This window comes from Hordeum vulgare, chromosome 2H, assembly GCF_904849725.1.
Source record: "Hordeum vulgare subsp. vulgare chromosome 2H, MorexV3_pseudomolecules_assembly, whole genome shotgun sequence".
Classification (NCBI taxonomy): Eukaryota; Viridiplantae; Streptophyta; class Magnoliopsida; order Poales; family Poaceae; genus Hordeum; species Hordeum vulgare.
In genome coordinates this window covers 613,249,867-613,321,955 of record NC_058519.1, presented here as the reverse complement: position 1 = coordinate 613,321,955, position 72,089 = coordinate 613,249,867, and the positions used below count along the sequence as shown (strand labels likewise).

The window sequence follows — 72,089 nt, the reverse complement described above, 5'->3', positions numbered from 1 at the left end:
GAGTCACTTGACTTTGATTCACTTGACACGTGCGAACCATGCCTCATGGGCAAGATGACTAAGACTCCGTTCTCCGGAACAATGGAGCGTGCAAGTGACTTGTTGGAAATCATACATACCAATGTGTGTGGTCCGATGAGCGTAGAGGCACGCGGCGGATATCGTTATTTTCTCACCTTCACTGACGATTTGAGTAGATATGGTTATGTCTACTTAATGAAGCACAAGTCTGAAACATTTGAAAAGTTCAAGCAATTTCAGAGTGAAGTTGAAAATCATCGTAACAAGAAGATCAAGTTCCTACGGTCTGATCGTGGGGGTGAATATCTGAGTTTCGAGTTTGGTGCTCACTTAAGACAATGTGGAATTGTTTCACAGTTGACACCGCCTGGAACACCACAGCGTAATGGTGTGTTCGAACGTCATAATCGTACTTTATTAGAGATGGTGCGATCTATGATGTCTCTTACCGATTTGCCGTTATCATTTTGGGGTTATGCATTAGAAACAGCTGCATTCACTTTAAATAAGGCACCATCAAAATCCGTTGAGACGACACCATACGAACTGTGGTATGGCAAAAGGCCAAAGTTGTCGTTTCTTAAAGTTTGGGGATGTGATGCTTATGTCAAAAAGCTTCAGCCTGAAAAGCTGGAACCCAAAGCGGAAAAGTGCATCTTCATAGGTTACCCAAAAGAGACAGTTGGGTACACCTTCTATCTCAAATCCGAGGGCAAAGTGTTTGTTGCTAAAAACGGAGCTTTTCTCGAGAAGGAGTTTCTCTCGAGAGAATTGAGTGGGAGGAAGATAGATCTTGATGAGGTTGTCGAACCTCTCATCCCTCTGGATGGTGGCGCAGGGCAAGGGGAAACCTCTGTCGTTGCGACGCCGGTTGAGGAGGAAGTTAATGATGATGATCATGAAACTCCGGTTCAAGTTTCTATCAAACCACGCAGGTCGACGAGACCACGTGCTACTCCAGAGTGGTACGGTAATCCCGTCTTGTCAATCATGTTGTTAGACAACAATGAACCTGCAAATTATGAAGAAGCAATGGTGGGCCCAGATGCCAACAAATGGCTAGAAGCCATGAAGTCCGAGATAGGATCCATGTATGAGAACAAAGTGTGGACTTTGGAAGTACTACCTGAGGGCCGCGAGGCTATTCAGAACAAATGGATCTTTAAGAGGAAGACGGACGCTGACGGCAATGTGGCCGTTTATAAGGCTTGACTTGTGGCAAAGGGTTTTTCACAAGTTCAAGGAGTTGACTACGATGAGACATTCTCACCCGTAGCGATGCTTAAGTCCGTCAGAATCATGTTAGCAATAGCTGCATTTTTCGATTATGAAATCTGGCAGATGGATGTCAAAACGGCGTTCCTTAACGGTTTCCTTAAGGAAGAGTTGTATATGATGCAACCCGAAGGTTTTGTCGATCCTAAGAATGCTAACAAGGTGTGCAAGCTCCAGCGATCCATTTATGGACTGGTGCAAGCATCTCGGAGTTGGAACAAACGCTTTGATGAGGTGATCAAAGCATTTGGGTTTATACAAGTGGTTGGAGAATCTTGTATTTACAAGAAAGTGAGTGGGAGCTCTGTGGCGTTTCTAATATTATATGTGGATGACATATTGCTGATTGGAAACGACGTAGATTTTTTGGAGAGCATAAAGGATTACTTGAATAAAAGTTTCTCTATGAAGGACCTAGGAGAAGCTGCTTACATTCTAGGCATTAAGATCTACAGGGATAGATCAAAACGCCTGATAGGACTTTCACAAAGCACATACCTTGATAAAGTTTTGAAGAAGTTCAAAATGGAACAGTCCAAGAAAGGGTTCTTGCCAGTTTTACAAGGTACGAGATTGAGTAAGACTCAGTGCCCAGCAACTGATGAGGATAGAGAGCATATGAGCACCGTCCCCTATGCTTCAGCCATAGGTTCTATCATGTATGCAATGTTGTGCACTAGACCGGACGTTAGCCTGGCCATAAGTATGGCAGGCAGGTTCCAGAGTAATCCAGGAGTGGATCACTGGACGGCGGTCAAGAATATCCTGAAGTACCTGAAAAGGACTAAGGAGATGTTTCTCGTGTATGGAGGTGACGAAGAGCTCGCCGTAAAGGGTTACGTCGATGCAAGCTTTGACACAGATCCGGACGACTCTAAGTCGCAGACCGGATACGTATTTATTCTTAATGGGGGTGCGGTAAGCTGGTGCAGTTCCAAGCAAAGCGTCGTAGCAGATTCTACATGTGAAGCGGAGTACATGGCTGCCTCGGAGGCGGCTAAGGAGGGTGTCTGGATGAAGCAGTTCATGACGGATCTTGGAGTGGTGCCAAGTGCACTGAATCCAATAACCTTGTTCTGTGACAACACGGGTGCCATTGCCTTAGCAAAGGAACCACGGTTTCACAAGAAGTCCAGACACATCAAACGACGCTTCAACCTCATCCGCGACTACGTCGAAGGGGAGGACGTAAATATATGCAAAGTGCACACGGATCTGAATGTAGCAGACCCGCTGACTAAACCTCTTCCACGGGCAAAGCATGATCAACACCAGAACTATATGGGTGTTAGATTTATTACAATGTAATTCGCATGATGATGTGAGGGCTAGATTATTGACTCTAGTGCAAGTGGGAGACTGTTGAAATTATGCCCTAGAGGCAATAATAAATATAGTTATTATTATAATTCCTGTATCAAGATAATCGTTTATTATCCATGCTATAATTGTATTGAATGAAGACTTATATACATGTGTGGATACATAGACAAAACACTGTCCCTAGCAAGCCTCTAGTTGGCTAGCCAGTTGATCAAAGATAGTCAGTGTATTCTGATTATAAACAAGGTGTTGTTGCTTGATAACTGGATCACGTCATTAGGAGAATCACGTGATGGACTAGACCCAAACTAATAGACGTAGCATGTTGATCGTGTCATTTTGTTGCTACTGTTTTCTGCGTGTCAAGTATTTGTTCCTATGACCATGAGATCACATAACTCACTGACACCGGAGGAATACTTTGTGTGTATCAAACGTCGCAACGTAACTGGGTGACTATAAAGATGCTCTACAGGTATCTCCGAAGGTTTTCGTTGAGTTAGTATGGATCGAGACTGGGATTTGTCACTCCGTGTGACGGAGAGGTATCTCGGGGCCCACTCGGTAATACAACATCACACACAAGCCTTGCAAGCAATGTGACTTAGTGTAAGTTGCGGGATCTTGTATTACGGAACGAGTAAAGAGACTTGCCGGTAAACGATATTGAAATAGGTATGCGGATACTGACGATCGAATCTCGGGCAAGTAACATACCGAAGGACAAAGGGAATGACATACGGGATTATATGAATCCTTGGCAATGAGGTTCAAACGATAAGATCTTCGTAGAATATGTAGGATCCAATATGGGCATCCAGGTCCCGCTATTGGATATTGATCGAGGAGTCTCTCGGGTCATGTCTACATAGTTCTCGAACCCGCAGGGTCTGCACACTTAAGGTTCGACGTTGTTTTATGCGTATTTGAGTTATATGGTTAGTTACCGAATGTTGTTCGGAGTCCCAAATGAGATCACGGACGTCACGAGGGTTTCCGGAATGGTCCAAAAACGAAGATTGATATATAGGATGACCTCATTTGATTACCGGAAGGTTTTTGGAGTTACCGGGAATGTATCGGGAATGACGAATGGGTTCCGGGAGTTCACCGAGGGGGGCAACCCACCCCGGGGAAGCCCATAGCCTTGGGGGTGGCGCACCAGCCCTTTGTGGGCTGGTGGGACAGCCCAAGAAGGCCCTATGCGCCATAGGAAGAAAATCAAAGAGAAAGGAAAAAAAAAAGGAGGTGGGAAAAGGGGGAAGGACTCCTCCTTCCAAACCTAGTTGGACTCGGTTTGGAAGGGGAGGGTTGCCCCCCTTGGCTCGGCCGAAGCCCTTGAGGGTCCTTGGACCCCAAGGCAAGGCTCCCCCTCTTCCCCCTATATATACGGAGGTTTTAGGGCTGATTTGAGACGACTTTTCCACGGCAGCCCGACCACATACCTCCACGGTTTTTCCTCTAGATCGCGTTTCTGCGGAGCTCAGGCGGAGCCCTGCTGAGATAAGATCACCACCAACCTCCGGAGCGCCGTCACGCTGCCGGAGAACTCTTCTACCTATCCATCTCTCTTGCTGGATCAAGAAGGCCGAGATCATCGTCGAGCTGTACGTGTGCTGAACGCGGAGGTGCCGTCCGTTCGGCACTAGATCGTGGGACTGATCGCGGGACGGTTCGCGGGGCGGATCTAGGGACGTGAGGACGTTCCACTACATCAACCGCATTCACTAACGCTTCTGATGTACGGTCTACAAGGGTACGTAGATCACACATCCCCTCTCGTAGATGGACATCACCATGATAGGTCTTCGTGCGCGTAGGAAATTTTTTGTTTCCCATGCGACGTTCCCCAACATTGCCTTGTTGTCGTCTCAACATAACTCCTCTTTTTTTCGAAAGAAAGGGGTTTCCCCCCTGCCCCATTTTATTGAAGCAGAGCAAAACCAGAACAAACATCGCATCAAAACGATACGTCTTTCGAACATGTAAATCATCCTCCTACCACTCTTCTTAAAAAAGGAAAACAAGTACTCAATGCCCAGCTACAAATTTAAACCATCGAACAACTCTTTTAAATTACAGCCAGATAGAGAAGAGAAGACTAGCTTTGATCCCTACTCCAGGCGATCCTCAGAAGCTCTCCCCGGCGCCTGTCCAGCACTGTGACGAAGTTCTTCAGTATAACCATTTGAGCAGTGTCGCAGAGAGCCGACCATTGTTGCAAAATCCCTCTTAACTTGACAAGGACGCAGCCTAGACTTCTCCAAGTGCGCCCCTGGAAGCAAAATTCATTTCTTAATGTCCAAACACTCCACAAGGAGGCAGCAATAATCATATTGAGCAAATTTTTCTTCTTATTCAGTTTCCAATGGGAAGCTACATCATGAAAACAAAGCATTATATTGCAATGAAAAAAATCAGATATAGTTGTCCAAATAACACCAACATTAATGCACTCAAAGAAAAGGTGTTATATAGATTTTGGTTCATTACAAAACAAACACGTCAAGTCATCAAGGTGTTTCCTTTTAGCAACATTGTCTCTGGTTAGTATTTTATTATACAAACATAGCCAAAGGAACACATGAATATTTTGAGGGCACAAAGTTTTCCACAAGCTATCTCCAAAAGGAGAAACCACACCACCAAAGTTTATAAACTTGTAAAAGGAATGTACAGAGTATATCCCATTGGATTCTAATTCCGAGATTGGTTTATCATGTAAATCAGTTAGGCAAAAGCTTTTAATAAAATCAATGAGATTATTCCAGTCATCCATACCATTATTGTCTACACATCTTCTAAAGGACAACCTAAGAGATGTCCCATTCCAAACCTGAGAAACTGTACAATCTTGTTGATTACATATCTCAAATAGGCTCCAAAATCTTACTTTCAAAGAACAATCTCCAGCCCAGATGTCATGCCAAAAACTAATATGATCACCATTACCAATTTCCATCTATATAAGGTTCTAGTGGCATTCAAAGCCCAGGTTACACTCTTCCAAAAGGGAGAGCCTCCCTGCTGTCTAGACCAAAGTGTATTTGGGTTACACACATTGTATTTATATCTCGGAATTTTCTTCCAGTCACTGTCCATATCATTAAAAAATCTCTTCCCCCATGAAGCTAGCAAGGCCATATAAAATTCTCTAATATTGGGTATCCCCAAACCACCAAACTCTTTCTTCCTAGAAACCAGGCCCCAATGGGCTAGGTGATACTTATGTTGCTCCCCCATGTTCCCCCATAAGAAGTGAGACATCTCGGAATTAATAGCTTTAATAGCCCATTTTGGAAATTTCATGACTGCCATTAGATAGGCCGGAATACTCACAATACAAGCACACAGCAGGATAATCTTGCCTCTGTATGTTAAGTATCTACCCAACCAGCCAGATATACCTTTAATGATTCTGTCAATCAATGGTTGGGGGTCCTCTTTTCTCAATTTATCATAATGTAAAGGGACTCTTAAGTATTTAATAGGAAAAGATCCCAAATTGCAGCAGAAAATCTGGCAAAAACCCTAGCTCTATCCTCAGTCACATTAATAGTAATGAGATCACTTTTATGAAAATTAATTTTCATCCCCGACAAATTTTCAAAACAGGATAAGTTCCATTTAAATTTTCTAGCTTTATCATATGAATCCTCTAGAAAGAGGAGAGTATCATCTGCATATTGGAGACTAACAACTCTCTCTGGATGATATTATCTAATAGGCCCGAGATCAATCCACACGAGGAAGCTTTGATAAGCATTTTAGAAAATACATCAGCAACCAGATTGAATAATATAGGGGAGATGGGATCACCTTGTTTAAGACCTTTACCACCAACAAAGTAAGGACCAGTAGTATCATTGATCCGCACACTAAAGGTGCTTTGTAATAGCAGGCATTTAATCCAAGAGATCCACTTAGCACCAAAACCACGGGATTCCAGCATCTTAAACAGAAATTCCCAACTAACTCTATCATATGCTTTCTCATAGTCTAATTTGAGCACAAGCCCAGGCATCTCAAATTTTTTAACCTCGTGGATTACTTCATGAGCTAACACCATACTCTCAAGGATATATCTCCCTTTAATAAAAGCAGTTTGATTAGGAGAGATTAATATATCACTAATAGGAGACAATCTGTTGGTAAGAATCTTAGAGAAAAATTTAACCGCAGAGTTACTCAAGCTGATTGGTCTAAATTTCTTCATAGTATTGGCTCCAGGCTCTTTAGGAATCAAAACAATCAACACAAAATTGAGTCTATGAATATCTAACCTACCCTCTTCAAACTCTTTAACCATAGCCATAAAGTCAGTTTTTAAAAGTTCCCAAAATGTTTGATAAAATAGAAAGGAATACCCATCAGGACCAGGAGCACCATTACTATAAGAGCCAAAGATGGCCTCTTTTACTTCCATCTCAGAGATGTTTTTCTAAAGATTCTCATTTTCTTCTTCAGAAACCAACTCCTCCTCCTTCCAAAAGGAAGGCCCCAGATGAATGTTATGTCTCTCTTTGTGGCTAAATAAATCTTTATAAAAAGAAGTCGCCACATCTAACATCTCCCCCGTGGTGAGCACAGTCCCATGATCTCCAACTAACTCCGTTAAATGATTCTTGCGATGTCTATGATTAGCTAGAGCGTGGAAATACACATTATTCTTGTCACCATCTTTAATTCTACGATCTCTAGATCTCTGCCACAAGGCAGTTTCCTCTTTCCTCATAATACTTTCTAGTTCCAACTTGATTTCTTTCATCCTAGTTTTATCCTCCGCAGAACTGCGATCATTCTCAGCAAACACATCTAAAATGTCAAAGTCTTGAATCATGTCTTTCTTTTTCCTCTTAATGGCAGAGTCGATATTGACACTCCAACCTTTAATCTTTTTTCTAAGACGTTTAGATTTACACATCCAAACTTTTATAGCACCTCTCACAGAGACTGGGGTTTCCACGAATTCTCAACTATGTTTTTAAAATCAGGTTGATCTAACCACCACTTCTCAAATCTGAATAATTTTGGAGATGTAATTCTCCTAGCCAATGTATCAATCAGAAGAGGGGTGTGGTCACTTTCAATTCTCGGAAGGGCTTTTAAAGTCGATAAAGGAAAAAAGAGCATCCCAGGAAGGGGATACAAAGACTCTATCAATAGTAGCATAAATGGGATCCTCCTGGTTGTTGCTCCGGGTAAATTTCCTATTAGCAACATTAATCTCCATCAAACCCCATTTATTGACCCAATCATTGAAAAGAAAAGCAATAGATTGGTTAATATTGCCACTGCTCTTATCAACAGCATATCTGATGAGATTAAAATCTCCCCCCACAATAACTGGATAAGAAATTGTGTCAAACACTTCATGCAGTTCATCAATAAATGCAGTCTTCCTATCATTATAGGCAGTCCCATACACAGCAACAAATTGCCAGACACAATTATCAGTTTTGTTCTAATAGTAGTTAGCACACAGAGTTCTCTATCAATAAAACCAATAATCTCAAATATATCATTATCAATGCCCACAAGGACACCACCAGCTGAACCATGCGCAGGTAAGTGATGCCACATCATATTTCTATTACCCGCAATTCTATTTAAACTATTATTATCTATAACTTCTTTTTTGGTTTCAAAGAAACCAACAAAATCCACTGCGTTATCTCTAATAAATTCCTGTAGACGCTGAGTCTTCCCTGGTTGACCAAGCCCACGAATGTTCCAGAAGGAACCTACCATGATATTTTAAAGGGGTGAGACATGCTACAAAGCCGCTTTGATTGCTTAATGTCTGGGCAGGAGTTATCTAAACTAGCAGCGTCACCTAGTTTGAGATTAACTCTAGCACCAAAATCAGAGCACACATGCTCAATCCCATGTGGAGGAGTATCTAAATTTTTTGGTAAAACAGTTTCTCGGTTGGAATCAACAAAATTTAAACATCTAATGTTTTCTCTCAAAATTAAGTCTTGGACTATATCTTTCTGCTCACCATAGTTATCTCCTATGATAATATCAATGCTGGAAACTTGTGCAGCAAGCAGATCAGTATCAATGCTAACAAAAGATTTACCTTGGAAAGAAGCAGGAATCTCGAGGTTCTTCTTCTTCAGGTAAGCAGTAGCTTTTTCCATGATCTTCACATTCCCATGTTGTCTTGTAATTGGTCTAGTAGCTAGTACAGGACCCCACTTCTTGTTCAAGGCAGGATCTCCCTTCTTAGCATTGCTTCTCTCAGCTTCTTCCATTGTTTCAATCAGAGATCTCTTAACAGAGCCAATCTTTGCTGCAAGCTCCAAAGGCAGGCACATCATTTCAGGCAGGTTCATCTCCTCTTCCTCTTCATCAACATCCATCTCAAAGTTCTTGAGTTGAGCAGAGCAATACTCCATATGAGACTGGATGTCAAAATCATCTTTATCTAGGGTCATTTCATCATTTTTTTCCTCTATCTGGACATAAGACTTCCTACTTTCAGCTTCTCCAATAAACTGTTCATGCACCTCATTTACTAGCAGCCTCGGATGGAACATAGTTGCAGACACAGATGTTTCATCCTTCTTATTTCCAGATCCAGATTTCTGAGATTTAGAGAAATTAGCCTCATCTAATTCATCAATAGGTTCACAGTCTCCATCTAGAAAATCTTTGTTCACATCAGTATCATCCTCAGACTTGTCTTCATCCTCAATGTCTAAATCTGGGTCATCACCATCCTCATCAAGACCATCACCAATTTGATCAAAACCCTCCACAGTGAAAGCCAGAATATACATCTTCTTTTTCATCTCCACCAGCCTTTCAAATGGAATTTTGGTGGGATCTCTACAAGCCACCTTTATTCTAATTTTTTCATAGAAACTCTTAAATATCCCATTCCAGTCCACATCCACCAATATTACAAAACATGAAGCAACTTGAGCAAACACTTTCCAAGCACGCCATTTAGGAGTTATCCCTTCTACTTGAATCCAGACCTCTTTTAGTTCTCCATAAGATTCAATCATCCCAGCCCATTCACAGATCTTTACAAAAACTCCATAAATTGGGAGATCAAATGCTGGAAATTCAATTAAATCCTCAACTTTTTTCGAGGGAGGAAATCTCAGCATAAACTTTTTCTTCTCCAACTCCCTGATTTGCCATGGCCACTCCTTGCCTTTGCAGAAAATCCCATTCAATTGAATAATCAGATCAGAAGCAGAAACTTCTCCTTTCAACACCTTAAGAATTGCACAGTTTTTGAAATTCATCCAGTTAGATTCAGCAGAAACAAGGATATCAATGTGATAAAATCCCAAACCTACTGCTGCACTTCCAAAATATTCAGCTGTAGGTTGTAACTTGGCCCATGCCACACAATTGTTCACATTGTGATTGCCAGAACATATGAAGCATTTTTTGGCTTCAACACAGTTCCCCACATAGTGACCAGGCCAACTACAATTGAAGCAGATCATGTCTTTGTATCTAGGATCCAAGGGTTGTACAGCAGAACCTGGAGGAGGTGTAGGGGCTGTCACCTGATTGTTGTTGGTTGGACCTCCCTTAGTAGCATTACCTGGGATGGTTTTGGTTGCTGCTGGTACACCCACAGCCACAAGGCCTGCAGGGTGTGGGGGAGGAGCACCCTGACCCCCCCCCCCCTTCTTAACAGGTTGCTTCTTAGGTCGTTGTTGAGCCCGTGGATCCATGCTCTTCTTCACCACGGCTTCAAAAGATTCACCAACAGCACCACTCCTCTCACAGATCTTGAACTTGGTGGGGACGGGATCAAACCTTCCAGGGCGAAGGATGGGGAAGCAGCCTTCTACTGAGAAGCACCCGGATTGGAAGAGATCCTTCCGGATCCAGAACAGGTGGCTGCCCAGAGTCGATCTAGGGTTAGGTGGAGGAGGGGGTGGGGGAGAAGTGGCCACGATATTTGTGGTGGCGACTGGGGGAGGGAACAACCCACAGGTGACCATAAAAGGTCTCCACCTCCTCCTCGTTCCTGTTATACGGTCTAGAAAGCGCCTTTCTCTTTCTGTTTTCTTCTTCACCACAGATCCATAAATCAACGGCCGTGATCCATTCTGACACCCCAAGGAGGGCCACACCTCATCCACATCTCCCTTCACTGTACCCGCACAAGCAGGGTTATCAGATATAATGTTATCTTTCAGAACCTCATTATTTTTATCTCCTAAACCACAAAATGTCAGACTGTCAACTCTCTTAGTCTCCTCATGTATCTCCTCATGAACAATCCCACTGTCCTTTTCATCTATCATAATCTCAAAATCACCCGTAGGTTTAGAATTCACAGCCACTACAGCAAGATCACCTCCTTTAGTTGTTTCTCCTACACAAGCAGGTTCATCAACAAAAATGTAATCCAATTGTTGGGAAACATTTTTGTGATTAAAGGATTTGCCAACACTATCACTGCGTGATCTTACTAAATCAACAACACTTACAGGAGTAGAAACTCCATTTCTATTTCCTCTATCAACTTGTCCAGAGCAATCTTATAATTTTGCAGTGTCAGGAGTAGAAACTCCATGTTTAACACTGTCTATCAGGTCCCTAGCATTCGATAGAGATCGAATCTCACTAACATCTCGGACTGGGATCCTAATATCGGGCTCGGCTTTTTTTGAACAAACCAAAATCTCACTATCCTTATCCCTATTCCAAACAGGGGCCCGAGAGCCATGAACAGCATGAACAGATGCACGAACAGAGACAGGAGGATGAGCACGTACCTTATTACGTGGATGAACCTCCCCTCGATCTCCTGGCCATGGCGGCGGTTCGAAGCGATTGCGCAGCTCCTTCCCCGCCTGACGTCCTCGCCGCGAAGTGGTCCGCCGCGAAGCACGCCCGCCAGGAGTCCGTGGAATCAGTTGGCTTGAGGAGGATCGACCCCCGGCGGCAGCTCCTTGCGAGGGATCTGGGATAGCTCCAACACCGACGGCGGATTGATGTTGAGGAGGAACGGAATTGACGATTTGAATCGACTCCACTTCCTCGCCACTCCTGGATCCGAGACCTCCGCCTCCCGCATCGCCCATAGATGAGCTCGAAATCCATGCCTCCATCGTCGCCACAGAAGCGAGCTCGCTCCGCGAAGGTCGCCGTGCGGATGATCTCCACCATCATCTCCGGCCAACTCGCTCGATCCGGGAACTTCCCCCGAACCACCCACAGCATCTCCGCACGAGCCTCCGCCGAACGAAGCTCTGCTGATGGCAGGAGCATCATCGGAGTCGGAGCGCCGAGGCCCCGCGGTGGCGACACCATCTCCGCACGGATTCGCCGCACTCGGATCCTCCTTCTCTCTCCCACCATCGAGATGAAGAAGAGGAGAGGCTGAGGGAGAGGAAGAGCACCCGAGATTTGGAGATGGTGAATGGGGTTCGTCGCCGCGCGACACCTTGGAATGGAGAGGCCTGAGGCCAAACGGTGACGGGGGGATTTGTGGTCAAGGGCGGGCGGTGGGTGGCAGTAACTGTCATTAATGACGGTAGGTGGAGGTTCGCCCGTCGCTGCGCCCGAGCGGGCAGGTGGAGCGGTGGGTTTCATTTTCAACCCCTATCTCCTTTTCGCCTCAACATAACTCCTCTCTTGCTGTGATACCCGACGAAATCCCTTGTTTTCCCGTGCAACCATTAACATACCAACCTACGTTTTCCCCGTAAGCTCCACTTAATGCTCGTGACGTTGGTCACGATCGGCTGCACGACCTGCCAACAGGCGACACTTTTTACAGGAATTTTCCGCTCCTTTGTACGGATATGGAGCTATCACTCCGAGAAAACATGAAGACTAATGGTACGTATTAGGTCAAGGGCCATTTCGCAGTGCTTAATTATCCTTGCTCCATCGTGCATAACATTTTGACTTCTCGTTCCCTTCTCCAAGCTGCGTTGGAAATGAAAACGCAATACTCCCTTCGTCTCTCAAAAGAAGGCCTGTAAGTTTTGTACGAAATTAAATGGTGCAATGCAAAGTTGACTAAGTTTGTACTACTCCCTCCCTCACGGTTTAGAAAGCACGCTTGAAAATCTCTCGGATCAAGGTAGTCATCGATTGGTTGTGAGATGTAGCAGGTGTACATGCTAATGCGTCTAATCAACTGAAAAAATATTAGTACTAATGCGTGAGCAGCAAATTGAGAATGCGCATGCATGAGTAATACTAGCACTAATTAATAGGAGTAATTGCTTTCGCGCCTTAAATCTTATCTATTTTGAAAACGCACGCAAGTTTAACTGTGTCTTCTAAACCGTGACGGAGGGAGTATCAAATTTGACCGAGTTTAAAGAAAAAACTATCAAGAATTTCAATAGCAAATTAATATTATTAGATGCACAATAAAATATATTTTCATATTATACCAGAGCTTCTCCATCAGTCTTGTTGTTTTGTACTTCAAACGTTTAGTTTATTTTGAGTCATTTTACAATGCATTCGGTTGATGTGGATCGTTTGTTGGAGCGAATTCGACGGTCCAGATCTGATGCAATATGTTGATGTCACGTGTATTATATCAGACCCCGAGGGGCATTTTTGGAAGAAAAAATAATTCGAACTGATCAGATTTTCCCTCAAACTAATCCATGAGTATCCATCATACACGCACACACAAATCATGCACTACCGAATCACATCCCTTGTTGTAACTTAATACCATGAATTCACTTATCAAAATCATAATCAGCCTTTTCCAGTCATGTGTGCGCAGCCATGGCTGGTGGGGAGCAGCAGCACGCACAGAGGTACTGTCGATCGAGCAAGGTTGATAATATTTCTTTCGTTCCGTTTCTAGAAGCACGCACACTGCTACCAACGCTGACATGGGGCGGCTGCCTCGTCGCTAGGACACAGGGAAGGAAGATCTTAGTGCAACCACGGGCGTTCGGCTTTGTGCGATCGAGGAGACGGGCGTCGGGACTCGCGCGGCTGCTTTGAGTGATGAATGGCAAACAAACTAAAAGATCTGTGTAGCTTAGATGGGTTCAATTATGATTAATTGGGTTATTTAAGGATTGTGTTAAATTTAAGAAAGGACAAATACACCCTACGAGTGAATTACGGAAATGTCCTACCACAAAAATTGGAAGGATTAATATTAAACATTCGATCAACAATATACTACTCACTTTTTTTAGTAGTATGATGTACCGTAAAAACTCTCTTTACTTTTTCCTGGGCTTATCCCACATGTCATTGCTCCGAGTTACTAAACATTTATTTTTGCGGTGCCTACCCCGCGGACGCATCAACTTCTTTGTCCCTACTCTTTTTACCTCATCTTGTTCCTTTCTAGTGTCATCCTCTAGATCTATTATCTTCTTACTACTACCAGACATTATTGTCGTCGCTCGCCGGAAGCCGGCTACTCCAACTATCGGTGCCCGCTATAGCTACTGCCGGTGTTCATTTACTATTGCCATCTCAACTCGTCCTAGGCAAGAACCCCAATTAATGGAGCTTAATGCAATGCATGAAATATGGAGGTAAATTATCACTCCACATCAGAGTTGGATTCTTATTTTGTACTCTGTCCGTCCCAAAATAACTGTCTTAAGCTTAATACAACTTTATACTAGACCTAGTACAAAGTTGAGACAGTTATTTTGAGACGGAGGGAGTACTAAATGGCTTGTTGGTATTTTTTTAGTGTGCAATCCGTTATAGCCTCATAGGCATGTGCGGCGATGAGAACATTGTGAATAACAAGTGCTTCTCCTTCTTCCTTCCAGAACAATATAGACAAATATTGATATGTTTCAAATAATTATTCAAATCTTCATCATGTGTCTGATTTGATTGCTAGTTCATTATAGATTTTTGGTAATTATGTGGCCCCTTATTCACTGAACAAGATGTGGATCCAATTTATGTGAAATTCAGTTCATATGAAACATTCTCTCAAGTGATTTTGATTATTTTCTCATAACTACAAAATTGTTCTCATCAGTCCAACATACATTTTTTTTGTAAACTACTCATTAACCAATATGCTCAATGTATTGTTTTGTCACATGGAAAATCTTTCAATATATACTCATTTTTTATACATTTGAACCTACACTTCACAACCCAGAGTTTACCTGTCGTGACATCAGTGTCTAACAGTACATAACACATGTTCTTCATACAAATTACGTAATCATATCTACCAATTTTTAAAGACCATAATTTCAAACATACTTTCCAAAGACTGTAATCTCACTGATAGACCTATATACCTTCCTAAAAAACAATGAGTTCATATTACTCCATAAGAACACTTCTTTATTTGCTCTCATTTTGGTCATGTCATCGCCTACTTTGCAAAATTAATTTCTTAAAGAAGGTCGGCATTACAAAATTTGACACAACTGAAGTTACAGATTTTGTTGAGACAAAAAAAGCCTTTTATTTTCGACATCATTTTCACGAACGAATAAGAAAGAGCCTCTTTCACCGGCAACAATTGGACCCAATTCATCAAATTGTATGGCCCGCGAATTGATAAGTAAGCACACCTCACTTTAGCTAGCAACCATGGTCGCTCTATCTCTGTGCAACTGCCAATGATCCAGTCACTCATCCATGTATGTTTTTTTAAATACAACTCCGTCTAATCATCGTTGATATTACATTCACGTTCGCACAATATATATAACTATTACTTACCACTTGTACTAATTGGACATTCATTACTAGTTTCTCTCAACTTGCAACCCGGTCCTACTTGTAACTAATTTTTCCTATATACATTATCATAACTTACTTCAAATCAAATAATACGCACAAACGAATTGTGAGGAGCATCGATAGTGCATATGGTACAAAAAATTGGGAAAACATTGACCATACAATTAAGCTTATTAAGCGTATTGACTAATTGTTGGACAATTACAAAACTTGACCGAGTGATCATCCATACTGCACACTTTGAAGAAGTCCAACATTAAGATCAAACTCCTGGTAAGATTTCTATTCAATTTTATGGTTTCAACATCTTTTCTTATAGTATATAACTCTTACTTTCTTAGAGTTCTTTTCTTGTAAAACAAATTGTTGAAACGTGATATACCAAACCTGATAGGCGAACTAGATTTCATCAGGATTATACTGCATCTATCAACTTCACACCCATATACAAGTATTTTGTGTATGATCGTGTCATGATTAATGGATGACCACAAGTACTAAAGCAACAAAAATCATAGTTGGAGACAATATGATTTTCATCACGCACCAGGGTAGTACATGGGTTTTCCTATTTCTTGCACGAATTCAGGCTTGAATAGTTTTCTCTTACGATCTTCTAGGCGTACATGATCATGTTGGGTCTAATTGTTGGTACAAATGTTTTATTGATGCACAAGTTCGTTTTGTACCCTTTTGTACTACTGATGTTAGATCTCGTAGTATCTTGTTTCATGATACACTACTCTTTAGTACTCATTTCTATGTTGGATGCAACTGAAAATTTCAAGCCTCTGAGTAGTACATTATCTGCATTGAGAATACATATCAAAAAGCACTTGACACCACTATTAGAACAACACAAGATCTATTGGCAAGAAAGAGGTAAAATCAAATGGGTTACTTTGGGAAGTGAGAATACCAAAGTTGCCATTCTATGACAACAATTCACAAGAGGAATAACAATATTGCATCTTTGGTAGATGAAAGCATTGTTACGAGTCATGATGAAAAAAATCACTCAACTCGAGTCTGCATTTAAGGAAATACTTGGTGAGACTAAGGATTTTTACATTCCACTAGATTTATTGAATCTTTGGAACCACATGTTGGTTTAAGTTTTTTGTAAGAGCCATTTTTAAGGAGGAAATTTGTGCCATCATGATGACGAGTTGATGGATATACTTCTCGCCCCTCGTTGGTTACCCCAAGTGGAAGATGGACATGTAGTCAGCAGCAGATTTTCCTTACACGGGGACTGTAAGGTTTATCGAACCAGAAGAACTCCGAGGATCAACAAGTAGGTGTCTACTGCTCTGGCTAGCAGAAGACGTGGACCTGCACACACAACAAATAACTTTGCTCCCAACGGTTCAGAGAGGTTGTCAATCTCTCCGGCCTTGTAGTTTGCAAAGGATCAAAACACAAGTGGGAATAGCGATAGTGATTGCAACGGAAAGGTAAATAAAAAAAGTAAATGATGGAGGTGTAAACAATGGTGGTAATATGGACCAGCGTCCCATGATGTTCACTAGTGATGTCTCTCTCCCAAAAGACGATAAACAACTATGTCGGGTAAACAAATTACAGTTGGCCAATTGACAGAATTATAAACGCACCGCAATGCTAATCATGCTACAAGAAAGTTAGAGGCTCAAAAGTAATGGGCAATACAACAAGACAAGTAGATCGTTTATCCATCAGCATCTACTCTCTAATCATCCACCTTGAGATATCTATCCAGAACATCTCGCTGGTATTAAGTTCCGAGCCCCACCCAAAGTGTAAACTCAAAGCAACGGACAACTGCATTAACGAAATTTGTGTAAGGTAAACAATCCTTGCAACCGTGGTTACAAGCACCGTTGTTTTCTCCCTGGTGGCAACAGCACATCCCCTAGTCTCATGTTTCTGTCACTCAAGCTAGACATCAGGGGGCATGAACCCACAATCATGCATAACGCTCCCTCTTGGAGTTACAATCTACTACTCGGCCAAAGCAATAAAAAGCAATGGAGAACATGCATGAATTACTCAAGAACATAATATAAAAGGAGAACCAAATATATAACTCATCATAATATGAACATGATCTCATAATCCATCGGATCCCAGCAAACCAAGCATACCAATAGCAAGAAAATTACATAGATGCCTTGATCGTGTAGGGAAGCTCACAAGAGTTAAGCATTGAATCACAAGATTGGAGAGAAGACATCACATAGATATTGGTCATGGACTCATGGTCCAAGGAGGACTACTCACGGCACGTCCGGGAAGCGTCCATGGCGGTGGAGAAGCTCCCGGAGGTCAATCCTCCATCCGGCAGGGTGTCAGGAAGAGGTCTTGTGACGCTCCTGATCTTGGAAGCGTTGCGGCGGCGAAACGATGGAGAAATTCGCGATTCTGGATCTTCTCATAGGGTTTTCTATCAGAGAGGTAAATATAGGCCGAAGGAGGGCACCAGAGGGCGTGGGACCCACCCAGGCAACCTGGTGGCGCGGCCAGGAGGTGGGTCGCGCGGGGAGGCCGCCTGGGCAAGCCCTGGCTCCCTTCTGGCCCACCCTTGGTGCTCGTGAAGCTTCCGTCACGCTGATTTTTGTATATTTTTCTTGGGATTTTTTGGGGCTCTATAAATTGGGGTAAAAGTCCCTGCAAAAAAGACATCAGCAGTCAGAAACTGGCACTGGATGCACTGAGTTAGTAGGTTAGTAAAAATATGTGTATAAAGGTATAAAAGTGTAGCAAAACATATAACAATGTCACCCAAAAGATCATCGAACAAACAGAAATTATAGATACGCTTGGGATGTATCACATCATCAAAGACCTTCCCACAAATAAATCACCTCGACCATATGGTTTTAACATAAACGCCATTAATAAGTGTTGGCACATCATTTGTAAAACATTGTATGACTTGTGTGATCAACTTTACAAAGGATTTTTGTGCTTATAGAGTCTAAAAATTATTTCATCACCCTCATTCCTGAAAAGGTTTGTGCTTATTGTGTGAATGATAGTAGGCTCATATCTCTACTGAGTTGCGCCATCAAGCTTTCTCACAAAATTGTTTGCTAATAGATTATTGTCCATCATCGTGGAACTAATAATTCATATTAACCAATATTACTTTAGGAAATTCAAACCAACTCATGATTGCATAGCTTGGGCTTACGAGTATCTCTTCTAGTGTCACAAGAAGAGAAACCAGACTCTAGCTTCAAAGCTGGACTTTGAAACGACTTTTGACAAAATTGAGAATGGAATGATATTAACGATTTGAAGACATAAAGATTTTCGGGATAAGTGCTGCTCCTAGATATCTCAAATATTATCTTCGGCTACATATGTTGTACTTCAAAACAATGTATCTGGATCCAATTTCAAATGCAGAATAGGTGTTAGACAAGGACATCCTCTTTCATCCGTTTTGTTTGACCTCGTAGTTGACTTTTTGCAAACTATTATGAAAGATGTCGCACAGGGCGGTTGTACTCAATCACTCTTCAAATTTAACTCATGCCTACTTTTCCAATTTTGCAATATGTTGATGGCACTTTGATAATTCTTCCAGCTTGTTCTGCCTAGCTAGCTCAGCTCAGCTCAGAATTCTCATTGCCAATTTTTCTAGAGGTTCTGGGTCGAAGGTGAATTACCAAAAATTCAACTTGATCTAAATCAATGTTTCTGATATTGAGGTGAAACCCCTTTCTACCATTTTAGGATGCTCTATTGGATGCTTTCCTTTTACATACTTGGGGGTGCCTCTCAGTATACCAAAGCCAAGAAAGGAATATTTCATGTATATAGTTGGGAGGATCCAGACGAGATTTGAGTGTGTGTTCTGAATATCTCAACTATCACTACTAGGAAATAGCTTATAGATAGAACATTACTAGTAGAGCGGTATAAAAGCCCCATGCTACTTTAAATAATAGTAACGCCGATCATAAAAGAGCGCGACTGGTAAACTATAGAAGTAGCATCGGGCTTTGCAGCCCGCGCTACTAATATGTGAGCCCCACCGTACGCCCACGAGCTGGCCACGGTAGCAATGCTTGTCCCCAACAAGCTCTACTTCTAATATAATTAACATTAGTGCTGGAAAATGCCCAACGCTACTACCGTGTCCAGACCAGGCCCACCTCCCTTTCCCCAACTTAGCAGTATCACGTTTTTTAGCCCCGCGATGCTGCTAACCCAACCTTATCCGGATCCTCTTCCCCGTGTCGTCCACCTAACTCTCCTCACTCTTCGCCTCCTCACCCTCTTTGCCTCCACTCTCCCCCACCCCCGCGTTGATGCTCCCCCATCCTGGCCGGCCCTCCCCACATGGTAGCCCTTCACACCCCCACCGTCGTCCTCCTGTGCTTGCCACCGTCACGTGCCGAGATAGCTCCTCCCTCCACTTCCCTCCCATCCTCCTCCCTCCTCCCTCCACTTCCCTCTCTCCCTTCTCCCTCTGTTCTTGTAGAGGATAAGATGTTATTGTTTTTTTAAAATAGATTAGAGGTATAGAAATTTTAGTAAAAAATTAGGTATAAAAATAGAATAGAATAGGTTTTTTAAATTTAGTAATAGGAAGTTTTAGTAACAAAATTTAACTATTTTTATGTCATTATCACTTTGTCAACAAAGAATGCTATATGTCATTATTGGGCATGTGTATGATTTTGCAGAGAACATCTCCGAGTGGCCTATGCTTTACTGGAATGGTGATTTATTTCCGTTCGGGCAAATTTTAGGCGCTCAATATATCATGTTTTTAACAAAGGTCATGCCAAAAATTTTGCATGACTTTTGCTATAAAGTAGGAAATATCGAGTGCCCGTGATATGCCAGAATAGGAATTAAATGACATTCCGACAAAACATAGGCCACTCAGAGGCGTTCTTGACTGATGCCTCTAGTGTACACTTTCAGTCTCTCTGATCTCCTTGTGTGACTTTTATTATGTTCTGGATGGAGGAATCCTGACTATTGTAGTGTGGGTTGCTTCCTTTTCCTCTTCCCACGATACATACTTTGGTATAATTCACGAGAGAGGGAAAGGAAGCGACCATCACCAATGGTCAAAATAGAAGAGATGAAGAATCCCGACTATTGTAGTGGGGGTCACTTCCTCCTTCTTCCCCGTGTGTTAGACATTTTGGTAATGCACGTGGGGGCGAAGGAAGGAGAGAGCATCACCGGCGGTTGAAATATTAGTGTGAATGAGTGTCCACCACATACATCACCATATCAGTGTGAGGGAGTGCGTGCCATATACACCATGAGATATGAGAGTTTTTCAAGGAAGCCTCGACAAACAGAAAGTCAACCCATGCTGAATAGATACTCGTATAATTGTTGATTACTTCTAATCTTTAAATCATGATCACATGAAATGTATGACAACGAGAGGATCCCTGTGTGCGATGGTGCACCAACGACATGGGTATATACGACTGTTATTCTCACCCAGACAACGATACATCTTTCACTGTCAAGCTAAATGAGGACTTCAAATTATAATGATATATAAAGATGGCATGTATTTTTTTGTAATGAAGCATGACATGTTCTTTTTTGCTTTAGTTAATCTTTAATTTTCTTTTGTACAGTTGAATTAGTGCATTCCCTGCCATGCAAGACTTCATGTCTTGTACAAGTTACATTTCCAACATAGGGAGAGTAGGGAGACTAAGATAGCTCACCTAAAGACGAACCTTTTCACTTTTGATGTTAAGCTAAAAAATGCAGTAGCATATCAGGCATATTTTGGTTGTTCCGCTTGGAGAGCATTATGCAAGGTGTACGGATTTCAGGAGGACATGCAAATAACCTTCAATCTTGGACATGACGATGATCGTGATAATGATATTGAAATTTTGGTGCATGTAGATCACTTGATTCGAGTTCTACCTCCATGTGAGTTTGTCAATAGATTTGTTAGGTAATTTATATTGTTTATTGAAAAAATATTTGGTACTCGCCGCGACTAAACTTATTTATTTTTAATGATCAACTTATTTCTCTTTTGCAAATAATACATGACACATAGTACACCAGGCCTACTACAGTTATGGCTCCAAGCTTACTTGGTTCGAGAAAAATCATCTGATCTCATTTATTCATGATGTTGAGCATTTGAAAGACAATTTCATGATTGGCAACAGTTATACCGGATACATGCCACTAGTGCATAATTTAAACCATTATAACATCACTCCAGACATCTTTGTAAGATTAGTTTTACTATTGTGTCACTAGTCCATCTTTTACATACATCTTTTTTAAGCAAAATTAGTTTGCTAAATATGTTATTACTTGTGTTGTTCAACAAGTAATGCCGCCAGAGACTGTGCCTAATATGATGTTTATCAAAGGTGATTTGCGTATGGTTAGCTTACGGCCAATGCTGATGAGTTACCACACACATATAGGATATCTCGAAGCGAGGAAACCCTGAAATTCAAAGGATGGAGCAACGCAATAAAAGCATCCAGGCAACCACTTGAAGACTATAACTTGCGCATTCTGCAAGTTGGAGATATGTTGATTTGTACTCTTCAATGGGGAGATGCAGGAGTTCATCTTTTTTATGTTATTTTACATAGAAGAGAGAGCAGTAGGTTCTAGGATGATGAGTTATGATAATGATGAGTTGTTATATTATTGGGTGTTGAGTTATGATAATGAAAGAACAATAGAATGATGATGAGTTATTTAACTAGTATGTTAACAGTTAGTTATTATCGGTAACTTGCGATATGCTAGATGATGGGTTATGATAATATGATGATGAATTATGATAATGATGAGTTGCTATATCATTGGGTGTGAAAAACATGGATTAGATTATAGTTGATGGATCCAATTAATCAAGTTGAATTAGTAGGACGATATGATGTTGGGACGACACACAAGTGTGCCTATCATTCGGCACTTATATGCCATTCCAACATCATATCGTCCTACTAATCCAACTTGGTTAATTGGATCCATCGAATTTAATTCAATCAGTGTTTCATTCACTACTTCTTCGTTGCTATCGTATACAAACTTGTATAACGGTGTACAAATAAAATAAATACAAATACATAGTAGTGGAGTTGGATAGAAACATGCGCTCTGCTACTTGGCACTAGCGCATGTTAAACAACCGCTACTACTACTAGAATTAGTAGTAGCGCTGCCTAGAAAATGCCTTACTTCTAAATATTAGCTGCAACGCCTTACTAGTAGTGTTGAAAACCGCGCTACAGGTAAGGAAAAATCTAGCGCTACTGGTAAGGTTTTTCCTGGTAATGTATTACGGTAGATTTTTAATGATTAATGTAGTACTATTCTGCTTGTCAATTTTTGTCATGAGTTGTTCTAATATTGTATAAAGACATCATTGCACAATTGATAAATATAGAAGACATTTGTTTGAGAGGCAAATATTTAGGAAAGAAAATTCCTCCATTGGTTGCGTGGGATTTGATTTGCAGACATAAAGAGTTGGATGGACTAGGCATTACAAATCTCCAACTTCAAAACAATAGTTTACTGGTCAAGATATACCTTGGGTTCATTTAGTCTGGGAAATTTGTCATCTCAGCAGACAACCAATTGTCAATAGACAAATTGCTCTTTCTGGTGGAGGGACTGCCTCAAACTTCTCACTACATATAATGACATGGCTATTTGCTTTGTTAAAAACGGGAAATACATTCAACTCTGGTCAGACAATTGGAATGGTCCTCCCTAAATGCAACAATGGGCACATCTGCATTCCTATTCCAAGAAATAGTCGCATAAATATTTCCCAAGTTTGGAATATGGAAGATTTATCTTATCACTTCCATCTTTATTTTTCACAGGAGGCTTAGAGCAACTCTAGCAGACCCCGTATAAATGGTGAAACCTGTAAAAAGATAGCGTTTTTAGTTCCGTGTTGTAAAAAAAACCCGAATAGACCCCTTAAAACTTGTCAAATTCGTAAACTTTTTACAGCCCGTGAGAATACACGGTCCCGACCCTTTTATTTACCTTTTTGGAGACAAAACTGAGGGGGCCTATAAACCGGTCAACCCTACACGACAAGAAAATTCCGTCATACGCACACGGACTCCGGTGATGTTCCACCATGGATCTCGCCGGAAACTCGAGCTACTACGAAGGAGCTCGCTACGAAGACGAATGAGGAGCTGATGGATTGATCCGGACGCAGACGAGCTAGCTAGATAGCTAGCAAGCTGCTGGATGGATCCGGCCACGGACGAGTTAGCTAGCTAGTTAGCTTGCTAGCTAGCAAGTTGCTGGATGGATCCGGCCATGGACTAGCTAGCTAGCTAGCTCCTAGATCTTGCCGGCCACGAATGAGCTAGGTTCGTGTACTGTCGTAGAGGTCGACGAGGATACAGGCAAAAGGAAGAAGAAGACATGAGGAATAATATAAGCTAATATTTTGTATTGCAGTTTTACGATGCGGGTTCTATTCTGTCGCGGCCCTCGCTAGTCTGTAAAAATCATTTTTCGCAAACTGTGAAGGTGTGATACGCATATGACTTATACAAGACCTGCTAGAGTTGCTCTTATGCTAAAATCAATCAGCTGGTTTACCTTGTTAATGGGGTGCAACTCTCTACAAATCAAAACATGTGGCAATACCCACATTGAGCTTCCAGATTCAAGTTTCCAAGAGATATAACTTTTAATAGGAAAGCATATGTTCCTGGACGCGGCAATTCGGCTCCGGGGCTCATATAAGCCCAGACATGAACAATATCTTGTTTTGAGGTAAGATGCTATGTGTGAACTTCCTGTAAATTTTGATGTAGTTTGGACATTCGAGGAGCTCACGACCAAAAAAAAAAAGACAAATTCCATATGTGATTCTGTCTTTTTCCCGTGAGCTCCTCGAATGTTCAAACTTCACAAAAAATTGCAAGGGTTCACACATAAAAGCATCTTGCACCACAAAAAACTTTGGATTTTTTTGAACTTGTTTGTAGTCCAAAATGCGGTACGGGTCACCGGGTTTATATGAGCCCAGGCTCATAGATGAATTACCGTATGGTCCCTTCTTTCATTAGTTGTATTTGGAACACATGTTCCTAGCTGAAGCACAAAATATATTTTTGTTGTTGATCAACATCAGAATAAACACTAGAGCCCTACTCGAGAGAAATATATTTTTTCTGTTGACTTGTCTTTTGTATAACAGGCATGTGTTGGAAACTAGGGATTGCCTCTTCTGCCCTTTTGCACAGATATGCCAGAGTGGCATTATCGTTGTATCTCTGGTCTAACTACAGTCTCTTTATGAAAGTCTTGAGAGAGTATTTCATATTGGAAATACCGATACCATGAAGAAATTGTTCCCATGAGGTTTCGTTTTAGTTCTTAGTCAAACGAATTATCTTGTATTTTCTTGGATTTTAGATTAAATCAATGTATTTGTAATAGTTATATGAGTTTGAATGAAATTACAGATGTTTTAGACGAATTTTTTTACTGCAGCAAGCCACGTCCGTGAGACCAAAAAAATAGGTACTCGCCTGAATAACACCACACAATGGTTGGCTGAGACTCGGTTAATTCTCCATCGAATGAGAATTAGCATAACCGATGAAAAAACCTTAGAATTAAGAAAAACGTTTGGGGCCGGCGTGCCGGCCGAACGCTTCAGCCGATCTCGTCCACTCGTTCGCGACAGCGAATCAAACCCGAAGGCTCCATCACGTTATCTTTTTTTATCATCCCCGCGTCCTTCTCCTTTCTTTTCCCAACCTCCCGGTTGCCATGGAAAATCCTACCCCGACGATCTCCCCTAGCGAGCTCCGTCTTCTTCTCCGGCAAGCACCCTCAAACTTCCCTCGATTTCCCATCTCTCAACTGCTCCATGGCATCTGGAGCTGCAACGGACATGGCCGACAAAGTTACAGCTCAGTAAGTTACTACACGCTTCAACCGGTATCAAAATTTGTTAAAACTGGCACCGCATTTTGCTATTACCGATGTCGCATTTTGCTACATTGCACATGACGTCGCGATTTTTTGCTACATGCGGTATTTCATTTTGCTACAACTGACATAACATTTGCTACATCCATCACAACTTAGCTGCATCTCGCACAACGGAGAGCTTTGACGGTCACCATGGCCAGCTGGAGAACCATGCTTGCGTTTGTTGCAACCGTTGACAGAAAAAGCTTCAACGATATATGAAAAATGTCTCAACCGAAATAGAGAAAGCTTCAACCAGGCACTCATTTTGCTACATGCATCATGGCGGAGCTGGGAGCAACGGCGAGGGCCGCAACCACGGCAAGGGGCCGCGACCAGGGATGACCGGTGGCAAGAGAAGATGAGGAGGCGAGGCGTGGGATGCGGCGTGTGCGGGGGCGGCGTCCTCCTTTTTTCTCTCTTTCTCCCATGTGGAAGGTTAAAGATGGGATGCGGAAGAGGAGAGAGGAGATCAGGTACACGCATGCAAATTGAATGGATCTGGGCTGATCGATTGAAAAGATTGGGCCGGCGCAGAGGGCTGCCCTAGAATTTATTATTCCATATATAGAAATTTAACAGCATTTAGCTAGTACAGGGGTGCACTTTGGGCACGCTTTATTCGACACGACCGAGTGCTAGCACGTATACGTACGTACCCCTCGATCCACAAACACACATGCTGGTACACGACTTACTACACCCACTGTGTTTACAATTACCACTGGCTTGTTATTTTTCTTTACCTATAGGATGGCCGTCCGCCCGTCATTTAGGGCTTCTGCTTGCGCATGCCAGGATAGTAGCCGCCACCGCCGCCGGTGCTGTTGCCGCCGGGCGGCATGTAGCCGCCGCCACCCATGCTGCTATTGCCGCTCATGGCCGGCGCAAATTTGGCCTGGATCCAGTCGACGGTGTCCTTCTCGGTCATGAAGGCCTTGGCGAGGATGAGGTCGCTGATGGGCGGCGTAGACCCGAAGACGGCGTTGGCGATGGTGATCACGCCAGCGTCCTGGCTGCTGAGCGCGGCGATGGCCACGGCAGGCACCTTGCCGTTGTTCACCTGGAAGTGGATGAGCCCCTGCGGGAACACGAACACGTCGCCTTCCACGAGCTGCTTGGTGAAGAGCAGGTTCTTCCCATCCGGCTGGTTGGAGGTGACGAACCCCACCAGCAGCTGCCCGGTGATCACCGTGAGTATCTCGGACCCGCGAGGGTGCGTGTGCGGCGGGTTCTGCCCGCCGTTGGGCCCGAAGTCGATGCGCGCCAGCGAGATGGCCAGCGTGTTCAGCCCCGGTAGCTGTCGCACCGTCACCGGCGTAACCGCCGAGCCCTGAGCGTTCAGCATGCCCGGCTTGTTAAGTCCGGGCAAGAAGAAATCGTTCGCCGTCACCATCTTCATGTTCTTACACACGAACCCATTCACAATCACTGCATGTATACACAGTTGAACACCCAAAGTTAAATCGTATACCATGTTGAATACAGCTATTACTACTAACTAAGTTGATCAAGTTGTACGAAAAATCTAAAATACGTTGATCAAGTTGTACAGCTATTACTGCTGAGTATATTTCATTGGACGCTAGTGCTTCGACTAATCCAACTGGTCGACACATGAACAAAGGAAACGGTTCACTTGATGAGCAAATATGTTTTTATATTTTGATAACTTTTCTGGTCTTTTATATTGTTTTAGGGAATATCTTTAATATTGTTGACGTGTAAGAAAGCTATTTGACTACGGGCTATAGATTTGTGCAATCAAACAAATAATAGAATGCACAATTAAAACAAAATATGCCTGAATATAATGATCATGGTAGAACATGTTAAATTTAAAACAATGTTCGACAATTCCAGAGCAAAGACACGAACTGTTTCTGTTTAATAAAAGTTTCACATGAAAAATTTGCAAGAACTTCTCTACTACTCCCTCAGTCCCAAAATAAATGACTCAAAAATGACTCAACTTTACACTATTGTAGTGTAAAATTAAATCATTTTTTGAGTCACTTATTTTAGGACGGAGGGAGTACAACACATGCAACTCTCCTGCATGGTTTGGTTCTTTTAGTGAGAACAGAAAACAACAATATACGTAGAAAACATGCTTCAAAAGAAAAAGAAAATGCCATCAATCAGAAGATGGATATATCTAGCTATATACCAGGGTTCATTAGATCAGCAACACAGAAGTCCTGGAGCTGGCTTGGGTCGGAGGCGAGAACACGAGGCGCCGGAGAGCAGACCACGAGTACCACCACAGCAAGCAGTGCAGCCAAGGCACAGGAAGTCGCCATGGTTTTTCTTTCCTAGCTTCACTAGTGAACTAGCAAGTGTTTGAGCTTGGTAATTGTAGATTGTAATAAGCACGTATCGGGATGCCTACTTATACAGCCATAAAGGTGGCCGGGAGTAGTGGGCTAGCTGCATGCTCCAGCAAGAGCATGGTGCATAGCGACTAACAACTGTAATCGGTCACTAATATCACCGTGTAGTTTGACTAGGCATCCACGATACTGCGACTAACATTGCTAGCTTACGTATGATCGGCTGATTTTCTCTCACAGCCCCACTAACTGTTTGTTTATACGGGGTAACCACGTGCCTAAATATCCATTGTGGAAACTAAGGCATGCACCATTTTTGGGTGGAAGAACTTGACAAGGATAATGGTTATTTCTTCTTATTTTTTTATTCGCAACATGCATCGATCGATGCAGTAATAACTTGCAGAAGTTGGAGTTCCAGGACGGTACGTATGATAGTGGAGAAGGGACGCCTTGAGGTCGTGGTGATGGACTTCTTTGGTAGTAGTTGTTCGCGCACTTGGAACAGACTAGGCGATGCTGATTCTGATTAGATCGCCCGGACTATTTGATGGCGATATTGGCCGTGGTCGTTTTGAATTTGATTTACAACTATTTTTAGACGAATACCAAAGCACCGCGGTTTTTCGAAAAGAAAAATAAATATGGCCCTCTGTATCCATCGATGCAAGCAGCTTTATATTGATTACAAAGTATCTGTTCTTACAAATTGGAACAAGAACACAAAGCTCAAGGCACAAAATTTCGCCCTCTGCAAAGTATCGATCACGAGTCTGGAATGCAATCCTTCACTAGCTTGGAATGCATGACATCGTTCCCGCGTCTTGGGCTGCGATTGCGTCTGTCGGCGGGTGGTGGAATGGTAACCTTCTGCCTTATCGGGGATCTTCAAGGGAGCTTGCATCCCTGATGATGCTTGTTTGATGGATATTTGGTCTGAGCGCAATGCTATTCGCAACAAAATCATTGTCAACAAGATCAAGGAGGAAATCACTCGTACACAAGTTCATATACTACAACTATAACACCGATCGAGGGGAAATCAAAAAAAGAGAGAGGAGGAAATCACGCTTTGGGATTTGGCCAGTGCCAAACACCTAAGCATTGTAATGCCGTCAGAGTATATTTTTATTGACCCGCTTTGTTGGTCTTGTCTAAACTTCTTCTTAATCAATGAAATGGCAAATCTATTGCCTTGCTTACAAAAACTTCATATGTTATGACCACAACAAAATTACATGTAGCATTATTAGTCATAATTCTTCAATCGTCACTCACACTAATCTCCAATTGGTTGCACCCAGGGACCAATGGATGCTTTGCTACTAGTTGTTGGTGCACTTGAAGTAACCAGATGATCCTGATTTTACCTTGATCCCCTTCCTTTGGTTTTGGACAATTTGGATGACATACGATGTTGGCCGTGGTGCTTTTGAGTTCCGTCATCAAAGACTTTGTGTGTCTTCTAGATGCAAAGGTTGTGAGGGCAATACAACTTGGAAAGTGTTTCTATGCTTTACCACTATTTTTAGACAAAACCCAAAACACTTTTTTCTAGGCATTCTAGTTTTTTTTAGCGAGCATTGTTTCTGAACATCCATAGCACTTTTCTTAGGAGAGACACTTTTCTTAAAATCCATCGTGTCAAAGAATAACCTGCAAGTCATGGAAAACAAGTGGGATAAGGCAAGGGCCTCCCGTGACGTTGTGGCTATAAAAATGATGTACACATGGACGGGCATATTTTTGGTGAGGGAGAACACGAAAGAGGAGAGGTACAAGATCATGTTGGATGTGAAAAATGAGCAGATGGATTGGGACCGGAAGAGGACGGGGAAAAGGTTGGAAACTGAGAGGAAGAAGATCTAGTTGAAGAAGTAAGAGGCGGCAATCAAATGGGAGCTTGAGAAGGACAAGACTTTTGGAGAGATTGAGCTTGAGAAGGCGAGGTTGCAACTCGTATGGGACGCGGAGGACGCGAAGATCACATTGGCGGACGAAACCTTCTTGGATGAGCATGCAAAGAAGTGGCTTGCAGAGGAGAAGAAAAGGAAGAAGATCAACCATCGTAGGTAGTACAAGGAGGTGAGGACGGTTGCGGCAGCAGTGGAGCATGCGGCAAAGATGCAGGCGGAGCGGGACACAAGGATGACCTTAGAGAAAGAGGCATGGATTGCATCCGCTCAGTGATCCGGCCAGCCACTAAGGCATCCGTCACATTCAAACATTGTTTTTCATTTTGGCAAGTCGGATTGTTGAACTATAATTTGTTTTGTTTTCTTTTGAATTATTAATTCGGATAATTTTTATCATATGGTCGGCGTGCATGGATTGCATGGATTTGAGGGTTCGCATTTGAGGTGTGTGGATGTGTGGCGGCCCATATGAGGGGTCCTACAACACTGTCTGCAGACGCACCCGGACGCTCGAGCAGACGTATAGAAGTTCGGATTTGTCAAGTTCGGCTATAGATGCTCTAAGTCGAAACCCGACTTAAAATGTATGCGGACCACATTGGATGGTCGGCTCCGGCATCCATATTCATGGGTTGCTTCCTCGCTGTTCATGACGGATACCGAAGCAAATTGGCGAGTGTGCGTTGAAGATGCCCTTAAAGCATGTAATGTTTTTTGTTCTTGTTCAGACATCTAGTTTCTATTTTGTTTTTAGATTTCGTAAGAATTTCATACTTCACAATTAATATGACCGAAGTTTTCAAAAATAAAACATACACCCACTAAGAGCATCAATAATCGGACCTCAAGCGCCAGGGCAGTATGTCTGGTCACTATTCGATCACAGAAACATGATTCTACGAGACCACTCTAACCCATCTTAAACGACCGGGCTACCAGCACCCCTCATATCCAGTCCAAATCTAGGGCGAATATGGGATGGCCCGGTCACGCCTCGGTGCATTCGTTGTGTCCTAACTGACATGCCCGACTCATCATCGACCCCACCCATGTCACACAAAAACCCCAATCCGTATGTCTCTCTCTAAACCCTAGCTCACACTCTCTCGCTCCATCATTTCTTCTTCCTCTCCTATTCCGATCCCATCTACTCCAATGTCCAGCTCCGTTAGTCGCTCCGGCTCCGACCTCGACTATGATGAGGAGTTGGCCCTCCGCATTGCCTTGGAGCGGTCCAAGGTGGACCCCAGCGACAACTCTAGATCTAGAGTGTTGTCGCAGTTCCTGCACCGGTGCAGAGCGTTCGTCAGAGCTGGACCCTCCTGGCCCGCGCGCAGCTCCACAGGACAGTTTAATCAACACCGTTCTCGTGATGCCTCCTTCCCTGCCGACCGGTTCTCCACACGGGCAGCGGTGGGTGCTATTGCTCGCACCGTCGGCGCGCGTGCGCATCCAAAATCTGAGGCGCGCGCCACCCGCCACAAGAGGCAGCCGACAAGGGAGATGGACGTGACAGAGCAGTCCATGCGCTGCCGTCGCGGGATGCAGGCAGAGCCTAACGAGGACGAGCGGCTCCTTGCATGGGTCTACCGTCGGTCCCTCATGACGACGGAGACGTACGCTTGCCACCTCTGATGAAAGAATGCCAAGGCGCTCTGTCTCGCTATTGACCAGCCGGAGCATGAGGCAAAGGAGGGAGCGGCGGAGGCGGCTCGGGTCACCAAGTTGAATATGGAGCAGGACAGGGTGGTTCGTTGGTGAAGGGCCTCATCGTCATCTTCGACTCTAACGCCGACGACGGCAACAATTGTACCTCCTCCTCCTTGTACGACCAAGACTCTCCACCAGCCTCGGATGTCTCCAACTACGTCGGCTATCGGAAGGGCAAAGGCCTGGCAAGGAAGTGGTGATCCCGCCCCTGCTCCTCATATGTTTATATCGTTTTTAGTTGTAGAAGTTTAGAAACTTGTCAGAGGACAAACTAAGATGATTTTTGGATGATGCAAAGTTTGTTGATGTCCGTTTGCAACCGATGTTGTATTCGTTTGCATCCGATTTAGTTGTGTGTCGTTTGATCACGTAGAGTTTGAGAGGCGAATTAGTTCATCACGGTTGTAGATGCTCTAAGGTAATATCATTGCATATGTTTTCTATAAGCTCCACTTAATGCACGTGACGTTGCGCACGATCGGCGAGTGAAGTCTGAAATCATCTTTATGGTTGTAGGTGCAGTCGTAAATGAACCCTGACCTTCAATCCCGGAACTTCGTACCCTGAACTCTTTGATCTCGGACTTTTTTTTACTCTTAAGCTTGTTTTAGGCTAGGATCTGCTGAAGTCGCAGTGTTAGAGGGCGGGATTGCAAATTAATAATGCCACCTGTGCTCGAGCAGTTCTCTTTTATATGTTTCTTTTCTACTATAGTGATTGTCGGCGGCCGCCGCGATCAAGCGCTCGTCATCGTCGCCGTCATGGAAGAAGAACAAAGTCACGTCGTGGGAGAGGAACAAGGGAACTGAAAGCCGAGGGGGTCAGCGAGTTGGTCCGGCTCGACCAGGTATAGCCTAAAACCCCACCCGCAGGTGCTGACTGAGCCCATTCCAAGCCACATACAGATCTCACTGTTTGGATACTCACACAAGGATAAAAAAGTTCGAGATCAGAAAGTTTTAGGATACGATGTTTTGGGATTTAAAGGTTGGAGTACATTTGCCTGCTTCTAGATTTCAGGCTTCCCTCCACGATGAGCTGTACGACCCATGTGCCAACAAGTGACACTTTTTCTTAATGAAATTTTCCATTCCTATGTACGGATATGGAGTTATCACTAACGGAAAATAGGTCAAGGGCAATTTTGCAGTGCTTATCCTTGCTCCATCGTGCATAAGATTTTGGCTTTTCGTTCCTTGTGTTCTCAAAGGTGAGTGTGGCGGCTGTCACGCTGTGTGCAGCGAGCAGGGGTGTCACGTTCCAGCAAAAATCTGTTGGATATGGAACTCCCAAATCCCAACAACTCCCTCCACACCACAATGTCATGCATGCATCCGGCCGGGCCGGCCTCGTGTGTTATAGAGGTAGCTGCGGCTTGGTACACGTATCGACCACTCGAGGTCTCGTACTCATGCATGTGACTTTCCGTAATGAGAAATAAGTTTGTTTTAAACCTAAAATTTGTAGATCGTAGTCTTTTTTTTAGGGAGGTAGAGCTTAGCAAAATCAAACCCCTAATTCCGTATCCAGGTTGTTGGCGCCCTGAGCTTACCAATCTCGGATTAAACCGAACTCTGGAGCTGTTTGGTGCACCGGAAAAGCAACGATTATGGGATTACATTTCTTAGGTCGCTCCTTTGATGGGTTGGCCAAACTGCAAAATAGTCATGGTTTATTTTACGAATTTTAAAAAATATGCATGATATTGAAACATGTTTGCAAATCAGAAAAAATGTTCGAAAATTAACAGCAAAAGAACTTCAGGAGTTTCGAAAAATGTTCGTGAAATCAAAAAATGCTCGCAAATCTGTGAACAATTCGGAAATAAAAATTATTCCCAAATTTTAAAAAGGTTCAGGAGTTTGAAAAAATGTTCATGAACTCAAAAACTGTTCATAAATTTGAAAAGGTTTCTTGCATTTGAAAACAAATTCGTGAACTCCAATGTTTTGAATATAAAAATCTGTTCATGAATTTTAAACAAGATCATGAACTCAAAAAATGAAAAAAAAATGTTCACGAACTCAAAAAATGTTTGCAAATTTATAAAGTGTTCATGAATTTGAAAAGTATGTTCATGAGTTTGAAAATCTTTTGCAAATTGAAAAAATATCACACTCTCGAAAATAAATGCAAAGTCAAAAATTATTTATGAAATTGAACTAATTTTCATGTTTTTTAAAAAACATTCACAAGTTTAAAACATGTTCATGAATTTTAGCAACACTTACAAAGTTGAAAAAAAATCTACATATATTTAAGAGAATTGACCATGTATTGTAAAATGCTTAATGAATATTCAGAAATATAAATGTAAGTAGATACATAATGTTTACAAACATATCTGATAATAAAATAGACAAAGGGGAAGATAAAAATCAAAGAAAGAAAGAAAAATAAATAGGTAAATAAAAATGCCTAAGGAAATTGTAAATAAAAACTAAAAAGGGATATAGAATGAAAGTAGAAATTACAGGAATGGGAAATCAAAAGAGAGAAAAAAAGAGTTACTGGGCATGAGTACGAGAAAAAAGAATTAAGGAAAGCAGCTTAAGTTCATCTGCAAGTGGGCACGAATACAAAAATAATCATTTACTTGGCGACCCGCAGGAGACTAGAGGTGGAAAATAAATATAGGTTGGTCCATGTGAGTTAGGGAAAGTAGCAAATTATCCCATTACGTGAAAAACAACTCCATGGTTCGATTTAGATCAAGATTGATAAGTTCAGGGTGCCAACGATCAAGATCCGAAATTGAGGGTTCGACTTAGCTAAGCTCTACAAGTTCAAGAATAAAAATGATTTTTTTCTGCACAACGAGCTTTGTAATATTAAAGTAAGAAAAACATGGAGGTTTGGTCAGCTACTCTTAATTTGTTTCAGGCAGTGATGGACCCAGAAGTTGAACTTAACCAGAATGAACATTTAAAGTCTTAAACTTTGATCTGTAATAGCAAGTTTACTCTACCAAAACTCTAAGAAATTCAACTACAAAAACATGAAAACGCATAAAATGATCTCCGGAGACTGGGTTCAGCGTAGTTTCCACTTTGCCTTTAGAGACTGGGATCGGCATTGACATGCTAGATTAGATACTCCATCAACACAAGGTCATGGAATGACCTGCGAAATTGAGTGTTTTCTTCTAAATTTTTTATACTACTATACACTTTACATGCAAACATTGGTGTGGCACAAAAAAATTGTAAACCAAGAAGAACAAGGAGGGAAGAAAGGTCTACAGGGTGGGTTGCGGCCCACCCTGAGATTTTAGACCAGGCCATACCATAGAAAATTGAGTGGAAGAAAAGGCCCAAGAAACAATGGCTTACTCGTCCCGACCCATACTGCCATACAACGCACACAGACAGACTACCGCTCAAAAAAAAAAAAAAAACGCACACAGACAGACGCACCCTGCTCGTCCCCGACCTCGGCCGCCCGCTCGGCTCCCGATCTCGCCGCTTGCCTCGCCGTCAGCCGCCCCTGCCGGCCCCGCTCGGCCGGCGCTGGGCGCCACCGCGTCCCCCTGGCGCACCTGCCAACCGGCGCCTGCCGCCCAGTCCGCTCCCCGCCGACTCCGGCATTCTGCCGGCAACCCTGCCCGGCGTCCAGCCTTTAGCCCGATTTGAGGACTCGAGGCAAGTTGTCCACTGCGGCATTTCCCATTCCCCAATTTCTGATTTAGGGTTTGCTCTTTCCTGTCTGCTACATCAATCAGGTGGAAGAGTCAAGTCTATTGCGTTAGCTAAACAGACTTGCTATCCACTACATGAACACATAGTCGTATCAGCACATACACATAGCTTTTTGCTATCCAGTACATGAACACCTGATCTGATTGTTTGCCACTCTAATAAGTTGCTCTAAAATGGCACTCTAACAAGTTACTGTAGCAATGCCACTTTATAACAGATTAACAATGCCACATTGTCTTTCTTGTACTTCTCGAGGTATGTATTATGTAGGCTTCTCATGCAAAATTGAGAAATCTAGTATGTCTGTAAGACCATATTGATCTGTTTGTATGTGCTATTGGTAAATTAATTAGAATGCTGGCATGTCATATTTGTTGTCAATTGTTTTTAGGTGGACTACCCTGTTTTGAAACCCTAGATCCGCCACTGAGGTGAGCACCGTGCCACCAACAGGTATGTCTACATTGATTCCGTTCTCCTTCTATCCATTTTCTTATGGGTTAGATTAGGCGATACGTATGTTGTTGATGTGATATTGTTATAGGAAACTAGAGATAGAAACAGAGACTGATTGATGGATTTGCTTGTCAACTTGTATTGGCCGATGGATTTGTCCGAGAATGGCTTCATGGCTTGATGCTCGCTGCCTTGCTTTGCTGTTGTTGGCTTGTGAAAATAACAAGAGGATTCCTGTTGTGTTTCTTGGAGGCATAGACGTATAGCTCTGTTTAGGTGCTACTATTCGTAGCTTGCTGTGTACTGTCTTCACAGATGATGCACCATGTCCCATTTCCCCCTAGCCCGCTAGACAAGATAATCAAGACTTAAGAATATGAGCTATCTCTAGAGCAGGGTAAGAGCCTCTTCTATTCAAATGGTCCTCATAAAAGATTTTGGGGGTTCAAATCTTTGTGATTTCTCCATATGTAATGTTTGATTCGTAGTATTGAGTTTTATGATCTTTTCTTCCGCTAGAAAATCCTTTGTACTAAATTTTATGGAAAAAATTCCATTGAGTGAAACTTCTAAATCCATAGGTAATGTTTTAGGAACCAGACGGGTTGGAAAACCATCTGTGAGTCAGCGATCCACCCTGCCAGTGTTCTGCTCTCACGGCGCCTTCCCCCCGCCCGGCCCATGGCGACGCCGCTCGTCACCATCGTCCGGCTCGCTGCCGCCTCCCGCGTCTTGGTCCTTACTCTCTCTTTGCTCGCTTGCCTTCTCTTTCGCCCCTACGACACCTCCGCCTCCCTTCACCCGCCTTGTCTCTCCTCCCCCTCCTTCCCCCCTTCCACCTCCTCTTCTAATTCCACCACCGCCACCATCTCGTCCCTAGCCGTATGGGATGGTGTCCACTTCGCCCGCGCTGCCGAGTGCGGCTACGAGTACGAGCAGTCATTCGCCTTCCTCCCCCTCCTCCCCGCCTCAATCACTCTCCTCTCCCGGTCCCGTAAGTCACCTCACCTCTACCTCAACTTCTCATCATTGAGGTGTCTTCTTGATCTGGTTTGGTGTTGGGTTTTGGCCCCTTTTCCTTCTGCAGTGTTCGCGCCGCTGGTGCCGATGCTGGGGTACAGGGCCGTGCTCGTGATCTCCGGGCATGTTCTGAACAATGTGGCGTTTGTTGCCGCCGCGGCCTATTTCTACAGGTGACTGACGCTCTTCAGCTACACACATTGGCGTATTTATTTCAGTGTAATTAGGATTTCTATGTTTAAAAGTGCTGTTTTAGGTTTTTGGATCATGTCAACAGATATTCATTCTATCAGAGTCATGCTTGTGCGCATAATGATCTACTAATATTAGTGTGTTTAATCATTTGGATGCTTGATGTTTCAGTCTTGGTATCCATCATAGTTTAATAATAGAGTTTGAGTAATTGCGATAAAAATCTGCCTTCAAATTTTAGTTGTAATACATTCATTTCGAGTGCAGGACTACCCATTTCTCATTCACAAATATTGCCGTTTGCACAACCACCAACGAGTTGTTCTCATGTCTAATAATATGTAGATTCACTTTGCCTAGCATCAATACAACTATTTATTCTAATGTGAAAAAGTGACCCTTTATTCTACTTCCTACAGATTATCTGTGCTGATCTTGAAGGACTCAGGAGCGGCCTACCGTGCATCTGTTCTTTTTTGCTTCAATCCTGCTTCTGTGTTCTACTCATCCCTGTAAACTTCTTTGCCTTTACGCCACAACGAATCATGTACTAGCTATGACTTAACAGCAGCATGTTTTTGTTTTGGCAGATATTCAGAAAGTCTTTATGCCCTTTTTTCGCTCGGAGGACTGTTCTACCTGTTTTTCGGTTCTCGTACCGTTGCAATGATAATGCTCGCACTCTCTGGTTCAGCTAGGTCAAATGGAGCACTTAATGCTGGCTATATCTGTTTTGAGGCTTTGCTACAAGCATATGATGCTGCTATCCAGAAGAAAAGGCACATGGTACAGTTTCTTTTAATATTTTGGAATTTTTATGTTGTTGTGTATGGGGCTTACCATACGAGCTAACATGAAGAGGCCATATGTCTGAAGAGCACCCAAACTCGTACGCATCCCATGCAATTTTTCACCAGGAAGTTTGATTTTTTTTCTCAAAAAGTTAAAATGTAGTGATGATGTGAAATTTTGTGTGCATGCGAAAATATAATCCGATGCATGCTATAGAGTTGGATAAGTACCCATACTATAAATGATCAAAATTGTCCACCAAATTTTAAATGTACACATACTTTCACATGTTTAACCAATATGATATTTTTGTGGAATATCTTCTACATGACCATATATTTTACTCCAAGCTGATGTTTTGTTGGACTACATGAGTGCAGTTGAGGGAATTATGTCTACCTAACGGTATTACATTTTTCTTTGTCCAAGTGGGCAGTGCAGGCCCTTGTCACTGGATTTTTGCGCTCAACTTTTATATTCCTACCATTCTTTGCCTTTCAAGCATATGGATATTTGAACATATGCCTACACGGGTACACGGATGAGCTGAGGCCATGGTGCAAAGCAAAACTGCCCCTTTTGTATAGTTTTATTCAGAGTCACTACTGGTAATTGTTTCATTTTCATCTCATTTTTACCAGCACCAGCTCAACAATTTATAAAGTCTGATCATTGCTTTTCCCTTGAATTCTGTATTTGACAACCTTGGGATTGTGTTCTAATTATTATTTTTTTGCAACTCGTATATCAATATGATTGTATGCTTAACAAGAGTTTTTCTGAGTTATAAGGAGTCACCATTTCTCTTATACAGCCATGATAATTCCATATTCATCTTTTGTGGAGAGTGTTATGCCTGTTCTTTTGTCGTTCTGTTCTGTTGCACCAATAGTGTATGCTGTCAAGTCACTAGGATGCCATGCTTGGTAATCTGGGATCTCCATGCTAGGGTTGTGTGCCCCACGTATAGAAAATAGGCAAACTCCATTCTCATTTATGTCCACAAGAATTTGAAGTACTTGTGTTGTTTTGATTGGTTAAAGAATGTCCGTGTATGTGCATTTCTCCTTACAATTTTACATACTCTTCTACTAAGCTTGCTCTTTGACTGCCATCTTCTGAAAACTTATGCTCCCGTTGTTCACTAGCTTTATGTTATTTTATATCTTTCTTTTCAGGGGAGTTGGTTTCTTGAGATACTTTCAAGTCAAGCAGCTGCCCAACTTTCTTTTGGCTTCACCAGTACTGTCTCTTGCAGTTTATTCCATAGTTCACTACATAAAATTGCTTCACCAACTCTTCCAATCAACTAGCATACACGAGCAGATAATTGCCAATATTGAGGGGAGGTTAGTTGAAGCATATGAAAGCTCAGAATTTGCCACGGTGTTGAAGAGCGAAATTTCTACCGGACTAAATAGTAAAAAGCAAGGTACTATTACATTCTATCAACTGTCAACATTTTGTCTCTTTTTTGAAAGATAATTGGAAAGTGATATTTTTCAACTTTCTTAACACATGCCTAGGAGTTGAGGAACTTGAAGTGTCCTTAAAAAACCCAGAATTGGCCTCAAGCTATTGTTATCAATATAGGCTACTGGAGAACTGAAGTTTGAACCTAACTCTGTTATGCTTGAACAGGGAACACTGAGGTTAAGAAGAGAAAATCTGTTACAACCAGGGCTGCTTCAGCATCTTTAGATGGCAATGTATCAACACGCGGAATTGTGGGAGATAACAAGGATGGGTGCCCCTTGCTAGTTCTTCCTTTCATTTTACATCTGACATTCATGACATTTACCGCCTTCTTCGTGATGCACGTCCAGGTCAGCGTATGGCCTGATGAAATTTATTTGTAGGTCCTGCAGAGTCTGTTACTCAAGTCTCATATGTTGTTTTGTCCGTCCAGGTGTCAACGCGGTTTCTGTCTGCCAGTCCCCCGATCTACTGGGCTGCTTCGCACATCTTGGCTCCCGCAAGAGGCGGCTCTTGCAAGAGATGGGGTTACTTCATCGTCGTTTACTTCATTGCTTATATTCTTCTCGGCAGTTTGCTCTTCCCTAACTTCTACCCATTCACATGAGAAGAGCGGTCATTTTGCGCACACACGAATTGTATGATCTACGAATTGGTTCTCCTTGGCAGAATGTTCCTGTACAGTTGATGTATCTCACTTCTTTTGCCCCCTAAAACCTTTCTACGTAAAAAGAGAACCCTGTTTATGCTGACCTGAATGGCTTCATCCTGATGACAGAAGCCATGCATTCGAATCTGAGATTGCCTGGTGTATTCTGGGCTCTGTCCATCAAGTGGTACAGCCGTAGAATTGAGGAGTGCATTCTGTAGGTTTTTCTTTCTGGGGGATCTGAATGATATGCCCCATTTCATCCCTCCGTTCGGAAATAGTTGATGATGTTTTAGTTCAGTTCACATGCCATGTTATTTTTATTTTTATTTGTGGAAACATGCCATGTTATTTTGACACCTTTATAAGAGGAAGAATAATATCTAGTTAAATCCAGATGACCACTACCGTTGTGTCGGTGCACCACTGTCGCCGCTCCTTTACCGGAGCCGCCTTGATCTCGTCGATGAAAATTGAAAAGTCTTAGTGCATGTGCCCCTAACAACCCTTGAGACGCAATCATCGTCATTCAACCCTTGAATTGTTTTTAACACATGTCACCAAATCTCCCCAAGAAACCCTAACCTTGTCACGCCAAGTAGGTGGCAGGAATCTACATAGGAGCCTTGTCGACTCCGTCCTGATGAACAAACTTGATGATGATAGGAGCCCGGAAGAACAACTCAAAAAGGAAGCATCGTCATTCGTCCGAACGTCGACCCTACAAGAAAAGGAACCTAACCTGAACTACTGGCCGAGCTGAGGCACCGGGATGCCCCTCTTCGCCACCAACTTCCTAAACGGCGGGCACAAGAGAGGTGGATCCATGGGCTTGTTGCCGAAGTTTGAAGGAGATGAATGCCCTAACCGTTGGTGTCGCAAGAGAAACCCTAAACATGGACGTATGAGCCTCGTCTTTAGGAACAAACACGCTTAACCAAGAAGCAATGAAGAAATTTACAAAGGAGACCCCAGTTCGGATGAAAACATGCCAAGGGAAGACTAATGAGGAGAGTGACCATAAAAGTATGAACAACTGCCATCGTTGATGGTTTTCAAGAACAAATGTACTCCCTCCGTTCCTAAATATAAGTTTGTTTTAGAGATTTTACTAGTGACTACATAAGGAGTAAAATGAATGAAACTATACTTTAATATATGTATGTACATCCATACGTAATTGGCAGGTGAAACTTTAAAAAGACTTATATTTAGAAATGGAGGGCGTTTTCTTAGCGGAAATGTAGTACTTATGTTAACTATCATTGCTTAACACCAGAAATTTATGTTCCACAGCAACAGAATGAGGCGGTGCTCGTGAAGATTCTTCACAAACATTAGAATAGATCTCATCCTCCTTGGGTTCCTGATCTGATTTTTACACTTCCAAAACTGGTTGTAGCTCCAGCTAAAAAAAAAAAAAAAACTGGTGAAGTCTATGGATGTTATGTACACTTTTTAAAGCTGGTTATGTCTGATCCTAAAAATAAAGTAGAAAACAGTTTAGAAAGTCTTCTAAAAATAAAGTAGAAAACAGTTTAGAAAGTCTTCTGAAGCCTCAGTTAATCCAGAAAAGTTAAGTTCAGCAATGTCTGATCCTAAAAATAAAGTAGAAAACAGTTTAGAAAGTCTTCTAAAAATAAAGTAGAAAACAGTTTAGAAAGTCTTCTGAAGCCTCAGTTAATCCAGAAAAGTTAAGTTCAGCAATGTCTGATCCTAAAAATAAAGTAGAAAACAGTTTAGAAAGTCTTCTAAAAATAAAGTAGAAAACAGTTTAGAAAGTCTTCTGAAGCCTCAGTTAATCCAGAAAAGTTAAGTTCAGCAATGTCTGATCCTAAAAATAAAGTAGAAAACAGTTTAGAAAGTCTTCTAAAAATAAAGTAGAAAACAGTTTAGAAAGTCTTCTGAAGCCTCAGTTAATCCAGAAAAGTTAAGTTCAGCAATGTCTGATCCTAAAAATAAAGTAGAAAACAGTTTAGAAAGTCTTCTAAAAATAAAGTAGAAAACAGTTTAGAAAGTCTTCTGAAGCCTCAGTTAATCCAGAAAAGTTAAGTTCAGCAATGTCTGATCCTAAAAATAAAGTAGAAAACAGTTTAGAAAGTCTTCTAAAAATAAAGTAGAAAACAGTTTAGAAAGTCTTCTGAAGCCTCAGTTAATCCAGAAAAGTTAAGTTCAGCAATGTCTGATCCTAAAAATAAAGTAGAAAACAGTTTAGAAAGTCTTCTAAAAATAAAGTAGAAAACAGTTTAGAAAGTCTTCTGAAGCCTCAGTTAATCCAGAAAAGTTAAGTTCAGCAATGTCTGATCCTAAAAATAAAGTAGAAAACAGTTTAGAAAGTCTTCTAAAAATAAAGTAGAAAACAGTTTAGAAAGTCTTCTGAAGCCTCAGTTAATCCAGAAAAGTTAAGTTCAGCAATGTCTGATCCTAAAAATAAAGTAGAAAACAGTTTAGAAAGTCTTCTAAAAATAAAGTAGAAAACAGTTTAGAAAGTCTTCTGAAGCCTCAGTTAATCCAGAAAAGTTAAGTTCAGCAATGTCTGATCCTAAAAATAAAGTAGAAAACAGTTTAGAAAGTCTTCTAAAAATAAAGTAGAAAACAGTTTAGAAAGTCTTCTGAAGCCTCAGTTAATCCAGAAAAGTTAAGTTCAGCAATGTCTGATCCTAAAAATAAAGTAGAAAACAGTTTAGAAAGTCTTCTAAAAATAAAGTAGAAAACAGTTTAGAAAGTCTTCTGAAGCCTCAGTTAATCCAGAAAAGTTAAGTTCAGCAATGTCTGATCCTAAAAATAAAGTAGAAAACAGTTTAGAAAGTCTTCTAAAAATAAAGTAGAAAACAGTTTAGAAAGTCTTCTGAAGCCTCAGTTAATCCAGAAAAGTTAAGTTCAGCAATGTCTGATCCTAAAAATAAAGTAGAAAACAGTTTAGAAAGTCTTCTAAAAATAAAGTAGAAAACAGTTTAGAAAGTCTTCTGAAGCCTCAGTTAATCCAGAAAAGTTAAGTTCAGCAAAAAAGAAGCCTCAGTTAATCCAGAAAAGTTAAGTTCAGCAAAAAAGGCGACCACGCTGGGACTCGAACCCAGAATCTCCCGCTCCGGAGGCGAGCGCCTTATCCATTAGGCCACGCGGTCATGTTCTGAGCACCTTCATACTAAAACCTTCACAAGGCCATGCAGATGCTCTACGCGATGCCCGAGCAGTACGGCTGCTGGCCGTCCACCAAGACCTTCATTTACGTGCTCCACATGCTGGTCTGCAGGCGGCAGTACGAGGCCGTTCACGAGGTGTACGCCAGCGCGCCCAGGCTGAAGTACTTCTTGATGTCCTTGTGTGGCGTCCAAGAAGTTCGCGGAGGCGAAGGACCTGGCTGGCATGATGATGTGCTGAAGGTCTGAGATGACATGCCATGTTTTTTGGTTCTCAAACCAAACACACCTTCATCGTACAGGCTGCTAATTGGTGGACTCCGCAGTGCTAACTGCTTAGATGATGCGCATCATGTCTTGAAGCAAATGGTGGACCAAGGTTCTGTTCCTCGGGTGGGTGCTTGGACAAAACTTCTTACATCCTTATGCTGAAAATGTATGTTCATGCCTGTGGACCTGACAATACACCTGAGCAATGAGATTATTTTGTTACTGGAACTAGTGAACCAACCTGCCTGCCTTTCTGCGTGGACTTGCATATTGAAGTCGGATCTTTTTTCGGTACGGTGATTTAGGAATATCGGGTATCGGAATGACCAAGTTCTGTTTGCTGATGACCCGTATACTGATGTACCTGATAACTGAGCGCTGGCTCGGTTGGCTTGAAGTTCATGCGTGTGAGCTCGCTCACCCGTGTTCGATCTGCAGGGAAGGCTCATTTTGTACCCAACTAACGGACCGTTAAAGGAGGGATTCTTCCCCCTTTAGCCAACGTTTGTATACCGATCAACTGATGTATAGCCTATTGCTTTTGTCCCTGATTACAAAACCAGTAGAAGCTCCACATTCTCCAATTTAAATGTGAAAATATTTGTAAGCTCATGCCATTATGTTCTTTTGTTACAACTCAAATACGTACGACAATTTTCTGTATGTCTGACATGTGAAAAAATATCTGAAGACAGTGTCCGTGCATTTCGAGACGATCTTCACTTCATCCTTCTGATAATCCTCTCTGGACTTCGCCAAACTATTTAGAGTTGGAATATCTGCACTTTTGTGGGCTATATGGAATTGTAGAAATGACCTGGACCGTACCGCTATTGAAAACCAGGCAAACAATATGAAAGATGCATGCCTTGAGGTAGTTTTTCACCTTTCATACCCTTGAAATGCAGAACATCATGTTGCTTGTGATACAGTTATTACATTGTTCTCGGTGAGACAGAATGTCCCATCATAGCTCATTTTATCTTTCCTTGACTGTCTAATTGTTTAACTAGTCCTAATACCAATATAATTATGTTCCTAGATTCATAACCATCTTCCCAACTTTTATCTTTTGTGGCCTATATATAAGCTGATCATCCCTTAGAGTAAACTTCAATCTCTTTACTCAAGTTTCCGCAGATCTGGTTTCAAGATAAGAGGTGAGTCCATATCAAGATGGAATCTGCAAGTTTTTTTTTTATTTTGAAATATAGATGGAATCTGCAAGTTAATTTAACATATTTGAATAGATGTGTGTTCATGATTACAAGGAAATTGGACTGATGCCTAGGGATAAAACTGCCGGCTTAGAGTAATACACATCATTGTGTACATCAAAATACAACAAAGCAAGTGCCTGTCTTACAGTATGGTATCTGGTGCTAAAAACACAGGATTCTGGCGGACTGCAGTGAGATTCGTCCAAGATGCAGAAATATAAAAGACATACTGCCGTCTAAACAGTACTTGCTGAAGTACTGCCTGGTATATCTTTTCTTAAACTGGCCTTGTTAGTAGCCGTGATGACAAATTTCACCGTCGTCTTCATGTATCGATAAAAAGCAATTTCACCGTCACCATCTGCAGTATTTCAACTTGAATAAATAAAAGCCGTGGGGACGAAAGCGATTCTTATGTCCAGTAACTGATATTTGTGCGTCTTACCGGCATCTACGTAACACCTTTAGAAAACACTGAAAGGGTCAGTCTATGACCTCTCCTGGTGCATCATGAGTTGCTTGAGATGCTCAGACACGTTTCCCACTTGCACAAACACTAAGAAACCTGCAATTTGCAGCCCTGAAATGTGCTTTCATTGGCGTAGCAAATTCAGAGGAAAGCGACTCAGTTTTCTGGCTTACCATTCGCCAATTATTTGGGGCACTAGCTAGCTTAGCTAGACACCACCAATTATCAAACAGAACCACGAAGAATCATTCTAAATTACGTGTCGCCATTTTCCGGACGAACATCTGTCGAGAGATGATTGTCACCAGGAACTAAAAGAAAGAGGAATTGCTGCGCAGGCAGTATATCTAAGCAATATTGCAGGATGGTGGTTGTGAGGCTGTCCCCACAGGTGGCCACATGCCCTTGTGATGGTGTCATTTGGACCCTAATTAATCATTCGAGATTCAGCCTGGATCCAAGGAACAGGTGACATAGGCATGCCAACTAACAACTAGCAACCATCGTCCCTGTCGCCTTCCAACCAAACTGCTCATTGATGTACCGAAATGTTGTGACAAACACACACACTTCTTGCAGCTAGCAAACTTAGTTGTTGGCTGAATATTTCAAAGCAGACTTTGGTACAGATGTCACCCATACTAGCTTGGCTGGAACAGTCAATGCAATCTAGGACAGTAATAAGGCCTGCTTTTACATGTTTAAGCTTTTGAATTTGTATAACAAGTGGGGTTTTCAGAACATGCCATTAATCTAACGAAAATGATTCTTCAAAAATACCCAGGCCACTTTTGGTTCATATGATAGGGATATCAAAGGAGTAGAAAAGCCATTGGAAATGAGGTGTCATGTATCTCATTCCTATAGGAAAAGAGATGCCATTTGGTTCATAGGATATAATTTTTTTTCCAATAGGCCCGAGCTAATGTTTTTTCTTCCTTTGAAATGTGAAGGATAGAAACTAGTCCTACAGATGAATAGGAATCCATTTTTACACACCAAATAGCTCTAAAGGAGATTTCCCTTTAGGAGCACTATTCTATAAAATTCCTGCAAAATTCATACAAACCAAAGGAGGCTTTAAATAAGAAATCCCCCTCACGGCCCTCTTTATTTCTTACATTGTGACATGCTCTTTATCATCTGAACAAGGCTTGGCCTAATACTTCAAAAGCATGCTGAGTTTATTTCGAGTTTTCCAAACTTCTCAATAAAATTAACAATCTTATACCTTGGAGTTTGCTTGGCTTCAACATGAAGTTTGGTTGGCTTCTTGAGTTCCTCCGAATTGGAGGCTCAATCCATATTAGGATGTGTTTGCTTTGAGGATATAATGGCACGAGACGGGTTGATTCCGTTCACAGTCCACCATTTCAATGTTTAGTTGAGGATGGTACCGGAACTAGGCGATCCTCAGAAAAGGAATATTCCCTATATGTTCCACCAAATCATCACCTGGTTATTCTTCTCTTATTGATAGAAGAAAAAAGAAAACACGCATGCTAATTGTTAAAACCAAAAATACAATGAAAATGTTGCTGGAATTTATATAATATTTCGATAAAAGAAAAAGAATAACCCCACAAGGTGAGTTGAGTCAAATTCTTCTCATTTCATATCTCCAACCAAACACAAGAATGAAACGAACCCGTGATATTTTTTATCTTTAACCGAACACAAAAATGGAACAAACCCATTCCTTCAGAACGAGAACATTACTTGTCTTAGATTTATCGTGATACGTGTCAGATCGGAGGGAGTAATTAATTTCAAACGTACGCCTTTAAGGACAAATTTGCCGTTTTTAAAATTTGGAAGGTGGTGTAGTGAAGCAAGGCACCATATTAAGAAAAAGGCGTCCAGATGCATTTTGTTAATTGGATTATTTTTAGAATACCAATGTTGTGCACGGGAGCCATACGCAGCCAAACTTGCAGAACACATGTCAGCACTCCACAAGGACAGGATGCTAAATTACTCCATTTTTTATGCCTGGTCCTGCTCCTACATCGATCTCCTATTCATCCACCAAACACTAAACTACTCACTACAAAAACCGAACCATGAGCAAAGAAGCGATTCACACCAAGTCAGTTGGGCGCCAAGGATGCAGAACCAAGAATGCCGTGGATAGATAAGCGAGTGCTTCCTCAAGCTTCATGAAGGAAGGGTGCCCGTGCATACGTTTGCACACTGGGAGCAGCTGATTTGTTCTTCTGACTGAGCTTTCATGCACGGAGGCCATGAATTACCATGAGCATGAGGATCAACAGCTCGCCGTCATCAGTACAAGCAACGACGGCTTGGACTGGCTTTGTTGTATGGCATGGCAATTTACTCTGCTTCAGCACGATGAATTCCTGACAATTCTTTATGTTAGCATGGAAATTTGCTCTGCTCGGCATGGCCAATTTCTGATAATTTCTTCTGCTAGAATGGCAAATTTTTTTTCTTCCCAACACAGCAAATGTATTTGTTACAGCATGGCAATTTCCGAGCATTTGTTGCGAGTGCCTTTTTGAGAGAACGCTCCGTGACGGCGCCGTCCGCTCGGAGCGTTCGTTTTTTGAGGGGTAATAATCAGAACGTCAGCGTGTTATTAGAAACGTCCTTTAAATACGGCCGAAACTCGTATATTGTATGGCATCGATCGCGTGTTCGGGCCCAGCTATGTAGGTATATTCTACCATATACCGATTGGATCCTGCATATGCATGTTTGATTAATGTTGTTATTATTTCCTTTGATCCCTTCTTCCACGTCACTAGCGCTACGGAGCCAAATGTGCAGGGAACATGTCAGTACTCCACAGGGACACAACGCTAAAATATACGTACTCCATTTCGATGCCCGGTCCTGCTCCTAAAATACGAATACTCCACGTCACCAGCTACATGCATCCATCTCCGATTCATCCGCCAAACCCTAAACTACCACTGTACTTAGCTCCCTACAAAAACCCAACCCTGAGCAAACAAGAATCAGTTAACACCAAGTCAATTCGGTGCCCAAAACACAGCCAGCGATCGGGCAGAGCTTATTCCCATGCGTGGAGCAGGCCATGAATTACAATGAGCAGGACGACCAAGCAGGGCTCGCCGTCGTCGCCACGAGCAGCGACGGCCTGGACTGGCTCGAGGACTCCGTCTCCTTGCTCGCCGGGGACATCGACCTCGGCGGCAGCTACGGCTGGTGGTGTGACATCTTGCCGCCGCACCCCAAGGATGACATTGGGAGCGTCGTCGCGCAGACGCTGTCGCCTCCAGCGCCGCCCGCGTTGGCCCACGCCCACCCCTCGCCAACCATTGCGTCGCCCGCGGCGTCCGAGCCGTCGCCCAGGAAGCGCAAGTCTCCGGTGTCCGGCTCCGGCCATGGCAGCGGCAACCAGCGCCGCCGAACCGAGCAGGACAGGCCGGGCGGCGGCAAGAAGGGCGGCGGAGCGGGGTCGGACCGGGACGCGAGGTGGGCGGAGCAGCTGCTGGGTCCCTGCGCCGTCGCCGTCGAGGCGCGCAACCTGTCGCGCGTGCAGCACCTCTTCTACGTGCTCGGCGAGCTCGCGGCCTTCTCCGGCGACGCCAACCACAGGCTGGCCGCGTACGGGCTGCGTGCGCTCTCGCTTCGCCTCCCTGCTGCGGTTGGCCCCGCGGCAGCCGCGGCCGTGAGGGTGCCGGCCGCATGCGAGTGCCCGACGCCGTCGTTCGCCGGCGCGGAGCCACGGCTGTTCCGCGCGTCCCTCATCAAGTTCCACGAGGTCAGCCCGTGGTTCACGCTCCCCAACACGCTGGCGAACGCCGCCATCTCGCAGCTGGCCTCTGCGGCGCCCCGGCCGCTCCACCTCGTCGACATTGGCGTCTCGCACGGGGTGCAGTGGCCGACCTTGCTGGAGTCCCTCACCCGCATGGCCGCCGGACGGGCGCCGCCGTCCGTCCGGCTGACGGTCGTGGCCACCCCGCCGGTGCCCTTCTCGGCCTCGCCTCCGGGGTACGACTTCTCCCCGCACCTCCTCCGGTACGCCAAGTCCATTAAGCTGGACCTCGAGATCGGCCGCGCCGCCTCACTAGACTCCGCGCATGGCTTCTGCACCGCTCCCGACGAGGCGCTCGTGGTGTGCCTCCAGTTCCGGCTGGGCCATGTCACCGCCGAGGAGAGGACGGACATCATCCGCAGGGTCAAAGACCTGAAGCCGCAGCTGGTGGTCCTATCAGAGCTCGACGTCGGGGGCAACGGCAGCGCGGCGGGCGAGTTCACAGCGAGGCTGGAGCTGCTGTGGCGGTTCTTGGAGTCGACGCACGCGGCGTTCAAGGGGAGGGACGGGGAGGACAGGCGGCTCCTGGAGGCGGAGGCGGGAACCGGCGTCGCGGTGGCCGCGGCCAGGGAGGCCATGGGGCGAGAGGGGTGGCGAGACCGCATGACGGCGGCGGGGTTCGACCAGGTGGCGTTCGGGGGCGAGGCGGTGGAGTCGGCCAGGTCGCTGCTGAGGAAGTACGACAACGGGTGGGAGATGTCCACGGCGGCGGCGGCGACGGGAGGCGGCGGCGCCGTGGCGCTGCGGTGGAAAGGGCAGCCGGTGTCCTTCTGCTCACTGTGGCGGCCGGCGTAGCAGCGGCAGCTGAGCTGGGATACCGACGTCACGTCATGGTTTTGATGGCGACCGCACGTCCCGGGATTGGTGGACGACGAGGCTGATACGGTCACGTGTGACGCTCGCTCGCCGGGGAAAAGCATATGCCGTTTGCGGCATGCGCCCACGTCTGCAGCTTTGACCGGAGAGCTGCTCGCCGGCCGCCGGAGCTGGGCGCCGGTGGGAAGGACATACGCGAAACGTACGTACGTGCGGCGGTGTAGTGCAAGCGCCTGGCAGTCAGCATCTTTTGTATGTACAAAATAAATTAAGGGTTGGCGCATGGCTGATGATGATCCCTTCTTCTTGCTTTGCTCCATTTCCGATTTCTATATGCGTCCTCCGTCAAGGAATCTTTGGTAGTATATCCCAAATGGTGATCTCATCAAGCTCGATCGTCACTAACGCATGCATTGATTACTAAGAGAAACCCATGTTTTTTTTTGCGAGATAATAAAAAATATGGTATATTCCAAATGGTATATTCCGCTTAAAAAAGAAACATGATTAGTCTATCGTTCTTGGATGCCTGGCATTGGACCCTTGTAAACTATGATTGGTTTGTCAACTATGCCATGGAATCTTGATGGTGATCCCATCCAGGTTCATTTTCCGAACCATTAGTTGACAGTAATGAAGGTTGCAGGAAGTTAAATAAAAATTAGACAGGGTGCAGAGGTGCTTTAGCTTCAATGCAGGCGGGAGCTCCTTCTTCACTAAAGAAGACGAGCGTTGGTTCGACATCTGGCTGTCAACCTCTGACGACACCAACGACGATGATGATGGTGCAGATGATTGGAGCGACTGGAATTAGTTTTTATGTTTTTGAACTATCTAGCACCGAATTATCTATCTATGTTTTCGAACTACCTATCAAGTTGCAATCTATGTAAAATAACTTTGTATGCTTTTTATTTGAATGCAATCTATTTAAAAAATGGTTTGCGCGCGCTGCATTTTTAGGCACTGCTGGAGCGGCGCGCATGCGCTGCATTATAACGTGGCTGCTGGAACATGCGCCTAACCCCGCGCTAAACCAGCCGAAGCGTGCGCGGCAAACGTATTTTTTAAGCGCGGCGCGAAGCGCGGCTGTTGGAGATGCTTTCTTAGACACACACCATCGCAACTGCAGCTTTGCCCTCTCGCTGATCCTGAATAGCTCTCGCGCAGCATACACCCCTCCCAAGCATCACTCTTTCTTTTTGTACCGGCAGTCGGCCACCCACTCGTTGGTGCTACTGGTTGCCGGTGCACTAGACCGCGTCATCCGCTGGATGCTGCAAAGAAACACCGGTGAGCCTCTATTACAGCGTCACGATGCAGCTCCAAGATTGTTGGTCAGCACTCCATTGCAGCGTCGACTGTCGAGGCCGCCTGCCAGCACTCCATTGTAGCACCGTTGAGCTCTTCGTTCCAGTGCCCGTAAGGAGCATTCGGCGAGCGCTCCATTGCAACCATACAACACTGCTGGAAATGCCGTGACGACGACCGTGACGGGCGGCGATTTTGTGAAGCACCGACCAACGACGAGCTGTGTACGTTGTCCCAATTGTAGCAAACGTTGTGCTGCATTCACGGGGTGGACCACTTCACCGAGGCGGTGCCCGTACATGGACTTCACCACACTCACACAGCAACGCGGCGACGCTGATGGCCGACGTCGAGCCCTTTGTTCCACTGGAGGCTGGAGCCTCGTTGCCCCGGCGTGCAGCAGCACGCCGTTGCATTACGACTTTACCTATCGACGGGCAGCACCATGTGCTGCAGTGCAGCTCCCCGCCCGACGAGGTGTGCGAGACGCAGTAACTCCCCGGGGCCGGGGATATCCGTGGATCGCGTACCGCTTGGTGCACTGCAGCTCCACCGTTGCGGCGAGATTCGGGTTGTAGTGTCCTTGGTCAACGGCGAGATTGTCGGATCGTGGCATTGTTGTGCTTGCATCTGGAAAAGAGAAGAAGAAAGTGGAGCAGTTGCAGCGGCTGGTAGTGCCTGCAACAGCGATCAGCTAGCTCCTATAATAGGTGGCTGTCATCGGTGATGTGTGCTACATTGGAGCGGGCAAGGCTTGGCCAGTTACACTCATGGCGGAAATTAGGAGAGCAACAGAGAGAGGTTAGAGACGAAGGCGTATGGCTCCTGTGCTCGCATGAAAAGGAATGAGATAGGATTGGTGTGTGTGGACCAGATGGAAAGCATGGCGTGCTGGCAGCACTTCAAGCGATTGCGCGCAAGAGAGAGACAGAGCGCGCACGATCCAGCTGGATCGGACGCCCTACGACACGACTGATGCCAGGAAGAAATTAGTCGGTTGATTTTAATATTTTTTCTTTATTATTAAACACTTATTTGGTAAGGATGTATTCACTTAGCAAAGGAAACATGTCCTTATTTTGATAAGTTATTAATCAAATATGAGACAATTGATTCCTTTAAAAAAATGATGGGTGAAAAGTCCGGGATGAGAGGATAAAAAAATTAAAGAGGAGAACAGAAGGGGGGGGCATATATAAGGAAGTTTGGACGAAGAAGAGGTGAATTGGGAACCTTGGGTTCTTTTTAAGTAGTAGAGATTTATTGACGTACCAAAGTTTTCTTATTTTTTGATAAGTTAATAAAATGTGGGACAGTTGATTCCATTTTAAGGAAAATCGATGATAGAGACAAAACAGAGATGAGAGAAAAAAATGGAAGAGGAGAATAGAAGAGGGGAACATATATAGGGAAGGTTGGGCAAAGGAAAGGTGAAATGGGAACCTTGCGTTTTTTTTTATTTTTATTGACTTATCAAAGAAAAATATGTTCTTGTTTTGATAAGTTAATAAAACGTGGGATAATTGTTTCCATTTTAAGGAAAATGGATGGGAGAAAATTTAGAGATGAGAGAAAGAAATCAAAGAGGAGAACAAAAAAGAGAGACATATATATGGAAGGTTGGACGAAGAAGAGGTGAAATGAAAACCTTACGTTCTTTTTAACTAGAAGAGACTACAATATTTTGCCATCCAATTGCAAAATATGGGCCTTCTCTAGCACAAAAACTAAAAAAAAGGGTCCACATTTCAAAACAAAAAAAAACCTTACACTTCGACGAGGTTTGATCGGTATACGAGCCCTCCTCGGTTCGGCATTCCAACCTTCAAATATAAGGGTTTCGGGTGTGCATTTACGGTGGTCCTTTAAAAATTTACGGGTTGGAGCACTTTTACGGTTTCTGTTCTGGACACTTTTTTCAACCAAAACTGTAAAACGTAAAAAATTTACGGGTATGACCACTTGTACGGGGCTGCTAGAGATCGTGTGACCACTCGGTTTGATTTACAACCCTCATCTTGGAAACCGGTGGTATTACACCCTTAACTTAAAACGAATTCAAAACACGACCCTGGTCTCGGTTTTAGGCTCGTCAACTGGTTTTGAACGAAATGAAAGCTGGTCGGGCAGTGCCAACTCAGCAGTCAGGCCCTCTTTGTTTCATAAGTCTTGGGACTTTTTTAAGTCCCAACTTATAAGTCATAAGTTCCTACCTGTTTGTTTACAGGGACTTATAAGTCCCGAGTCCCTACCTGTTTGTTTACAGGGACTTATAAGTCCATGTTGCACCTAATAATACACTTGTTCATATGGATCGTCATCAGCCAACGCGTACGGCACACAGGATAAGCACCGCTGCAAAGAGGCTCAGGAGAGGGCCTGTCCGGCGATTGGAGGCACCGCTGCAACGAACCGAGGCATAACGAATAGAGGCGGGGCGGCGACGGGGCGGCGAACCGAGGCGGGGCGGCGACGGGGCGGCGACCGGAGCGAGAGGCGGGGCAGCGACGGGGCGAGAGGCGGGGCGGCGGCGACGATTGGACCGAGAGGCGGGGCGGTGTGCGGGGAACAAGCCTGGAGCGACGCGGGGTAGGTCCGGTCCGGGATAAGTCCCAATAAGCTCCTCCCTGAGAGTCTTATTTGATAAGTCCCAAATCACCACAATAAGTCCCAATAACTCCCTTGTGTTTGGTTTAGGTGGGACTTATAGGGACTTTTTTAAGTCCCTAAACCAATAAGTCCCTGGAAACAAACACCCTCTCAATGCCATCGATGCATCTAAACCTAGCCATCTTTTTTCTATTCATTTTCTCACCCCGTCCCCCCACCCAGACCCAATCCCCGCCGCCGCTGCCACCTTCACCAAACCTTGACCCACGGCCGCCACACCTTATTGCCGCACCAGGACCGAAGCGCGAGGACGCGGGAGGCACAAGGAGATCGTAGCCTTCATCGGGGCAGTGCCCAGGAGGCGTGGGGCGTCGTTGCGGAGCCTAAGGTATCAAGGAGGAGGTTGGGGTGCTGGAAATTGAGCAAAATTGACACCGGTGGTCATCGTGCAGTGGAGGGAAAGGAGATCGTGGCCATCGTCGTCGAGGTGCCTAGGGCCAATTCGTGGCGCAACATGGTCGAGGACGGCATTGGAGGGTGGTATGACATGTTGGTGCAGTTCAGTAAAGCCGATGGCCATGAAGACGAGGTCGGGCGGTGATGGAGTGCTCTCTACGGCTTGGTGGAGAAGAAACAAAGAGGAAGAGGAGGAGAGGTCACTCGTTGCCGCCGGCAACAGCAGCGGCGGCTCGCTTGGGATTATAACAACAATTTGTTAAGGGCAGCAGCAGCAACAACTCCATTAGCACACAATGTGAATATGATGTTATTTTACGAGGCCGATCTATGTTGCAAATGAATACCGCATCAAAATCGGGTTGAGAAGAAAAGAAACCAACAATAACCACACAAGCACACCTTCGAAAAAATATCGCATGGAAAAAAGTTGATGTTCATCGTATGCCGAGAAGGAGGCAAGTAGGGAGGGAAGAAGGGAGAGGGAGAGAGCATAGTTGTGAGGCCATGTTTAAATAAAGGGCATGGATCTATTGTGGTCTTGAGTCATTAGAGCAACTCTAGTAGACCCCGCATCCCGCCGGCCCGCAAAACGCGTTTGCAGTTCGCACAAAACCGCTTTTGCGGGCCGGCGCGGGCTGACGCAGATGCAGACCCCCGCATAATGGACCCGTAAAAAAGCATATTCGCGGAATATACTTTTTTTATGGGTCGGCTTCTGCGGGTTCTGATCTGGTGCAGCTCCTCCCGGCCCGTAAAAACTTAGATTTGCAACTTAAATTGATCTAACACAATGCTTTTCTTTGCTTTTGCAACAACATTATAGATAGAGAAGATACCACCAAATCTTGGTTAGAATAGCAAAATCAAAGAAAACAAGAACCACAAGTATGCATTTCAGAAGATTTCCAACTTCCATAACTGCTCCCACTAGTTGAAGCAATATCTTCTTGATGCACTCATTGTTGATCTGTGGGTTCTTGATCTTGCTTTCTTCGTTCTTCATCTATGGTTCCAAAGAAGTAGATGTTGATTCCCCTCTAGTTACACATGCAGCCGCATCATTGCCTTCGACTGTACTAAGGATTGCACTAACATCTATTAAGTTTATTTCTATCAACAAATCAATGTATTGCGCTTCCCAAAACCAAAATGAGCATCCATCTTCCTACACAAAAGAATGAGCAAGCTCGAAGTGAGCTACCGCAATTGAACTAAAGAATGAGCCATGGAACAAGCTACCGCAAGTGCACGTACCCCGTCGTTTTCGCACTTGTAGAACACCCATCCGGGGTGCGTCGGCATGCCCGAAGTGAGCTGCAGCACTTGGCGTCGGCAGTCGTCGCACTCTATGAGCGGCATCGGCAGGCCACAAAGACGATGCGCGAGCGCCGAGCCGGTGGACGGCCGGACGAGTCCATGCCCGCAAACCTTCGGCGGCGGTGGGCGGACGAACCCGTGCCTACATGCGGCGATGTGCCCTTGCCTGGGCTGCGGGAGAGGCTCCCCAACCACTCCATCACCTCGGGCAGCAATCGGCGACCTTCTGGCGTGCTCCTGTCGGCTGCTGTCGCCGGAATCTTGGGCGGCGGGCGGCGGCGGCGCGAGGGGGGAGAGGAGAGGTGGTTGGTGGGAGACAACGCGGGATGAAATGTCCCCTCACCAACTGCTTCCGCTTATATGTAGGGCACCGCAGCCGCGAGGGGGAAACCCGCGTTTTCCCGGGTTGGGGTCGGGATTTTGCCGCGCCCCTTAAAAAATTTTGCGGGCCGGGACGGTTTGCGGGGTCTGATCGGGCTGGTTTTCCTCCCCGACCCGCATTTTAACGGTTATTTTACGGACCGGGACAGGATGCAGGGTCTGCTAGAGTTGCTCTTATTATCGGGTTAGGGGTGTGTCATATTGTCTCCTCCCGTTGTAATGCATAGACTTTTTTCTAATGATAATAAATCTTTTAGCATTTTCGTAATGACTATAAACAGTTTTTTTAACTACACGAACCCGCTTGTCTTCTATTAGGAGCATCAAAAAAATATAAATACTGAATAATATTTTTAAACGATTTTTTTGCAAAATTCCAGAAACGTTTTTTTGAAAAATGTGACATGGCAACATTTTGCCAAATACACTTCCACATTTTATAAAACTATACAAACATTTTTTTGAATTTTTTAAACATTTTCGAAAGTTTATTAAGGTTTCAATATTTGTTCCCTTTTTTCAAAAAAAAAATATGTTTCAAATAGTGTTCTACTTCCCAAAATTGTTGGTGTTTCCAAAAAAAGTGTTTGTTTTCCAAAAATGTATAAAGAATTTTCAAAAATTGTTCACACTTTAATAAAACCATCCATTTTTTGAAATCATTGGGCATGCATGTTTTCAAAATTTGTTTGCCCTTAAAAATATATTTGCAAATACCGACGTTGCGGTTTTGGTTAAATAGTTCGTGCCTCTCGTAATTGCAATAACAGCCAATGCTTCTGGTGGCTAGCGGAGCGGGTGGAGTTCAGCGGTAGCTCCTACCTGCCGCTCGTTGCGGCAGGGAGCCCCTGCACCGCACAGGGGGACGGCCCATCTAGGCCTGCACACTTTTGTTTATTTATTTTCTTTTACTTTTTCCTTCTATGTTGTTTTATTTTTTTTTGTCCGTTTTTTCTTTCCTTTTTTTATTTGAACCAAAAACATCTTTTTGAATTTGAAGAACAATTTTAGAAAAACGTGAAAAAATTTGGAACCGCGAACAATCTTTTAAAGCAAGAACGTTTTTTGAATATTGAGAATAAATTTTTGAAGAGCAGAACAATTTTAAAAAATCTCAATCAAATTCGAAAGCATGAACAATTTTTTCAATCACGAATATTTCTAAAAATTTTAGAACGAATTTTAAAACCGAGAACAATTTTTAAAAAAATGTGAACAAATTTCGAAACGCGACCAGTTTTTTAAAGCACGAACATTTTATGAATTTTGAGAACAAAATTTTGAAAAGGATAACAATTGTGAAAAATAAAAACAAATTTTTAGCGCATGAACATTTTTTTGAATTTTGAGAACAAATTTTGAAACGAAGAACAACTTTAAAAAAACGTGAACAAATTTGGAGGCATGAACAATTTTTTAAAGCACGACCATTTTTTTAATCTTGAGTTCTTTTTTGAAAAGGTGATTTTTTTTAAAACCCTGAATATTTTTTGAATTTTGAGAACAGAATTTGATAATGAGAAGAAATTTAGAAAAACATGAACAGATTTGGAAACGCGAACAATTTTTTAATCTTGAGAACAAAATTTTGAAAACCCCGAACAAATTTGAAAGCGCGAACAAATTTTTAAAGCAGAAACATTTTTTTAAAAGCGTGAACATATTTCTAAAGCACATTTTTTTTAATTTTCAGAAAACATTTGAAAAAACATGAACAAATTTGGAAGCGTGAATAATTTATTAAAGTACGAACATTTTTTGAATCTTGAGAACAAATTTTGAAACTCAGAACAAATTTGAAAACTCCCAAACAAATTAGGAGCGCGAACAAATTTTTAAAGCAGGAACATTTTTGGAATTCTAAGAACAAATTTTGAAACCGAAAACAATTTTGAAAAATCCTGCATAAATTTGAAAGCGCAAACAATCTTTTAAATCACGAAAAAAAGTTGTATCTTAAGAATTTTTTTAAAACTAAGAACAAATTTGAATCTTAAGAACAAATTTTGAAACCGAGAACAAATTTTGGAAAATATATATCATATTCTAAAACCCGAGAACATTTTTTGAAAATTCAAAAACATCTTTTGAAAATGAAAAACATTTTTTGAAACAGAAACAGAAAAGAAAAAAATAAACAGAAAAGAATAAAGACAAATGAAAAAGGAAAATGGTTCAGGAACCTTCTAGAACTTTCCCTAAACCAGAAAAAGCCGACTGGGAACCTCTAGAAGGTTCCCAAAACTGGGCAATGCAACCCATGCTAATGGGCCAGTTCATTTGAAAGCGATCCCTCTCCCGTTCTGTGTGAAGCCCCGACATGGCTTCGCACACAAGTCTCATGTTCTGTGCGAAGCCCCAACATGGCTTCCCACACAACGGCGAATACGGTTTTTCGAGTTCAGCAACTCATGGTCGCAAGTTTGATTCCTCGAGAATTTCACTTTTTCGGTGTTTTTAATGCAGACGTTACAAAGAGAAGGAAAAAATTGCGTCATGTTTGTTTGGCCAACCCAGTCTTGACCGCAGTCAATAACTCCGGGATTCGACCTGCCACATCAACAATCTCTATTTGGAAACTCTCTCATTGTTTAAAATAGACCAGGATTAGGGAGTTAGCTCTCCTGATTTTCGAGAGTAAAAATTTGAAGCTCGATTTAGCTTTCGACTTTAAAAGCCAGGTCTTTTTTTAGACTTTTTCCTGCCTTGTGTGTAATCTTCATTTAGAAAAGGATCAACTAGTAATACATAACCACGTCTCAGAGGTCATGAGCAGAGGCAGTACAAGTAATGTTGATTTCAACTCGGATGAGCCGTATACCCAACCTCACGATTTGCATGATCTCGAAGACCCAATCACGGAGGAAGAGGTTTCCTCAGCCACCCGGGCAATGTGAGGCGACAAGGCTCCCCGTCCTGACGACTTCACAGACATTTTCTTCAAAAGGTGTTGGGATATCACCAAGCATGATCTCATGCGCGTCATCTATAGCTTTGACTCTCTCCACACTGCCCTTTTACAATGGCTCAACTCCGCCAATGTGGTGCTCTTGCCCAAGAAGGAGGGAGCGGAGGGTGTCTACGACTACATCCATATTAGCCTCGTACATGTAGTTGCCAATATTATTGCCAAGATCCTAGCCTTGCGGCTTGCCCCTCACATGGATGCTACCGTGTCCAACGCTCAAAGTGCTTTCATCAAGAAGAGGAGTATCCATGACAACTTCATGTTTGTTCGTAACTACGCGCGCCGGTTGCACAAGGGCAAGACACCCGCGCTTCTCTTCAAGCTGGACATCTAAAAAGCATTTGACTCAGCAAATTGGAGTACATCCTCGACTTGCTGCAATGAAAAGGGTTTCTCCCAAATTCAGGAATTGGATTGTGTTGGGGAACGTCGCATGGGAAACAAAATTTTCCTACGCGCACGAAGACCTATCATGGTGATGTTCATCTACGAGAGGGGATTTCCGATCTACGTACCCTTGTAGATCGCACAACAGAAGCGTTAGTGAACGCGGTTGATGTAGTGACACGTCCTCACGTCCCTCGATCCACCCCGCGAACCGTCCCACGAACCGTCCCGCGATCCGTCCCACGATCTAGTGTCGAACGGACGGCACCTCCGCGTTCAGCACACGTACAGCTCGACAATGATCTCAGCCTTCTTGATCCAGCAAGAGAGACGGAGAGGTAGATGAGTTCTCCGGCAGCGTGACGGTGCTCCGGAGGTTGGTGGTGATCTGATCTCGGCAGGGCTCCGCCCGAGCTCCGCAGAAACGCGATCTAGAGGTAAAACCGTGGAGGTATGTGGTCGGGCTGCCTTTGAAAAGTTTTCTCAAATCAGCCCTAATTGCTCCATATATATAGGAGGAGGGAGGGGAGGCTTGCCTTGAGGCTCAAGGAGCCCCAAGGGCTGCGCACCAAAGGGGGAAGGAGTCCTCCTCCAATCCTAGTCCAACTAGGATTGGAAAGTGGAGTCCTTCTCTCCTTTCCCGCCTCCTTTTTTTCTCTTTGATTTTCTATCCTTGGCGCATAGGGCCCTCTTGGGGTGTCCCACCAGCCCACCAAGGGCTGGTGCACCACCCCCAAGGCCTATGGGCTTCCCCGGGGTGGGTTGCCCCCCCCGGTGAACACCCGGAACCCATTCGTCATTCCCGGTACATTCCCGGTAACTCCGAAAACCTTCCGGTAATCAAATGAGGTCATCCTATATATCAATCTTCGTTTCCGAACCATTCCGGAAACCCTCGTGACGTCCGTGATCTCATCCGGGACTCCGAACAACATTCAGTAACCAACCATATAACTCAAATACGCATAAAACAACATCGAACCTTAAGTGTGCAGACCCTGCGGGTTCGAAAACTATGTAGACATGACCCGAGTGACTCCTCGGTCAATATCCAATAGCGGGACCTGGATGCCCATATTGGATCCCACATATTCTACGAAGATCTTATCGTTTGAACCTCAGTTCCAAGGATTCATATAATCCCGTATGTCATTCCCTTTGTCCTTCGGTATGTTACTTGCCCGAGATTCGATCGTCAGTATCCGCATACCTATTTCAATCTCGTTTACCGGCAAGTCTCTTTACTCGTTCCGTAATACAAGATCCCACAACTTACACTAAGTCACATTGCTTGCAAGGCTTGTGTGTGATGTTGTATTACCGAGTGGGCCCCGAGATACCTCTCCGTCACACGGAGTGACAAATCTCAGTCTCGATCCATACTAACTCAACGAACACCTTCGGAGATACCTGTAGAGCATCTTTATAGTCACCCGGTTACGTTGCGACGTTTGATACACACAAAGCATTCCTCCGGTGTCAGTGAGTTATATGATATCATGGTCATAGGAACAAATACTTGACACGCAGAAAACAGTAGCAACAAAATGACACGATCAACATGCTACGTCTATTAGTTTGGGTCTAGTCCATCACGTGATTCTTCTAATGACGTGATCCAGTTATCAAGCAACAACACCTTGTATATAATCAGAAGAGCCTGACTATCTTTGATCAACTGGCTAGCCAACTAGAGGCTTGCTAGGGATAGTGTTTTGTCTATGTATCCACACATGTATATAACTCTTCATTCAATACAATTATAGCATGGATAGTAAACGATTATCTTGATACAAGAATTATAATAATAACTATATTTATTATTGCCTCTAGGGCATAATTCCAACAGTCTCCCACTTGCACTAGAGTCAATAATCTAGCCCTCACATCATCATGCGAATTACATTGTAATAAATCTAACACCCATACAGTTCTGGTGTTGATCATGCTTTGCCCGTGGAAGAGGTTTAGTCAGTGGGTCTGCTACATTCAGATCCGTGTGCACTTTGCATATATTTACGTCCTCTCCTTCGACGTAGTCGCGGATGAGGTTGAAGCATCGTTTGATGTGTCTGGTCTTCTTGTGAAACCGTGGTTCCTTTGCTAAGGCAATGGCACCCGTGTTGTCACAGAACAAGGTTATTGGATTCAGTGCGCTTGGCACCACTCCAAGATCCGTCATGAACTGCTTCATCCTGACACCCTCCTTAGCCGCCTCCGAGGCAGCCATGTACTCCGCTTCACACGTAGAATCAGCTACGACGCTTTGCTTTGAACTGCACCAGCTTACTACACCCCTATTAAGAATAAATACGTATCTGGTCTGCGACTTAGAGTCGTCCGGATCTGTGTCAAAGCTTGCATCGACGTAACCCTTTACGGCGAGCTCTTCGTCACCTCCATACACGAGAAACATCTCCTTAGTCCTTTTTAGGTACTTCAGGATATTCTTGACCGCCGTCCAGTGATCCACTCCAGGATTACTCTGGAACCTGCATGCCATACTTATGGCGAGGCTAACGTCCGGTCTAGTGCACATCATTGCATACATGATAGATCCTATGGTGAAGCATAGGGGACGTTGCTCATATGCTCTCTATCTTTATAAGTTGCTGGGCACTGAGTCTTACTCAATCTCGTACCTTGTAAAACTGGCAAGAACCCTTTCTTGGACTGTTCCATTTTGAACCTTTTCAAAACTTTATCAAGGTATGTGCTTTGTGAAAGTCCTATCAGGCGCTTCGATCTATCCATGTAGATCTTAATGCCTAGAATGTAAGCAGCTTCTCCTAGGTCCTTCATAGAGAAACTTTTATTCAAGTAATCCTTTATGCTCTCCAAAAACTCTACATTGTTTCCAATCAGCAATATGTCATCTACATATAATATTAGAAACACCACAGAGCTCCCACTCACTTTCTTGTAAATACAAGATTCTCCAACCACTTGTATAAACCCAAATGCTTTGATCACTTCATCAAAGCGTTTGTTCCAACTCCGAGATGCTTGCACCAGTCCATAAATGGATCGCTGGAGCTTGCACACCTTGTTAGCATTCTTAGGATCGACAAAACCTTCGGGTTGCATCATATACAACTCTTCCTTAAGGAAACCGTTAAGGAACGCCGTTTTGACATCCATCTGCCAGATTTCATTATCGAAAAATGCAGCTATTGCTAACATGATTCTGACGGACTTAAGCATCGCTACGGGTGAGAATGTCTCATCGTAGTCCACTCCTTGAACTTGTAAAAAACCTTTTGCCACAAGTCGAGATTTATAAACGGTCACATTGCCGTGAGCGTCCGTCTTCTTCTTAAAGATCGATTTGTTCTGAATAGCCTTGCGGCCCTCAGGTAGTACTTCCAAAGTCCACACTTTGTTTTCATACATGGATCCTATCTCGGACTTCATGGCCTCCAGCCATTTGTTGGAATCTGGGCCCACCATTGCTTCTTCGTAATTTGCAGGTTCATTGTTGTCTAACAACATGATTGACAAAACGGGATCGTGGGGTACTACCTGATTATGAAGAAGCAATGGTGGGCCCAGATTCCAACAAATGGCTAGGAGCCATGAAGTCCGAGGTAGGATCCATGTATGAGAACAAAGTGTGGACTTTGGAGGTACTGCCTGAAGGCCGCAAGGCTATTCAGAACAAATGGATCTTTAAGAGGAAGACGGACGCTGACGGCAATGTGACCGTTTATAAAGCTCGACTTGTGGCAAAGGGTTTTTCACAAGTTCAAGGAGTTGACTACGATGAGACTTTCTCACCCGTAGCGATGCTTAAGTCCGTCAGAATCATGTTAGCAATAGCTGCATTTTTCGATTATGAAATCTGGCAGATGGATGTCAAAATGGCGTTACTTAACGGTTTCCTTAAGGAAGAATTGTATATGATGCAACCCGAAGGTTTTGTCGATCCTAAGAATGCTAACAAGGTGTGCAAGCTCCAGCGATCCATTTATGGACTGGTGCAAGCATCTCGGAGTTGGAACAAACGCTTTGATGAAGTGATCAAAGCATTTGGGTTTATACAAGTGGTTGGAGAATCTTGTATTTACAAGAAAGTGAGTGGGAGCTCTATGGCGTTTCTAATATTATATGTGGATGACATATTGCTGATTGGAAACAACGTGGCGTTTTTAGAGAGCATAAAGGATTACTTGAATAAAAGTTTCTCTGTGAAGGACCTAGGAGAAGTTGCTTACATTCTAGGCATTAAGATCTATAGGGATAGATCAAAACGCCTGATAGGACTTTCACAAAGCACATACCTTGATAAAGTTTTGAAGAGGTTCAAAATGGAACAGTCCAAGAAAGGGTTCTTGCCAGTTTTACAAGGTACAAGATTGAGTAAGACTCCGTGCCCAGCAACTGATGAAGATAGAGAGCATGTGCGCTCCGTCCCCTATGCTTCAGCCATAGGTTCTATCATGTATGCAATGCTGTGCACTAGACCGGATGTTAGCCTGGCCATAAGTATGGCACGTAGGTTCCAGAGTAATCCAGGAGTGGATCACTGGACAGCGGTCAAGAATATCCTGAAGTACCTGAAAAGGACTAAGGAGATGTTTCTCGTGTATGGAGGTGACGATGAGCTCGCCGTAAAAGGTTACGTCGATGCAAGCTTTGACACAGATCCGGATGACTCTAAGTCACAAACCGGATACGTATTTATTCTTAATGGGGGTGCGGTAAGCTGGTACAGTTCCAAGCAAAGCGTCGTAGCAGATTCTACATTTGAAGCGAAGTACATGGCTGCCTCGGAGGCGGCTAAGGAGGGTGTTTGGATGAAGCAGTTCATGACAGATCTTGGAGTGGTGCCAAGCGCACTAAATCCAATAACCTTGTTCTGTGACAACACGGGTGCCATTGCCTTAGAAAAGGAACCACGGTTTCACAAGAAGACCAGACACATTAAACGACGCTTCAACCTCATCCGCGACTACGTCGAGGGAGAGGACGTAAATATATGCAAAGTGCACACGAATCTGAATGTAGCAGACCCGCTGACTAAACCTCTTCCACGGCCAGAGCATGATCAACACCAGAACTGTATGGGTGTTAGATTTATTACAATGTAATTCGCATGATGATGTGAGGGCTAGATTATTGACTCTAGTGCAAGTGGGAGACTGTTGGAATTATGCCCTAGAGGCAATAATAAATATAGTTATTATTATAATTCCTGTATCAAGATAATCGTTTATTATCGATGCTATAATTGTATTGAATGAAGACTCATTTACATGTGTGGATACATAGACAAAACACCGTCCCTAGCAAGCCTCTAGTTGGCTAGCCAGTTGATCAAAGATAGTCAGTGTCTTCTGATTATGAACAAGGTGTTGTTGCTTGATAACTTGATCACGTCATTGGGAGAAACACGTGATGGACTAGACCCAAACTAATAGACGTAGCATGTTGATCGTGTCATTTTGTTGCTACTGTTTTCTGCGTGTCAAGTATTTATTCCTATGACCATGAGATCATATAACTCACTGACACCGGAGGAATGCTTTGTGTGTATCAAATGTCGCAACGTAACTGGGTGACTATAAAGATGCTCTACAGGTATCTCTGAAGGTGTTAGTTGAGTTAGTATGGATCAAGACTGGAATTTGTCACTCCGTGTGACGGAGAGGTATCTCGGGGCCCACTCGGTAATACAACATCACACACAAGCCTTGCAAGCAATGTGACTTAGTGTAAGTTACGGGATCTTGTATTACAGAACGAGATTCAAATAGGTATGCGGATACTGACGATCAAATCTCGGGCAAGTAACATACCGAAGGACAAAGGGAATGACATACGGGATTATATGAATCCTTGGCACTGAGGTTCAAACGATAAGATCTTCGTAGAATATGTAGGATCCAATATGGGCATCCAGGTCCCGCTATTGGATATTGACTGAGGAGTCTCTCGGGTCATGTCTACATAGTTCTCGAACCCGCAAGGTCTGCACACTTAAGGTTCGACGTTGTTTTATGCGTATTTGAGTTATATGGTTGGTTATCGAATGTTGTTCGGAGTCCCAGATGATATCACGGACGTCACGAGGGTTTCCGGAATGGTCCGAAAACGAAGATTGATATATACGATGACCTCATTTGATTACCGGAAGGTTTTCGGAGTTACCGGGAATGTACCGGGAATGACGAATGGGTTCCGGGAATTCACCGGGGGGGGGGGGGGGGCTACCCACCCCGGGGAAGCCCATAGGCCTTGAGGGTGGCACACCAGCCTTTAGTGGGCTGGTGGGACAGCCCAAAAGGGCCCTATACGCCTAGGAAAGAAAATCAAAGAGAAAAGGAAAAAAAAGGGAGGTGGGAAGGGAAGGAAGGACTCCCACCCTCCAAACCAAGTCCAACTCGGTTTGTGGGGGGGGGGAGCCTTCCCCCTTGGACTCGGCCGACCCCCTTGGGGCTCCTTGAGCCCCAAGGCAAGGTCCCCTCCCTCCCACCTATATATACGGAGGTTTTAGGGCTGATTTGAGACGACTTTTCCACAGCAGCCCGACCACATACCTCCACGGTTTTTCCTCTAGATCGCGTTTCTGCGGAGCTCGGGCGGAGCCCTGCTGAGACAAGGTCATCACCAACCTCCGGAGCGCCGTCACGCTGCCGGAGAACTCTTCTACCTCTTCGTCTCTCTTGCTGGATCAAGAAGGCCGAGATCATCGTCGAGCTATACGTGTGCTGAACGCGGAGGTGCCGTCCGTTCGGTACTAGATCGTGGGACTGATCGCGGGATTGTTCGCGGGGCGGATCGAGGGACGTGAGGACGTTCCACTACATCAACCGCGTTCACTAACGCTTCTGCTGTACGGTCTACAAGGGTACGTAGATCACTCATCCCCTCTCGTAGAAGGACATCACCATGATAGGTCTTCGTGCGCGTAGGAAAATTTTTGTTTCCCATGCGACGTTCCCCAACACTTATTGTGTCATAGGGTACCGTGCAAAACCTCAACAAGTTGGAGAGTGCCTTCATCTGGTCTGGCTCGGACAAGACAACGGGGGGAAAATGCAAGGTCAACTGGGAGCGGGTCTACAGACCTACGTGCTATGGCGGACTTGGTGTCCTTAACACCGACAAGTTCGCCCGGGCATTACAGATTAGGTGGGTTTGGTACGAGTCGAAAGAGCGAAGTAAACCATGGGTAGGGTGGGCAACCCTTGCTCCAACGAAGACGTTGACTTCTTCTATGCGTCAACCACAATCACCGTCAGCAATGGAGCTAAAACACCTTTTTTGGGACGCCCCGTGGTTGTTTGGTCGCAAGCCCAAGGATATTGCCTCGCTAATTTTCCTAGCATCCAAAAGAAAGGGCTGGAAGCTTCGCAAAGCCTTGCGTGGGAACGCATGGATGACTCACATCAAGCATGACACAGTTGTCTTCGTCACCCACGTCTGCAAGTTCTCCTCGCTCTGGTCACTCGTGTGCGACTTTCATCTTAACGAACAGCTTGAGGATGACATTGTTTGGAAGCACGCGGTCGACGGATTATACTCGAAGGCCTCGGCATACAAAGCGTTGTTCCTTGGTATGACGCTCTCGCGAATCAACTACATGGTCTGGAAGGCCTGGGCTCCCCCAAAGGTCAAATTCTTCGCATGGCTGGCCTTGCAAGATCGGCTTTGGCCTGCTGGCCGGTTGGAGTGACGCAGTTGGAAAAATTGTGGGTTGTGTCAGCTGTATAAAAGGGAACAAGAAACGGGCATCCACCTATTCGCCAAGTGCCGCTTCTCCATTAGGCTCTGGCGTTTGGTGATCGATAGGGTAGGTCTTGCACACGTGGACACCTCCGATTGGCACCAGGAAGATTCCCTTGTACGATGGTGGGATAAAAGAACGGACAGGCGGAACCCTGAGAGACGCGCGATGGCCTCCATCACCATGCTAGTCTCTTGGACGCTCTAGAATGAGTGGAACGCAAGGGTGTTCCGCCTCCCATCCTTGTGCAAAATGTCATGCTTGAGGCAAACCTTTAGATTACTATGGGTGCTAAGAAATTAGAGCGTATTATTGTAAGTGAGTAATTGTCATGCCACCCTTGGGGTTTGATACTTTGTATTTTGTCAAACACTGCTCCTCTCTTAATTAATAGATAAGGTAAATCTTGTACCTCTGTTTTGAAGAGAAGAAAAACTAAGTATGCACAGCGTGTTAAAAGAAGATCACGTGAGCCTTCATTGGTACACCACAGAGGTGCGTATGAACTACGACTGGTCAACCGCCCTGCTCATGATAGAAAAGTCTCGAATCAGAGAATCGACATAGAACAAAAACATGCCGCCACGCGGTGGGATTCATTTTCCAGGAAGGAACCAACATGCCATCTGGCTAGTGATTACGGTCACGATGATTAGTTTGTTGTTAGTCTCATCCATTGAAGCTGATGTGGCACGGACGACGATGCTCTTTTCTATCAAGGTTCCGCTTTGCAAAGCGAAACTGCTGCCGAAAAGGGTGAAGGCTATGAAGATAGTTTAGGTTAACTGACGTACTGTAGTGTGGTGGAAAAAGAATTGTAATTTGTGATCAACCAGATGGTAGCATAGTACATCTTACCGCGAAGATGTTTGATGGTAGTACTTACTTATAGCGTCATCTCTTTGGTGCAAAAAATACCATATCATCATGGTCTGTGGCAGTAAGGAGTTTAAATGCAATTATAATAGTGACACGCATGCAGTAAACGATGATGAAAACCCTACATCATAAACTATAACGATATGATAACACATCCTATCATCAAAGACCATGACGATAGGGTCTTTTTGGCATCAAACCAAGGCATAGATAAGTCTTATTGCCAAAGGCCATGACGGTAGGATGTGTTATCCTACCGTCAAAGACAATGCCCATAGAAAATGATCAAATCCAAAATAATTTTGCACATAGGATAAAAGCATGGCGGTGCGGCGAGAGGGAGAGGTGCTAGTGAAGCTGTTGTAAGAGGTGCACCGATGCAGGGAAGGTGATGTCATGTTTGCGTTCGCTTTGTTACTATTTTCTTCTCCAAACCATTATCTGATAATGAAGGTTGCAAGAAGTCAGAAAAAAAGGTTGATGTTCATCTTATGCCGAGAGAGAGAGAGAGAGAGAGAGGGAGGAAGGGAGAGAGAGAGAGAGCACACTTATGAGGCCATGTTCAAATAAAGGACATGGATCTATTGAGGTCTTGAGTCATTATTATTGGGTTAGGGTGTGCCGAATTGTCTTCTCCCGTTGCAATGCATGGACTTTTTTCTAATGATAATAAATCTTTTAGCATTTTCGTAATGACTATAAACAGTTTTTTAATTACACGAACCTGCTTGTCCTCTATTAGGAGCATCAAAAAATATTAACAAAAAAAGGGAGTTTGAGAAGACTTGTTTATTTTTATTTTCTTTTTCTTTATTTTACATTTTTGTAATAATAATAAATTCTTTAGCATGACAATAAACAGATTTTATCTACAGAACCCACTTGTCTTCTATTAGGAGCATCAAAAATAATATTAGAAAAAAGGGAGTTTTGAAAATACTAGAGCACAGCATCTCGCAATCACCGAGCCTACCCCAAGCCAACCGCACTGAAGCTTGTATTTCATTATATGTTACGCATTTATGTATGAAAGCATTTTGTAAACTTTCAAAACATTTTCTTGGAAAAATGTGAGTTATTCTAATACTGAATAATATTTTAAATGAATTTTTTGCAAAATTCCAGAAACGTTTTTTGAAAAATGTGAGATGGTAACATTTTGCCAAATACACTTCCACATTTTATTAAACTACACGAACATATTTTTTTACATTTTAAACAATTTCGGAAGTTTCTTCAGGTTTCAATATTTTTTTCCTTTTTTCGAAAAATGTATATGTTTCAAAGAGTGTTCTCTTTCCCAAAATTGATGGTGTTTTCAAAAAAAATTTGTTTTCTAGAAATGTATTCATAATTTTTAAAAATTATTCGCACTTTAATAAAATCATGGATTTTCTATAAAATCGGGCCTGCACACTTTAAAAATTTGTTTGTCCTTAAAAATATATTTGCAAATACCGATGTTCCGGTTTTTGGTTAAATAGTTCGGGCCACTGCAATAACAGCAAATGCTTCTGGTGGCTAGCGTAGCGGCTAGAATTCAGCAAGAAAAACCCTATTCATCGCTCTGTCCGAAGCAGTGTCGGGGTGCATAGAGCGGCAGAACGTATCGAATAAATGGGCTGGCCTATTTACGGGTTGTAGCTTCCTGGTTTAGGGAACTCCCAGCGAATTTTTTCCGGTTTAAGAAAACTTATAAAAGATTTCGTGCATCATTTGTTTTTCTGTTTCTGTTTGAAAAAATGTTTTCGGATATTCAAAAAATGTTCCGCGTTTTCAACAATTGTTCTTGATTTCAAAAAAATGTTCCACATTTTTTCAAAATTGTTATCGGTTTCAAAATTTGCTCATAAGATTCAAATTTGTTCTCCGTTTTAAAATTTGTTTTTAAGGTTTAAAAATGTACGTGCTTTAAAAAATTGTTTACAATTTTATAATTTTTCTCATGAATTTTAAATTCGTACACAATTCAAAAATGTTCGTGGTTTCAAAATTTGTTCACAATTTGAAAAAGTTCACAACTTTTATAATTTTCTTCATGAATACGAAATTTGTTCATGTTTCAAAATTGTTCAAATTTCAAAAAAAAAATTTGATGTTTCCAACTTAGTTCACTAGTTGAAAAATGTCCACATTTTTCTTAAATTTTGTTCACGAATTTGAAATTTGTTCAGAATTCAAAAAAAGTTTGTGGTTTCAAAAAATTTGTTCACAATTCTAAAAATGCTCACAATTTTATAATTTTTTTCACGAACTTGATATTTGTTCATGTTTCAATTTTTTGACAATTTGAAAAATGTTCACATTTTATCGAAAAATGTTCACAATTGAATCATTTTATTCACGAATTTGAAAATTGTTCCTGTTTCACATTTTGTGCAAAATTTTAAAAAGGTTCGTGGTTTCAAAATTTGTTTGCAGATTCATAAAATGTTCACAATTTTATAATTTTGTTCACGAATTTGAAATTTATTCATGTTTCAAAATTTGTTCATAAATTTTCCAAAAATGTTCACCTTTCAAAATATGTTCGCAAATTTGAAAAATGTTCTGGATTTTGTTCACATTTTCAAAAATTATCCAACTTTTTCAAATTTTGTTCACGTTTCGAAAAATTGTTCACCATTTCAAAAAATGTTCCTGTTTTTCTAAATTTGTCCACGAATTCAGCAAAATAATTGTAGTTTACAAAATGTTTCATAAAATATTTTTTGGAAATTTCACTAACTGTTTTTTTCTCTGCTTTAAATGTTTCCTTATATTTCGAATGTTTTTGCTTTTAAAAAATGTTCCTAATTTGAAAAAATATCGTTTTTCAAACTTCGTTCATAAATTCAAAAAAAGGTCCAGTTTTCATAAAATGTTCTTTCAAATTCGAAAAATGTTTTACTTCAAATACGAAATTAAAAGGAAATAAAGGAAATAAGCAGAAAAGGAAAAAAAGAAACATAAAACAATTATTAGAATTTTTTGAAACAAAAAAAATAAGCTGGGTCGGCCAGTGGGGGCGAGTGCTTGGGCGTTGCAGCCCTTGCGTGCCGCAATGAGCGGCAGGTAGGAGCTCCCGTTCGGCAACTCCTGGTCGCAAGTTTGATTTCTCAAGAATTTGACTTTTTCGGTGTTTATAGTCCACACGTTACAAAAAAAGGAAAAAAATCGCGTCACATCTGTTGGGCCAGCCCAGTCTTGTCCGCACTCAACAACTCCGAGATTCGACATGCCACATCAATAATCTTTGTTTGAGAACCGTGTCATCGTTTAAAATAGACCAAGATCAAAGAGTTAGCTCTTCTGATTTCCGGGAGTGAAGATTGGAAGCTTGATTTCACTTTTAACTATAAAATCAAGGTTTTTAGTCTTTTTCCTGCCTCGTATTTAATCTTCATTTGGAAAAGGATGAACTAGTAATACTTAACCACTTCTGAGAAGTCATGAGCAGAGGTAGTACAAATAACGTTGATTTCAACTGGAATGAGTTGTATACCCAAACTCATGATTTGCATGATCTCAAAGACCCAATCAGTGAGGAGGAGGTTTCATCGACCATCTCGGCAATGTTGAGCGACAAGGCTCCCGGTCCTAACGACTTCACGGTCATTTTCTTCAAAATTTGTTGGGTTTTCATCAAGCATGATCTCATGCGTGTCATCTACAGCTTTGACTCCCTCCACACCGCCCATTTACAATGGCTCAACTCTGCCACTATGGTGCTCTTCCCAAGAAGGAGGGAGCGGAGGGCATCTCCGACTACATGCCTATTAGCCTCATACATGCAGTTGCCAAGATTATAGCCATGATCCTGGCCTTGCGGCTTGCCCCCCCCCCCCACATGGATGCGCTCGTGTCCAACGCCTAAAGTGCTTTCATCAAGAAGAGGAGTATCCATGTCAATTTCATGTTTCTTCGTAACTACGCACGCCGGTTGCATAAGCGCAAGACACCCGCGCTTCTCTTCAAGATGGACATCAAAAAAGCATTCGACTTGGTCAAATAGAAGTACATCCTCGACTCACTGCAACGAAAAGGGTTCCCGCCCAAATTCAGGAATTGGATTGTTGCCCTCCTATCATCTTCCTCTTCACGTGTTCTTCTCAACGGGCTTCCTGGTAGCCCCATCAAACATGGCTGTGGATTTCGGCAATGGGACCCTATATTACCGTTGTTGTTCGTCCTTGCAATTGACCCCCTCCCACAAATTCTCGACGTCGCAACTCGTAAAGGCTTCTTACACAAGATCCATGGGCGAGGCGTCAAGATGAGAACCTCCCTGTACGCGGACGACACAACCATCTTTATGGCCCAAATTAAGCGTGACATCGACAACCTCGCCCTTATCCTAAAAGGTTTCGGTGAGGTGACAGGCCTATGCACCAACTTCTACAAGAGCTCGGTTGTGCCCATTTGATGCAATCACGTGCCGCTGGGGCATATCCTTGGGCGCTTTCCGGCTACCCTCACAATGTTCCCAATAAAATATTTGGGTCTGCCGCTCTCTGTGAGACAACTCTGGAAATTGGACTTTCAATATCTGGATGACAAGGCGGCTGGAAAATTGGTAACTTTGGAAGGGAAAACCATCACAACCATCGGACGCATGGCCCTAGTCAGATCGTTCATCCCCTCTCAAGCGGTCTTCTCCATCACACATCTTATTGTGTCGCAGGGTACCCTGCAAAACCTCAACAAGTTGGAGAGGGCCTTCATCTGACTTGGCTCGGACAAGACTACGAGAGAAAAATGCAAGGTCGGCTAGGAGGTGGTATGCAGACCTATATGCTATGGCGGCCTTG

General features: G+C 43.4%; 3 protein-coding genes and 1 non-coding gene across 7 annotated transcripts; 2 read left to right on the top strand and 2 right to left on the bottom strand.

Moving 5' to 3' along the window:
* Positions 1 to 25,880: 25,880 nt before the first annotated feature.
* LOC123430805 (germin-like protein 4-1) lies at positions 25,881 to 27,664 on the bottom strand. Its single transcript, XM_045114643.1, has 2 exons — positions 27,467 to 27,664; positions 25,881 to 26,727 (listed from the first exon to the last, which is right to left on the bottom strand). Exons 1-2 carry the CDS (start codon positions 27,597 to 27,599, stop codon positions 26,069 to 26,071), a joined length of 792 nt encoding a protein of 263 aa, XP_044970578.1. The 5' UTR covers positions 27,600 to 27,664; the 3' UTR covers positions 25,881 to 26,068.
* A 7,685-nt stretch (positions 27,665 to 35,349) lies between these two features.
* Positions 35,350 to 39,934, top strand: LOC123427819 (GPI mannosyltransferase 2-like). 4 transcript variants are annotated; one of them, XM_045111951.1, is made up of 8 exons: positions 35,350 to 35,406; positions 36,003 to 36,602; positions 37,041 to 37,133; positions 37,212 to 37,407; positions 37,843 to 38,021; positions 38,592 to 38,845; positions 39,055 to 39,239; positions 39,323 to 39,934. In XM_045111951.1, exons 2-8 carry the CDS (start codon positions 36,091 to 36,093, stop codon positions 39,494 to 39,496), a joined length of 1,593 nt encoding a protein of 530 aa, XP_044967886.1. In that variant the 5' UTR covers positions 35,350 to 35,406; positions 36,003 to 36,090; the 3' UTR covers positions 39,497 to 39,934. The 4 variants fall into 4 exon arrangements, with proteins under 4 accessions (XP_044967886.1, XP_044967887.1, XP_044967885.1 ...); XM_045111953.1 differs by lacking the exon at positions 35,350 to 35,406 and having other exon boundaries at positions 35,444 to 36,403; positions 36,497 to 36,602; XM_045111952.1 differs by lacking the exon at positions 35,350 to 35,406 and having other exon boundaries at positions 35,441 to 36,602; positions 37,855 to 38,021.
* Positions 39,935 to 42,590: 2,656 nt separating this feature from the next.
* Positions 42,591 to 42,663, bottom strand: TRNAR-CCG. Its single transcript has one exon. It is a non-coding gene; the product is annotated as a tRNA-Arg (tRNA).
* Positions 42,664 to 47,698: 5,035 nt separating this feature from the next.
* On the top strand, positions 47,699 to 49,320 carry LOC123428759 (protein NODULATION SIGNALING PATHWAY 1). The gene has a single exon (XM_045112916.1). It carries the CDS (start codon positions 47,699 to 47,701, stop codon positions 49,235 to 49,237), a length of 1,539 nt encoding a protein of 512 aa, XP_044968851.1. The 3' UTR covers positions 49,238 to 49,320.
* Positions 49,321 to 72,089: the final 22,769 nt, after the last annotated feature.

Bases quoted from the DNA above. Each gene is read 5' to 3' on its own strand.
- LOC123427819 (XM_045111951.1), top strand. From the start codon at position 36,091: ATGGCGACGCCGCTCGTCACCATCGTCCGGCTCGCTGCCGCCTCCCGC. The intron at 37,408-37,842 runs GTACAGTTTCTT...TCTTTGTCCAAG, and splicing joins TCCAGAAGAAAAGGCACATG to TGGGCAGTGCAGGCCCTTGT. The intron at 38,022-38,591 runs GTAATTGTTTCA...CTTTCTTTTCAG, and splicing joins TTTATTCAGAGTCACTACTG to GGGAGTTGGTTTCTTGAGAT.
- LOC123430805 (XM_045114643.1), bottom strand. From the start codon at position 27,599: ATGGCGACTTCCTGTGCCTTGGCTGCACTGCTTGCTGTGGTGGTACTC. The intron at 26,728-27,466 runs GTATATAGCTAG...GTATACATGCAG, and splicing joins TGCTGATCTAATGAACCCTG to TGATTGTGAATGGGTTCGTG.
- LOC123428759 (XM_045112916.1), top strand. From the start codon at position 47,699: ATGAATTACAATGAGCAGGACGACCAAGCAGGGCTCGCCGTCGTCGCC.